This window comes from Jaculus jaculus, chromosome 19, assembly GCF_020740685.1.
Source record: "Jaculus jaculus isolate mJacJac1 chromosome 19, mJacJac1.mat.Y.cur, whole genome shotgun sequence".
Lineage (NCBI taxonomy): Eukaryota > Metazoa > Chordata > Mammalia > Rodentia > Dipodidae > Jaculus > Jaculus jaculus.
In genome coordinates, this window is record NC_059120.1 from 35,847,867 (window position 1) to 35,919,632 (window position 71,766).

The 71,766-nt window shown below is 45.9% G+C and overlaps 1 protein-coding gene across 1 annotated transcript; it reads right to left on the reverse strand.

The window, feature by feature from the left end:
* Positions 1–14,043: 14,043 nt before the first annotated feature.
* Positions 14,044–42,742, reverse strand: Atp1a1 (ATPase Na+/K+ transporting subunit alpha 1). Its single transcript, XM_045137921.1, has 23 exons — positions 42,614–42,742; positions 32,428–32,538; positions 31,526–31,585; positions 29,282–29,485; positions 28,676–28,789; positions 28,253–28,387; positions 28,018–28,135; positions 27,135–27,403; positions 26,419–26,617; positions 26,028–26,137; positions 24,156–24,290; positions 23,492–23,684; positions 21,851–22,026; positions 20,455–20,591; positions 19,453–19,603; positions 18,827–18,995; positions 18,541–18,695; positions 17,857–17,980; positions 16,629–16,774; positions 16,390–16,520; positions 16,047–16,148; positions 14,628–14,719; positions 14,044–14,389 (listed from the first exon to the last, which is right to left on the reverse strand). The coding sequence occupies exons 1-23, from the start codon at positions 42,623–42,625 to the stop codon at positions 14,361–14,363; spliced, it is 3,072 nt and encodes a 1,023-aa protein (XP_044993856.1). The 5' UTR covers positions 42,626–42,742; the 3' UTR covers positions 14,044–14,360.
* Between the last annotated feature and the right edge of the window lie 29,024 nt (positions 42,743–71,766).

Sequence of the window (71,766 nt, forward strand, 5' to 3'; positions counted from 1 at the left end):
TCACAGGCCTTTCACCTCCCTTGTCTTAAGGAATGCACTCTTTCTTCCTTAAAGTCACTGTCCTGTGCTTTTTTTCTCCCCCCCCCCCCCCGACTCCAGACGTTGTACTTTTACAAAGTGAAATATTGTAGCAGAAATGAGGTTTCAAGTCAGGGATGTGTCCGCGTGTGTGTGTGTGTGTGCATGTGTGTGTCTATGTGGGTGAAAGCCAGTCTTGCAGCACCAGGTAAACACGTAAAGCCGTCCATCTGTGTTGGGAATTGAGGGCACTATATGCGTGCATTTCTAGGTCTTCCGAGAAGTTACATAACTGCCCCCAAACTGGGGGCAGGAGCAGGGCCAGCCATGAGGAGACGTTTCCAATGAGGAATGCTGAGGAGGGACTGACCTTGAGGGGACCTAGCTTGCCAGGCCATGGAATGTTCCAAGCCTTGGGGCTTAAACAAAAACAGTATTCAGAGAGTGAGTGCTCTGTTGAGAACAAGCTCTATCTGTCTCCTTGCTTTGTCTTGGGGGCTTATCAAGGTGAGCCCTTGCCCTGTGAAGCACTGGATATTGAATTTAGAGCTGGGCATGGTTGCCAGAGCAGAGCCCAGTAATCCTTCCAGCCATCTCTAATTAGCAGGCTTCAGGGCCCACAATGTCCCCGGCCAGGCAAAGGTGAGATAAGAGAGAAGTCTGCTCCCAGAATAGGACTGCAGAAAGGGATCCTGGGAGGCGAGTTGTCGGAGGGCACACAGCCAGTGCACCAAAGCTTATCAAGGGCTCACTCTGTGCTCACCCTTGTGGGAGGAGGTATCTGATTGGCCCAGACCCACTGAAGGCTTCTGCAGTGTTCTTGCCTAGAAAGCCCAACCCTGTTACACTTTCTCACTCTCTTACTTCACTAAAACCCCAATGGCAGAGATCTGAGATGCAAAGTTTTGTTTTACTGTGAGTCATGAACTATTAATATCTGTGTAATTAATTTAGTGGGTCATACCAAGCATAAAAAAAGTGAATTGGGTGTATAAGTGGGTGCATTCAACATGATAAAGGTAAGCATAGTTATGTGAATGTTGGATTGTGACATAAAAAGTAATTCCCTTTTTTTTTTCTTTTATGGTACTGGGAATTAAACTCAGGGCTTCACACCTACCACTAAACTACTTTCCTAGCCCAAGAGGTAATTTTCACTGTGAGCAAAATATTTGAAAATCTTTTGCTTAGAGATTGTATTTATCTCTATTCTCCTCACTATAAATATCAGAAAGCCTGGTTTATTCTAGTTTAGACAATAAGGCCATTTTTTTATCTCACTTAAAAGGAAATCAGGGGCTAGACCTTTGGGACATGATGCAACCATGCCACCAAGAATGCCAAGCCTTTGGGTAGGCTTTATCCTCAGTAAAAGGACTGCAGAAGCTCCTTGTCATGTCCTGACAGCACCCGGGGGGTGAGGGGAGGATGCAAATGAATGATGATGCCAGGGCCTCTCACTGCTGCAGCTGAACTCCAGACATATGCACCGCTTTGTGCAACTGGCTTTATGTGGGTATTGGGGAATTGAACCTTGGCCAGCTAACTTGGCAAGCAAATACTCTTTAACACTGAGTCTTCTCCCCAGTTGCAGACTGGATTCCCCCATTTTTTGTCTCTAAAGAGTGAGGAAATCTTCCCTGGAAGTCCTCTGGCTAGATTTTCTCTGTCAGAGGAGAGATGGCACCACTCAATTAACTTCCCCCTCACTGGCAGGGGTATATTGGTCTATTAGTTCTATGAGTAGTGTTACTGGGCAGATAATTCCCCTGGAATTGGATATTCCTGCTCAAAAGGGTTCTATACATGGGCCAAGAGACAAAATGGCTGGAACTGTTTGCAATGTCTAATCTAACCAATCTCTAGAATATGCAAAGATTTCCTACAAATAGGAAAAAAGACAGCTATTCTAATAACAAAATGGGTAAAAAACATATGAACTGTCTAAAGTGTAACATGTGACAAAATATTAAAAATTGTTGTTCACCAAGGAAATTTGTACTTCAAGGAGACTTTACAGTTATGAGACCAATAGCAACTGTGACACAGCTGGATGTTTTCCATGGTTGAAGGATGTGGGGACACAGGAAGTCTTGTATTCTGCTAGTGGCATGTGGGCGATACAGTCTTTCATAGGGGAAGGAAGTCAGGTCAAGGTCAGATTATAATGCATGTACCCTGGGACCCACTGAAAGCTCAGAGAAGTATATGATGTCATAGAACTTTCACTCTTGGTCCAGCGTGGTTGCCTACCACCTAGGTGTCCATTACTTTGACAAAGAATGGGTGAAGTATAGTGAGTGCATTCAATTGGGCACTTGTGGTAGATGCACACAGTAATGTGCTATGTCAAGCCACTGGAAGCAGTGGATTAGGAATATCCATAGTAATGTGGATGAATCTTAAGAACTGGTTTATAAAAATATTTTATTTATTTATTTATTGGAGAGAGAAAGGCAGACAGAGAATGGGTGCGCATGGCCTCCAGCCACTGCAAACAAACTCCAGAAACATGCACCACTTTGTGCATCTGGGTTATGTGGGTCCTGAGGAGTCGAACCTAGGTCCTCAGGCTTCACAGGCAAGCGCCCTAACCATGAAGCCATTTCTCTGCTCCCCCTTTTTTAAAACTCTATTTAGCTCTTTTTTTTTTTTTTTGTCTCTCTCTCTGTGTTGCACACATGCCAAGGTACATGTGTGGAGGTCAGAGGATAATTTCCAGGTGTTGGCTCTCTTTCCACCTTGTTCATGACAGGGTGTCATGTTGTTGACCACTGGGAAGACCAGACTAGGTGACTGAGCTCCAGGATGCTCTGGACTCTGCATTCCTGATACTGTAGGCATACACTGACATACAACTTTACACAGGTGCTTTAGGTCCAAACTCTGGTTGACAGACTTGTGGAGCAAATGTTTTCAACCACTGAACCATCTCCCCAGCCCCAAGAACAAAGTTCTTTAAGAAAGAAAGGATTAGGGGAAGTGTCTGGTTGGAGGTTACGGGGTTGAAAGTTACGAGATTTTTGAGGTCTTTTTTTTTTTAATTTTTTTTTGTTCATTTTTATTTATTTTATTTGAGAGTGACAGAGAGAGAGAGAGAGAGGCAGATAGAGAGAGAGAGAGAGAGAGAATGGGCGCGCCAGGGCTTCCAGCCACTGCAAATGAACTCCAGATGCATGTGCCCCCTTGTGCATCTGGCTAATGTGGGTCCTGGGGAATCGAGCCTCGAACCGGGGTCCTCAGGCTTCACAGGCAAGCGCTTAACCACTTAGCCATCTCTCCAGCCCTGAGGTCATTTTTTGTTGGCGAAGCATACTAAAGTGTTTATGGGTGAGATGATATGACGTCAAAGAAGGAAGTGGGCTGGAAAGGTGAGAATAGAGGAAACTAAACTGTCAACACATTGGCAATCATCCAGCATAGATGGCAGCCACATGCACTCTTGTTATCTGTTATCTGTGCTTGTATGTTCCTTTGAAATCTTTCATAATAAAAGTTTAAAAGCACACAGAAATGTAGAGTGGTATTCATGCAAGAATACATTGTAATTAAAAGGTTAACATTAAGCAGTTACCTGTCAGGACTGGGAGTGTGGCACAGAGGTAGAGTGTGTGAGGGCCTGCATGATGCCTAACCATGCCCCTACAGGTGGCTTATGAGGCAAAAGAAAGGAATGGGAGCTGTTTCTTTCTTTTCTTTTTCCCAAGGTAGGGTCTTGCTCTAGCTCAGGCTGACTTGGAATTCACTATGTAGTCTCAGGGTGGCCTTGAACTCATAGAACTCACCTCCTACCTCTGCCCCTGAGTGCTGGGATTAAAGGCATACACCCCACGCCCAACTAGAATGGGAGTTGTGCATGGTGGGAAAAAAAGGGGTGAGAACATGGGCCAGGTAAGATAAAAGGGGTGATAAGTGTTGCAGGCTGCCAGGAGGCTCAGCACAGCCCTCACCCTGTTTTCTCAGGAAGCTCCTTCATATCACCAGGGCTTGCTTTGGCTCCTCCCATGGAAACAACTTGTTTCTGTTTAAACACTTACCACATGTAATCTTGTGCCCTGATCATGGCAATGTCTTTCTACCACACTGAGTAGCAGAGACTAGACTTGTGCATTGTGTTTTTCTCAACACTGTGTCTCCAGGTTGGGGTTCACTGCCCATCACATGGTACATTCTATAATCTCTGGTTAGCAAAAGCAATACTTGGAGTATTATTTTATTCTCACAACACTCTAAAGTATTCATTTGATCAACCAGAGGGGCCAAGTAATTAAAGTCCCACTGCTAAATCACAACAGAGTTGAGAGCCAGTCAATCCAAATGGCATTCAAATCAGTATTCTTAGTCATTTCACCAATGTGTGCTAAGGAGGGATGGACATCAGGTGTTGAGGAGAGATAGAGGTCACGGGTGTTGAGGAAGGATGGAGGTTGGGAGTGTTGAGAATGGATGGAGGTCACGGGTGTTAAGGAAGGATGGAGGTCTGGTATGGTTGGGGGGATGAAGCTTAGGGGTTTTGAGGAAGGATAGAGGTCAGGAGTGTTGAGGCAGGATGGAGGTCGGGGTGTTGAGGAAGGATGGAGGTCAGGGGTGTTGAGGGGGGATGGAGGTCAGGTGTGGTTAGGGGGATGGAGGTCGGGGTGTTGAGGAAGGATGGAGGTCAGGGGTGTTGAGAGGGGAAGGGGGTCAGAGGTGTTGAGGGGGGATGGAGGTCAGGTGTGGTTAGGGGGATGGAGGTCGGGGTGCTGAGGAGGGATGGAGGTCAGGGGTGTTGAGGAAGTTGAGGTCAGGAGTGTTGAGGGGGGATGGAGGTTGGGTGGTGAGGAGGTTGGATTTCAGGGGTTTTGAGGGGGGAAGGATGTCTGGTGTGGTTAGGGAGGATGGAGGTCAGGGGTGTTGAGGAAGGATGGAGGTCACGGGTGTTGAGGAGGGATGGAGTTCTGGTGTGGTTAGGAGAGATGGAAGTCTGGTATGGTTAGGGGGGATGCTACCCTATGTGAGTCACTCTAAATACGAGCTGAATGTGGTGATGCAGGTACAGGCTCTGGGACCGTGTGGTGAGCGGGAATAAAGTAATTAGAGACATCAGGAACACAGGAAGAGATAAGAAATAACAGATGCTGCTCTAGGTGGTGAGTGTGAAGTAAGTGAACCTCTTCTGTACACCTCCATGGGACTGCAGTGCCTGGGCCCAGTGCTCCTGCATGAAGGTATGTTCTTAGTCTTTGGTTTGGTTTGTTATTTTTTGTTTGCTGTTGTTTTTCGTGTTTTGAGGAAGGGCCTTCTGTAGCTCAGGGTGGCCTCAAATTTGAAATATAGCTGCACTCTTGATTCTCTTGACTTTATGTCCTATGTGCCAGGATTAGAGTCATGCACTACCATTCCCAGTGTTTTGCTTTTTGTTTTTTATAAGGTAGGGTCTCAGTCTAGCCCAGGCTGACCTGGAACTCATGGTAGTCCTCCTATCTTTCTCTTCAGAACTGGGATCAAAGACATGTCCCATCATGCCTAACCCATTCCCAGTTTTTAAAAAATATTTTATTTATTTACCTATGAGATAAAAGGCAGGTAGAGAAAACAAATGGGTGTGCCAGGGCCACTATCCACTGCAAATGAACTCCAGATGCATGTGGCACCTTGTGTGTCTGGATTATGAGGATACTGGGGAATTGAACCTGGGTCCCTAGGGTTCACAGGCAAGCACCTTAACCACTAAGCTATCTCTCCAGGTCTCATCCTTAGTTTTTTAAAATTATTCTTTTTAAAAAAAAATTATTTATTTATTTATTTATTTATTTGAGAGCGACAGACACAGAGAGAAAGACAGATAGAGGGGGAGAGAGAGAATGGGCGCGCCAGGGCTTCCAGCCTCTGCAAACGAACTCTAGACATGTGCGCCCCCTTGTGCATCTGGCTAACGTGGGACCTGGGGAACCGAGCCTCGAACCAGGGTCCTTAGGCTTCACAGGCAAGCGCTTAACCGCTAAGCCATCTCTCCAGCCCTTTAAAATTATTCTTAATCACTGATTCTCAACTAAGTGAATTTGCCCTCCTCTCAATTACACATTTGGTAATGTTTGGAGACAACTTTGGATTGTCACCACATGGAGAAGGCTTGTATGCTGATCAATGTTATCAACTTGATTGGATTATGAGGTTCATAAGACATTAGGGAAGCCCACCTTTGGGGGTATCTTTTAGGGAGAGGATTAAGGTGGGAAGCTGCTCTGAATGTAGGCAGTACCATTGTATATACTGGGGGCCCAGACGGAATGACCAGGAAAGAGGGACAGAGCCCCCATAGCACTGGGCTACTTGATAGGCGAATTGAACAGCTTTGTTCCACCACACGCTTCTGCCATGATTCATGGCCACACTGTAGGCCCAGAAATGGGACCAACTCACTGTGGACTGAAACCTCGGAAACCCTCCTCTTCCTGTTAAGTGTTTTTTCTCTGGTATTTATCATAGCCACAAGAAGCTAAGACAGGTGGCTAATGCTATCTAACAGGTAGAGACGAGAGATGCTGGAAAACACAGAAAAATGCATAATAGGAGAGCTCACACAAAGCATTCTTCACCTAAAATGTTAGCCAGGCCAAGGCTGAAGGATCTAGCCCTAAGCCACTGTTTCCTAGAGTACCCCCCTCTCAGCCCCACAGGCTCTGATTCGCAGGACTTGGCACATCTAGGAGGTTGTGGGAAAATGCCTACGCACTGGCTGGGCCTGGGAAATATCATGTAATGGCATTTCCTTGGCTGGTTTGTTATACTCTAGAGCCATCACACCATACTGCCTTTTTACTTTTTGATGCTTGGTCACAGTATATGCTGGTTAATGTTTAATAGCCACTCTCTGGGAAAACCACTGTTGTTTTTTTTTTTTTTTTTTTTTTGGCCTGGTTTGTAGTGTTTGACAATTTTCATGGTGTAACTACTCCAACCTTGGCTAATTCTGTTACCTAGGTGAAGTATGCTGGTTTGTAAAATTCCAAAAGCTGAAACAAATACAAATATTGACACAAGTCAGCTCCTGCACACCACTTAGCCTCCGCCTTCCCTTCCACATGCTCCTGTAGCTCCTGCGCACTACTTAGCCTCCGCCTTCCCTTCCACATGCTCCTGTAGCTCCTGCGCACCACTTAGCCTCCGCCTTCCCTTCCACATGCTCCTGTAGCTCCTGCGCACCACTTAGCCTCCGCCTTCCCTTCCACATGCTCCTGTCAGCTCTTGTGCACCATTTAGCCTCTGCCTTCTTTCCACATGCTCCCTTTAGCCTTAAAAATGCTTTATCTACTGTGTCAAGAGTGGAACACAATCAAAATTGACTGTTTATCTGGACAGTAGTCAACATGAATATTCCTACTATTGTGACTCTCCTACGTGGCCTCCTCAGAGCAGCAGCTCAGACCCAGGTTCCTGCTGTTTTCCTGCTGTTTTGAGCCTTACCTTCCTCCAGGGCATGATTCTTGGGCTTCACTGAACTTCAACATCATTCCATTGCTGAAAATATAACTCTCCAGAGCCGCCCCTCACCCTCCATTCCTTACCTCCTTCATTCTTTTTTATCTTCCTTTCTGAAAAAGGAACTCTGTATATACCTCAGGCTGAGTGTAGAACTTGCTATGAAACCTCCTTCTTCAGCCTCTAGAGTATTAGGATTATAGTTTCTGTACCCCTGTGACTGACTGGGATTATGCATTTCTATCAAGTTTGCAAGTGTCGCTGATATTGCAAGACTTGTGAAATTTTGAGAATCATTCCCTGAGGTGATGATTCTTCACCCTGGCTTCACACTGGATGGAGTCATCTGGGAGTTTTTTGTTTTGTTTTGTTTTGTTTTGTTTTGTTTTGTTTTGTTTTGGGGTAGCGTCTCACTCTAGCCCTGGCTGACCTGGAATTCACTATGGAGTCTCAGGGTGGCCTTGAACTCACGGCAGTCCTCTACCTCTGCTCCCAAGTGCTGGGATTAAAGGTGTGCACCACCATGCCTGGCTAGTCTGGGAGTTTTAATAGGGTCTGATGCCTAGACTCCAATTTGAGAATCCCTGATAAAAACTTCACTCTTTCTTTCACCATCCAGTGGAAAGTTGGACCATGAGGGCTCTGTCTTCATAAGTGCATTAATAATATGGTGGATTTCTGGGGAAGCAGTAGAAACTTCCAGAGGTGGGGCCTATTTGAAGGAATAGGGCACTAAGAAGCTGCTCCTTGCCTTGGGCCACTTCCTTGGCTATTCTCTGTTTCCTTTGTTCTACCGCATGCTCCCCACCATTGGTTTATTCACTCTGGCCTTAGACCCACAGCAGTGGAGTCAACTGCCTGAGAATGGAAACCTCTGGAACTGTGAGCCAAAAGAAATCTTTCCTCTTTTAAGTTGCATATGTCAGGTATTCTGTCATATCAATGTGAAAAAATGAATCCCAACATATAGGAAGAGAGTAACTTTTGTGTAAGGGCCTATATGATGGGCATGGGAGTGATGCATATATCAGGCCATCTCAGTGTCTAGAATAGGCATATGTCTGAGCTTTTACAAGGTTGAGAAATGTGATCCAGATGGATGCTAAAAGTAATGGGATGTGGATTGTTTACTGAACAACCAGTGAGTTGCTGTTTTGTTTGTTTATTATCTAGTCATTCATCTGGGAGGGGAAAGCGTGAGCTAGAGTTAGAACATGAGCACACTCAGTCCTACTGCTGCAAAATGAACTTGACACATGCACCACTGTGTGCGTGATTTTCTGTGAGCACTTGGGAATTGAACACAAGCCAGTTGACTTTTATTTTTTATGAGAGAGAGAGAGAGAGAGAGAGACAGAGAAGCAAGAATTGGCATGCCAGGGCCTCCAGCCACTGCAATCAAACTCCACAAGCATGTGCCATCTTGTGTGCATGTGCGACCTTGCACGTGCATCACCTTGTGTGTCTGGCTTATGTGGGAACTGGAGAGTCAAACATGGATCCTTAGGCTTTGCAGGTAAGTGCCTTAACTACTAAGCCATCTCTCCAGTTCCCAGTCAGCTTTTTATTTATTTATTTATTTATTTGAGAGCAACAGACAGAGAGAAAAAGAGGCAGATAGATAGAGAATGGACATGCCAGGGCCTGTAGCCACTGCAAAGGAACTCCAGACGCATGTGCCCCTTGTGCATCTGGCTAACGTGGGTCTTGGGGAATCGAGTCTCGAACCAGCGTCCTTAGGCTTGACAGGCAAGTGCTTAACTGCCAGGCCATCTCTCCAGCCCCCCCAGTCAACTTTTTAAGCAATGCTTTTAACCCCTGAGCCATCTCTCAGCCCCCAACCTTCTTTTGATATTACTGGGGACTGAACCTAGGGCCTCAGAAGTATTATTCTGGAATAAGCATATCTAGGTAGATACATTAGTATGTGGGAAACTTCAGTTTTAGAGTGAGAATATTATTGTCAAATTACTAATGGCACTATGGAAAGACCAGGCTTATACATCAGTGCTCAAACACTTTCTCAACCACTCTACAAATTACTAAACTCTCTGGATCTCAAGTTATCCTCTCTATGGAGACCAACTTCATAGGATTCAGTGAGATAACTACAAAGTGCCAAAGAGTGCTGTTGCCAGTAGAGCTTGTTCAGATAATGTTGGTTCCTCCCCTATTGTCACCAGTGATGTAGGACCTGAACCGGTGACCTACAGGATGTAAATGCATGTGTGGTGAAAGACATGGCTTTAGACATTTTCTCTATTTTGGTGGGGAGATGATCTTACTATAGTGAGGAGAGAGTACCTTTCCAGGGTGACGGTTACCCTACTGAAGGGGGAGAGTACCTTTCCAAGGTGACAGTTGCCCTACTGAAGGGGGAATATACCTTTCTAGGGTGATAGCTACCCCACTGAAAGGGGAGAGTACCTTTCCAGGGAGATAGTTACCCTGCCAAAGGAGGAGAGTACCTCTCCAGGGTGATATACATTCATACTCTTATGTCTGTCACTTTAGGAAAAACTTTAAACTTGCAGCCAATTTTAAATGGAGCAACTGTTCATACCACTAAAGGATTCTTCATATCACTGGACAGCCTTCTTACACAGTTCTGCCTTCCTGTATACAAATTAACCTTAGTCAGAGCACAAACATGACAAGGGAGAGAGAAGGGGAGAGGGAAAAGGGACCTCTGCTTTTTATAGGCCAGTCTGGGAAGGAAAGTGTTAAACCAAAACCCTCCCAGCCCCCTCTCCAAAAGAAAAAAAAAAATCTTGGGCTGCAGTTTGTAGGAGGCTGAGAACCTGCCTCTGCCACCAGAAGTCCTGGCCAGAGAAGCCAATTGCCCCTGAGCCCTGATGGAACAGGCAGGCTGAGCTGCCTGGGATTAAGCAGCCTGCCTTCTTGCTCTGGGTTACACAAGTTGCAGCCTGATCACCGAGCAGCTCCTGGGGGAAAATTCATTTGAGTAACTGTTCAACATCGTGTGCTTAATTTCCAAGAAACTTTCCATGATCTTAAGTTTTAACACCAACTCTAACCTTCCTGCTCTCTGTTTTTCACAAACCCTGCCCTTCTCTGCACCTTTCCTCCAGCCCGGGCTCTCTGTGGCACAGCAACACCTCTCTTAGCAGGACGATATGCCAGGCACAACACACCAGGATCCCAGACACCAAGCTCACTGGGTTCGAGGTGGGCCTTCCCACCTCTGCCACTTAGTAGCTGTATGAACCTTAGGGAGGTGGCTTCACTTCTCTGAGTCCTGTGCATTGTTCAGAATTCTGCCTAGCCAAGGTAATTGCTATACCTAAGTGTGGAGTTCCATTACATCAGTATGCCAAACTGTGCCCTCTGGGTTTGTATTTAGGGATGAGTCTTTTACCTAACTTATGTGAGACTGGACACTTGCCAAGTCCCTTTTGAATTACTCCTTAATTTTCACAATAGCTTCATGGGGAAGGTATGGGTGGTTGTCCTCACTATAGGGAGAAAGACAGGTTTGAGGAGCCAGTGACTTGCCCGGTGGAAAGCTAAGAAGCCAGCTTCCCTGTCCAGAGATGCCTCTCCCTCCAGGTGCCTAGGGGGAGGGGAGGGGCGAGCCAGAAACCTAGCACTTATCACTCAAAACCCGAGTGTGCAGGCAGAGGGGGCGGGGCAGCAGCCTGAGCCCAACAGGAAGCTCTGTCCCAGTGGCTGTTGCAACATGTGAACTTGGGTTTGCACTTCAGGGTAACATTCTGCGTGGCATGGGGCAAGTGTGGTATCAGCCTTTCTCCCCCAGCTCTGCAGTCCCTTCAGAACTCATGGTGCTGCCGACAGGGCCCTTTAGGTCTTTGGAGCCACAGTGCTGTGTGTGACATCTTCTTTGATGGACTGAGCTGAGCCCTAGGGACAAAGCAGGAGGCAGGTTCCCTAACCTCACAGGCTGGCTGGTAAAGTATGGGTTGGTGACTATTAGAACTACAGTTAGAAGTGGGTATTGGCACCAGTCCACTATCTCATGTGCCTTTCTTATATGATTACAAGAGGTCCAAGACAGCAGTGCCCTGGACAAGTCCAGGGGCCAGGGTCGCCCTTGGTGTCTCTGCATTGCATTGTTTTTACCTGTTAACTTTGCTTGCATGGTCCTCCTCTGTAACATCCAGGCCCAATTCCGTCTCAAACTCTGGGTTCAGACTTTACTCTTGAGAGAAAAGTAGAGCCTCTAACTCAGGTCAGGGCACAGTTGGATAGTGTCAGCTTGTTCCTTTGAGAAAGACTGAGAGTGAGTGTCCAGTACTGAAATTATGGATGGCTGAATCTGCACTAGCTACCCCCCTGCTCATGAAAAAAAAAAAAGTAAAACAAACAAAAAACCCCCAAACCAAAAAAACAGCTCTTGAAATTTACTAATGAGGCTTCATTCACTCAACAAATGGCCTTTCTTGCATCTGGGCTATTAGGAAAAAAGCCCGTGTCCTCAGCCATCCTGCTAGAATTACTCACTGAAGGGTCATAGCCAGGGCGGTCTCTGTAGCTTGGGCACACCATTACAGCTTACACTCATTCTTTGGCACTGTCTCAAAACAGGTTTGGGATTTGGGGTGCTCAGGTGTGCTGTGTTCTTCCAGAACACACACAGAAATGTCCAGGATGCAGCTGGATTTATGGTTCTGGGGCTTAGGAGAGGTCCAGACAATGGTGGACATCATCTCTGAGGAATAAGGAGCAGGTGGACAGAAGGGCACGAAGCCCTTCCTGAGGAAACTGAGTGGGTGGAGAGGCGGTGATGGGGCCCAAGAAGTCATTTCCGGAGAGGCCTGTCGGATGGTATAGGTGCTGCGGGGGAATGAACAAGTGCCCATGGCTGTCGTCCGTCTTGGAGACCTCAACTAGAAAATTTCTGTGAACAGGCAGGTGCTAAGGGGAGATGGAGAAAGCAGATGTCCAACTGGGAGGTGGGCAAGTGGACAGAAGTGGACACTTCCCAGGAGTTTGTTGTGTGTCCATGAATGAGAGTTGGGTGGTGGTGGAGGATGTAGCAAGTAGATGGCTTCCATTTAAATGTGGTCAACAGCCATGGAGGACATTTAGAAAGGTGGCTAGGACAGGCACAAATGCACACGCATAGGGGCGTTGTCACTGAGGTTGTCCTCAGGTTCCCGTGCTCTGGAGTGATTCTAGTGACCAGATATGACTGACTTGAGTTTGAGCTTTAGGTCACAGAGCTTTCCTCCTTCATGTAGAAAGCTTGGGATGCTCCAGCCACTAATAGGCTTGATTCTGGCATCAGCTTTCCCTGTACAGCAGATGATTCTAGATCAAATATTTGGCTACATTTTTATTCAACAACCAGTGATCATCAAATAGATAAGAGCAGAAAAGTCCTGTGGGGAGAGGGGGTGGAAACTCAGAAGCCTGTCCCTCTCTCTAGGGTATTTCTCATACCAGGCTGCTTTGAACAGCAGAGGCCCCATGGCCGCTCTCTGCGTCCTTCAGGGTGATTCAAATCCTCATGTGTTCATTTTTATTTGAGAGTGTGAGACAGAGAGACAGAGAAAGAGAATGGGTAAGACAGGGCCTACAGATGCATACGCCTCCTTGTACATCTGGCTAACATGGGTCCTGGAGAACTGAGCCTCGAACCAGGGTCCTTAGGCTTCACAGGCAAGCGCTTAACTGCCAAGCCATCTCTCCAGCCCCACACCTGTAACCTTTATCACCATAATGATGGTTAACTCTCCAGAGGTGCAGGAAGACAGACATATGGGTCACTGGGACAAGTGTGGATCAGAAGAGGGTACCCCTCCCTTTTCAGGTCCTGTAGTTTTGTCAATAGCAAAGAGCACTAGAGTGCCCCCCCCCCCCCCGCAACTTCAGAGTGGCATGTAAGCGTGAGGAATGAATTAAGCTTCTCAGAAAAAACAATTATTCAGCAGTCACCGTTTGGGGCCAGAGGTAAGCACTACCATTTGCTTGAGGGTGACAGCTGCAATGATGGCCAGAAGGGCAGGCAGTTATAGCTCTGCTTCAGATGGAAGGGCCTCTGAAGGCAGCAAGCCCTTTTCTCAAGATCTCCTGGCACAGCATCACCTCCTGAAGCGGTGCTGGGGGTTCAGGAAGGAGTTCTACAGAGGCAAGTACTTAACCGCACAAGCCAGGCAGGCTTGCACATGGGCTCCTGCTCCTAGACCAGCCCATCTGAGGAATGTGAGGCTGTGTTGAAATATGGTGGGCAGGCAGGAAGACCCGAGGGACTGTTTGTGCACCGGCCCTGGCTAATCCAGGTCTGGAAATCCCTCAGGTGAGTTTCCCCACCAAGCCGAGAGCAGGCAGAGCACAGCACAGGCCCCGAGGCGGGCTCCTGTACGGAGAGCAGACCAATTTCCTCTTGGCTCCCTGGTTCTCAAACAGGAACCTGAGTCCTTCACCTTGGGAGCTTATTAAGTGCGCTGTTGGCAGATCCGGAGGGATGGAGCTGGCCTTCCTAACAAGCCCCAGGGGATGCTGCTGAGCTGCTGGCCTGGGAACCCAGGACTCATCACGTACAGCCACTGTACCCAAGAAGTGACAAGGACACAGACCAAGTCCATTATAATAGCCATCTTTATTGTAAAAATCCAGATATAAAATGTATTCTTTCAGTCCTTCCAGGTTTTCCTTTTTTACAAAAACAAAAAGGCACATAGAAACCTTCCCCACTGTCGTTTCGCTCCCACAGACGGTGTTTCCAGGCAGCCCTCCCCCCGCCCCCCATTACAGCTACATGCTCATTCCAGGACAGCTGGCTCCCACATGCTTCGGTGCTTTCCTACCAGGGTGGAGTTCTGAGCTCCAAGACTGAAGTACACAGGGGTGGGGAGGGTGCAGTGTGGCATGGTGCTCCACGGCATGCGGGACAGGGACTAGTAGTAGGTTTCTTTCTCCACCCAGCCTGTGTGTGGCAGAGAGAAAAATGACAAGGTGAGACCTCCTCACGTGCTGGCTCCAGGGTCCAGGGTGAAAACCAGGAGTGCAGCGCTACAACCCAAGCCTAGTAAGAAGCCTCAGGTGTACTCAGCTGAATTCCACGTGCGGAGGGCTGAGGGAGCCCAGACCCATCAGGGAAAACCTAACAAAAGCCAGAGAACCCCTATCCCACCCTCCACCAAAAGTTAAAATGCAATGTTTACCGCCTGGGCGTCGCCTAATGATGAGTTTCCGGACTTCATCATACACGAAGATGAGGAGGGAGTAGGGGAAGGCACAAAACCACCAGGTGGGCCTGCAAACAGAAACAGTGTCGACTGAGACACCCAAACACAACTCCAAAGCAAGCACGTGTTCATCGCTGCAGTGACGACACAGCTGACAACTACTGAGTCAGTTAAAAATGCCTCCGAGACAGGCAGACTGTTGCCTTGAGCTCAAGAAAACAGCCTGCACTTTACAAAGAAAGCCTGCTGGCCCTCAGCTGGGCCTTCCTAAGAATCAGTTTAGAGTGACAGTGCCAGAGCAATGGACCATTTCCTTGCTTCTCTTCCTCAAGTGCTTAAAGAACTTTGGGGTGAGTGCCTTGGCATCTCTAGACAAAGACCTGGTGGTGTGAGCCAAGCCAGTCCATTCATCCCTAAATGTGCTCTCTGGCAATGGAACTTGGGACAACCAGCTGTGTTGTGAGTCTCTGCCCTAAGAAGAAATGAAATAGGGCTCTAACAGATGACAAAGGCTTATGGAGCTTCCCCAGCAGGGAGACAAGCTCCAGTGTCCTCCTGCAGGCTATTCTTACTACCAGCTTCTGGGTAAACACACAGCCCTCCTCCTCTTCCTATGCCATCCCCACAGCAGTGAAGTGGTGACCTCATCTGAGCCAGCCACCAGAGGACCTGAGCCACTTTCCAAATTAGGTAAAACCTGTCAGGGTAAGATATCTGGGTTCAAGAGCATGACAATAAAAGCCAGATGCCTTCTCAAAGAAACCTGTGTCACGTGGGCCTTGCTTCTACAGCTTAGCATGTCTAATCAAGCCATGTGTTCAGCCTCAGCCAGTCAGTTTCCAGACCCCAGCACACGGACTCAAAGGTCTGCAAGAGCTGCCAGAGTTTATGCTGAATCCTGTGTGTGTGAAAACTCAAGTTTATCAGAAACAAAATGGTCCACTGTGCTAAGGCTGGTCTGGTTCTGGCCAAAGGCTTAGTGATCCTTCCTCTGCTTGGCTTTACCCGAACTGACTATGACTGTGAAGAAAAAGGGGCCCTAGATCTCCTCCTGCAGCTGCCTGCAGAGCCCAGACATGGAGGAGGAACCTTAACTAGGGTAAGTAAATCAGGATTTGGGCCTAGGTACCTAAAAACCAGAACAGGTCTAGGTGGCCTCTAAGGACAGCTGGACCGTGTTGAGGACCTGAGGGCTTAACAGTTTGCTGTTGAGCAACTGCAAAGAACCAGAGCCTGTGTGCCTCACCTTGGGTCACACCCCAGGCACAGGTTAAGAGTCACACACATTTGGATCTGCTCGTTTGATTTTCTGGCAAGTCTGGTTTCCCTACCTTCCAATCCATAGGAATTTGTATACACACCAATTAAGAGCCACAAGCCACGCCCACAACTTACTTGAGAGGATACATCCTAAGGGCAACACCCATACCAGGGCAGTAGGACAGGAAAGCAGCAAGTGCCGTCTCTTCAAAGAGGCCAAATATTAAGATCTTGTTCCTAAAATTCAAAAGACAGAAGCTTAAAAGATGCAAGCACAGACTTGTCTTCTAATCACCAATGCCTTGAAGTGTTCACAGTAACTAGGCTCTCAGTCAAGTGGGAGAAATAGAAAATTTGATTTTGCTCACTAAATTTGCTCCAAAGACTAGAGATTTTAAAAACTTGGCCAAGGGTGTCAGATGCCGGACTTCTCATGAAGGTTTAAACATCACCATATCTTATGTGTCCCAGTGCTTACTTCATCCCCTGCTGGAAGACAGAATTCCTCCGGGTCTTACAGATGACCAAGTCGGCCCACTGCACCACCACAATACTGACGAAGAAGGCTGTGTGGCAGGTGAACTCCACGATCTTCCTCTGCTCATAGGTCTGAAAGGCAGAGCAGTGCATAGGCCACGGATGCTCATGAGCAAGGCCACGGCCACACAGCCAGCAGCACCTGAGCATCAGGTCTTCAGGGTTTGATGATTTACTCACCCACTGTTGCCCATAGCTGTCTTCCACGTCATTGATCCAGCGGTCTTCCCAGTCCACACGGATGCCCAGCAGGTGAAGGGGGAGGAAGCCATTCTCGGCCAGAATCACAAAGTAGGTGAAGAAGCCCCCCAGGGCCTGGATCATCCCTGAGAAGTTGGAGAAACTACTTCAACGCTACAACCCCACACAAGGCCAGCGCACACCTCTGCCTGCCCTCGTGATGGCTTGTCTGTGCCCCTGGCTGATGAAGGCAGGAAGAGAAGCCCATCACTCACTTCTGAGCTGAGACAGACCAAGCACCCAGGAAGCACTGAACTACAAGTCCTCTCTCCTTTTCGGATCTTCTCATAGTTAGCAGGAGAGAGAGGCCTTGCTTACAACACCCACTTCTCTCACTTGTTCATCTGCCTCTATCAGGATACAGGCTTGTCTACCCCACTTTAAATAAAAAGTTTTCAAAAATTTGCAGAGATAGTAGCTGAAAAAAGTGTGATTTCTACCTCTCCAAATTTTCACACGTCGTCATTTTATAGGTTACAGTGGCATTTTAAGACCCAATCCTTTTCTCCTGTTACAGGGCACCCTGCCTGGTCGTCTTGAAACTAGGTCTTCTGGAGGAGGCCAGGGGCCACCAGCCAGCTGCATTGTTGCCAGCAGCTGCCTGGGGAATGCCGTCATGTCCATAAGGCACTAATCTGTGCTACTACACTCGTGTGCACAGACCTAACGGTTCCAGATGGAGTTGTCACGTGGCGTCAACATGTTCCCTTAAGGGAGACAAGGCAGAGCACCTGCTGGCCAAAGCTGAACTCATGGGTCTCTTCAGTGCCTAACGTCCCCAACCTGAGCAACACTGAAGTGTGTTCCGGCTCACCCACGGGGAAGGAAAGCTCACGAACACACAGAGCTCCTATGCACCATGCCTGGCGGTCCGTGGGGATCCACAGGGAGGTCACGTTCAGCGTGCTGGTAAAACTTTTGTTTCCATTAGAAAGTCACCAGGCAGGCATAAAACAACTTTTCCCATGGAAGAGAATTTAAAATGCTAGAATGCTCCTCCACAGCCCTTTTTTGTTGTACTAGGGACTGAACTTAGTGCTTTACTCCTATTAAGCCAACCCTGTTCTGTGGCCCATCCTGGATTGAAGTCTTAGAACTAAGTCTGAGGCCGACATGTCACTGCAGACCCTTCCCAGAAGGCAGCTCCGCATGTGGGGACGTGGCTCACCAATCTGCCCATAGGCCATGCTGATTAGCCGCTCATTCACCAGCTTGTCAGTTTTGGGGTTTCTGGGCTGTCTCTTCATGATATCACTCTCGGCTTGCTCATAGGCCAGTGAGATGGCAGGAACCTGGGGGAGGTGACAGGGGCCTTAGCGTTATTAAAAACACAGAAGAAGGGCTGGAGAGATGGCTTAGCAGTTAAGCGCTTGCCTGTGAAGCCTAAGTACCCCAGTTCGTGGCTCAATTCCCCAGGACCCACGTTAGCCAGATGCAGAAGGGGGCGCATGCATCTGGAGTTTGTTTGCAGTTGCTGGAAGCCCTGGCACGCCCATTCTTTCTCTCTCTCTGTCACTCTCAAATAAATAAAAATGAACAAAAAAATTTTTTAAAAAAGAAGATGGATTTGTTACTAAAGTCTTGTCTCCCTTAATTTTTTTAAACGTGTAAAACAATATCTTTTTAAAGGATAAATATACAAAAAGGAAGATTCCGATCTGATATGCTCACGAGGAGGAGTGACCTGAAGACTGCTAACAGAGTCTTTGAAGCTGAGGCTGGAGCGCAATGGTGATTATTCTGAGGATTTCTGATCACACACCAGTCTCACAGATCCTGAGACTAAGAAGTACTAAGCCAGTGTATGTGGACAGGTCACCACTACTTGATGTGAGTCCAAGTATTTACTTACCATGTCCGTGCCCAAGTCAATGCAGAGGATGGTGACAGTACCCAGCGGTAGTGGAATGTTGGCAATAATAAATATCAGGAAGGGGGTGATTTCTGGAATGTTACTGGTTAGGGTATAAGCAATGGATTTCTTCAAGTTATCAAAGATCAATCGTCCTGGAAAAGAAGATGTTTTTACTGTAAAGCTTAAAGAGACAGGCAGGCTAGAAAATGAACATGCCAAACACAGAAAACCAGCGCAGTGCAGTGTCAGGAGGAACTCGGGTGAACATTCAAAGTGCTCTCACCTTCCTCTACTCCAGTCACAATTGAAGCAAAATTGTCATCCAGAAGAATCATGTCAGCAGCTTGCTTAGACACATCTGAGCCAGCAATCCCCATAGCAACCCCAATGTCTGCTTTCTTTAAAGCTGGAGAGTCATTGACACCATCACCAGTGACAGCCACAATAGCACCCTACCCAGAAACAGAAAGAAGATAAGGTTAATAAAGCCCGTTTCATGTGAAATGGCATTAATGGAGATGTGTGGCTCCAGGCAGCACATCATGCTCTCTTCTCACCGTCTCAACTCACGACTCACATAGACTCCCACCCACGTGACAGAAGGAAGCTCCTACAAGAAACATCTTCCATATAACCAAGGCTACTAGAAGGAATGTCCTTGGCAAGTGGCATTCTGGGAAATTCCAGTTCTATGCGAACAGCGCTAGTCTTTTCAAGTAGGGAGCGTCTCCTGGCCATCCTTACCTCCCCTGTAGATATCACATTCTGGGCCAGTGTCACATGCTCCTATTGCTACTGAATGGCCAAGTCAAGCTCCTGTGCCTGGAGCTTCCCACCACTTGGACACAGGGAGCCTGCTCCCACACCGGAACCAGGCTGCCAACGTGCCTGGCCCTGTGGCTCACTGACCTGCCTCTGGCAGCCCTCCACGATGATAAGCTTCTGCTGAGGGGAAGTCCTGGCAAACACAATCTCCGTGTGGTACCGCAAAATGTCATCCAGCTCCTCGGAGGTCATGTCCTTCAGGTCACTACCGTGAACAACACAGGCCTTGGCATCTCTAGAATTAGGGCCAAGAAAGTAACAGAGGTTACCAATCCTGCACCATCGTGACACCTGCCCATCACTTCATACACAGAACCAAGAACGAAGCGACTTCTCCATCATCTTGCAAGAGCTACTCTCTGTTCAATACTTTATAAGTCACAGAACACTTGCAAACAGACTATCTCATTCACGCTCGTAGCCACCTTCAGGAGCCTTGCCTATCTCCTTCTTTTCCCCCGCTTGACCAGGTAGACTGAGATAATGGGACCAAGTTTTAAAAACTGGCAGAGTAGCTAGCTGGGTGTGGTGGCACATGCCTTTAATTCCAGCACTCGGGAGGCAGAGGTAGGAGGACTGCTGTGAGTTCAAGGCCACCCTGAGGCTACATAGTGAATTCCAGGTCAGCCTGAGCTACAGCGAGATCCTACCTCAAAAAACCAAAGGCCCAACTCTTTCCTAGATCCAAAACAGACTGAGAAGGCCTTCCACACCAACAACATATAACTCCTTTGTTTCTATTATCTATTGTACTTAATGTCACTTTAATGCTTTTGATCAGAACTATCTAAGCAATCATTCCTTCCTCACCGTAGTGTGGGTCTGGACATGTTAACTGACTAGACACCAAAGTTCTGAGGTTAACAGCCTTCAATCAGAAGCAGGACTTTTCCGTTCTGAAGGATGGAAGCTGCACCCCCACTTTCCCGTCCTGGCAACAAGCCCTTCCAAGGGCAAGTGCAAGGCGCTGACATGGCAGCTCTCTCTCTCTCTACCCTTGCCAGGACAAGGCTGCTTTCCCGTGGCGCGGTGCATTTCCCACTCACAGAAAGCCAAGCAACAATGACTTGAGCTTCCCTGACTTACCTGGGATTCACCTGGTTCACTGGGATGTTGAGGCGAGCAGCAATGTCTTCTACAGTCTCATTGCCCTCTGAGATGATGCCTACACCTTTGGCAATGGCTTTGGCTGTGATGGGATGGTCTCCTGTCACCATGATGACCTGTAACATGAAAGTGTTACTGAAGTTGCCAAGATAATTGCTTTGAAAAATAAGTAGGCAAAAAAGTATTAAAGATACTTCAGCTTATAGTTCCAAGAGACAGAATACAAATATAAAGCTAGTAAGCATCCACTTGCCAAAAACAGTGTTACAGAAAGAAAGACCTCAGGATCAAGATGTTCTCTTGCGCATGATTATACTACACTGCATACATATATCTTTCATAGATGCACTAATCACCTCAAGTTGAATATAACTAGCAAAAATATAAAAACTTGATGCTTCTGGAACTGTTGACTGCCACGTATTGCTGGTCAGCCTCTCTCAGTAGCCCCGATTTGAGGAGAGCAGTAGGCAACAAAAATCCAAAATCATTGCTAGTTTTAATACTCAGAAATACATATTTTAAAACAAAAAGTACTGGGAGAGCAATTTCTACCAAACGTTTCAAGGCAGTACTACATATCAGAATTTGAAAGGGGGGAGGGGCTGGAGAGATGGCTCAGTGGTTAAGGCATTTGCCTGCAAAGACCCAGGTTTGACTGCCCAGTACCCACATAAAGCCAGATGCATAAAGTGGCTCATGCATCTGGAGTTTGTTTGCAGTGGCTAGAGGCCCTGGTACGCCCATTCCCTCTCTCTCTGTGTTTGCAAAGTAAATAAAAATATTTAAAAAAACAGGATGATAAGGAAGGAAGAACCCAGCAACAGGCTACTATCGGGATCTGAACATTCAGCTCGAGTGCACCAGTCACTGAACAGTTACGAAAACAGGAGAGATGCCATGCACTGCACTTGCATGTTTATTTATTCATTTTGTTCTTGTTCATTTTATTTATTTATTTCAGAGTGACAGACACAGGCAGAAAGAGGCAGAGAGAGAATGGGCACACCAAGGCTTCGACCCACTGCAAACGAACTCCAGATGCGTAAGCCCCCTTGTGCATCTGGCTAACGTGGGTCCTGGGGAATTGAGCCTCGAACCAGGGTTTTTAGGCTTCATAGGCAAGCACTTAACCACTATGCCATCTCTCCAGCCCTTGTTTATTTTTGAAGCAGGGTCTCACGTTAGCCCTGGCTGACCTGTACCTCACTCTGTAGCCCAGGTTACACCATGCCCAGTTCATTCCCAAGTTTAACATATGCATCTTTTACACTTTTTGCTTCATTGGCATTTCTTTTATTTAAAAGCAGGAATTTCCCCTTAATCTCCCATTGTCCTTTACAACACCCAAGCCAAGGAGGCACGTGGACAGTACCTTAATTCCAGCGCTTCGACATTTGCCCACAGCATCAGGGACAGCAGCCCGTGGAGGGTCAATCATGGAGATGAGCCCCACAAAGCAGAGGTTATCCACAGGGAAATTCACTTCATCAGTGTCAAACTGAAAGCCCTCAGGAAACTGTTCATCTGGCAGAAGAAGGTGGCAGAAACCTGCAAGGAGCACAGGAAGCCCATCAAGCTCTCCCGGGAAGGACACCGGAGCCTGTTGTCCATCACAAGGACATGATGACCTTCTGCCCATGCCTGGTGGGAGGACTCCAGAATTTTTTTTTTTTTTTTTTTTGTTAACATCTGGGAACAACAGAGCCATGGAAAGGGAAATGAAGAACAGAACCCATTAACAGGCATTACACCAAGGAATAGCAATGGTCAATGTGCTGAAAACTGATCAGTCTGTAACTTTAATACCAACACATCAGGTTGTTGTTCACAGATGGTGAGCTATTTAGGTTTAGCAAACTATGCAAAATAATCACCTGACTCACTAACCTCTCTGGAAAAGCTGGGGCTATGTCTCTGTCCACTTGTTCAAATGTGACTGAGCACCAAGGTGGGCATTCGTATTATCTGCCTACTTTGAGGATGAGTGCAGACCAGATGTTCTACCAAAGGGTTTATCATCTACTATTATCATTACAAGATTCAAGATATTCAATGCTTTGTGAGGGTTACAGTGTCTATAGAGTGGGAGATGAGATGCTGTATGGACTCAAGACAGAGATGCTCCCTCAGCTGGGCAGGTGAGACAGATACTACCTGCAGGTCAGAGGCTGGAGTTATCTTAAGATAAGCAGAAGGGGCGAATCAAATGATGGATTTGCATCTGTCAGTCCACAAAATACCATAAATGCCATTCACTGAAATATGTTAGACAGTGGGTAAATTGAACTAGCCTCAGTGGCTGTCAGGTTATTAGACAGAAGCATCCTAGCTTCTGGTTTGCTGCCAGTTTAATATGAACTGAGTGGTAAGGCCTCATGGACAAGTCAAGTACAGTAAGAATTCATTAGTTTTAATTAAGCATAGGTAAAATAATAAAGCTCCTCTTTAAAAAAAAAATTATTTATTTATTTATTTGAGAACGACAGACACAGAGAGAAAGACAGATGGAGGGAGAGAGAGAGAATGGGCGCGCCAGGGCTTTCAGCCTCTGCAAACGAACTCCAGACGCGTGCGCCCCCTTGTGCACCTGGCTAACGTGGGACCTGGGGAACCGAGCCTCGAACCAGGGTCCTTAGGCTTCACAGGCAAGCGCTTAACCGCTAAGCCATCTCTACAGCCCATAAAGCTCCTTTTTGCTCTCTCTCTCTCTGTTTTGAAAAAAAACAGAAATGACCAGCATGTGGCCACAGTTCTAAGTCCAGTTCAGAAGTTTTGAAAAAAAACAGAACTGACCATCATGTGGCCACAGTTCTAAGTCCAGTTCAGAAGTATATCAGTAAGACTGTTTCCCAGAGCCCAATATTCCAATCATTTTCTAGCACTGTTTTAAACAACAGGAAGGAAATAAGCAGATAGCCCTGCAAAGCGCTACAGGAGGAACCCGGAAGCTAAGGTCACCATAATTGACTGTAGCTGTCTATGGCAGAGCAGTGCCCAGCTGCTGGCAGCATACCTAGCACACGCTCGCCGAGGCCTCCGAGCTCCAGGTAGGCATTCTGAAAGGCGTCTTTCAGCTCGTCATCCAGGGGCTGCTCCTTGCCATGGAGGAGTATAGAGCTGCAACGGTCTAGAATCCTTTCTGGAGCGCCCTTCATCACCAGCAGGTGTCGAGACTCATTTGTATTCAGGTTCTTGTGAATGGACAGCTGTGAACAGCATTCACATGGAAACGTTGGTTGGCCTCATGTACAAGTTCCTAACATTTGTAATAAAATAAGAGCTTGCCTTTCTGAACCCTGAAGTATCTCACAGCTGGTGGTATACACTGAATGCTACAGAAGAAAAAATAGGCACTAGACTGTATTCATAAGTTTGCCTGTAAGCACTCAGTCTTATGTACACGTGTTCACATGGAAAACCCTCCTGAAGAGAGCAGTGGAGCCAAGGGGTTGGTACACACTTGTGTACATGCACCCTTCCTTCTCCCCCCAACCCCAAACTGTGTATGCAAAAGGTCCCGACAACATCCTGGGACAAGTTCCTGTTTATCTTACTGACATTTAAATAAATGGACACTTTCTGTATGTAGTTTAAAGTTAAACCTTATAAAACCAAGTGGAGAGAATTTATTCTAGCTCATCTTCTTCAGTGCTCCTACCCACTGCAGGATGTCCCACCTGGTACTTGTTGGTGGAGTTGAAGGGAATCTCCACAATCTTGGTATATCTCTCCCTCATCTCCTTCACAGATCCACAGCAGACCTCGATACACTTCAAGAGTGCAGACTCAGAGGCATCTCCTGCAACTGCCCTCTGGGGACAGAGACACCATTTATTAAAGACCTGAAAAGGCCTTCACACAGGCACTATTGAGAAACAGGAAAAATAACTCTGGGTATACTCCAATCTTATCAATGGTGGGAGGCCACAGGCAACGAGAGGCTCATTATTGGGAGTGACGGGCCCAGACTACTGCTATTCACAGTGCCTTAGACTCAACTCCAGCTCCCTTCCTTTCCCAACTCAGCTTCTGGTGAAAGGGTTCCTAAAGTGCCACTTATCCTACATATTCCCTCCCAACCTGGTTCTACCTTCCCCTGCCCACTGAGAAGTCTCAAAGTCAATAAATACTATTCCCAACTGAACATTCTGGTTATGAATCTCAAAGACGAAACAAGAATGTAAATATTTTTAGTGCTCATTCAGTGCTGTAGAATTTAAAAAGTGGTTTAGGTTTCAGAACGAGGCACAAGCTATGTTAAGTAAAGGACTCTATGTTCTAAGCATAATTTAACTGTGCAAAATTACCTGTGCTTGAAGTGTATGTGCTGAGTGAAAGCTGTTCTCAGCTGGCAGCATTATAGTCAGCCAGCTATTCAGCTATTGTTTCCATCAGGAAATATGTATGCATGCTTTATGTGATACACGTACTTAGGATGACACACATATGTTGTGACTATCTAAAGACATTTCCAGTTGTAAATAACTTTCATACAGGTACACATTTTATAACTTTGCACCCAGATGGGCAGCAGTCCTGTATAAGAAGGTGGCTGTTTGGTAGGAATCACCTTTAAGAGAAACCAACTAGTATCTTGGTGTGGGGAAGGGGTGGAGTCACGCTACTGACACGTTCAACTCCCTGAATACTTTGAATCCATCACTTGCTAATCCTTTCTGAGTTTTTCAGTCAGGAAAGACTTGAGGCTTGTGGTTCCCAAGACTTGAAATCTAGAAAATTTCCACTTTGAGGTATGGCACAACATGAAGTAGTTTTACCCCCAAGAGCAACAACATCACCAGCACCAACCAAGTGCCAAGTGAGCTGTCTTCAAACACACAAGCCCATGTTCACAACAGAGGCCGTGCCATCTAAGTCATACTGGCTCTGTCTAGAGAGCTACCGTGGCAGCCAGTGCCACAGGACACTCGGGGCCTGGCGGAGCTCTTCGTCCACCACGGGTCCTCAAACTCACATCCTGGGAATGCACGGTCACTTGAGCAGAACAGCTAAATCCCAGCATGTCAAACCGCACAAGTGCTCCTTGGGCTGAGATTACGTGCCTTGATCTTATTTTTACATCATTAGTAAACAAGCTAAGAACAAATGATAAGATAAATAGCTATGCTATTTTAAGAACATAAATGGCTTAAGGGATTTACTGAAATCTAGTGTGTCCTAATATGTGAATATAATTAGTCACGAAAGCAGCCCTCACTGTCCACTTAGTGTGAACAGGAATAAGTTTCTCACCGGACAAGAAAAACTGTCTTTCCCCTTTCCTCCATCCCATGAATCTCATTTTAACATTATCTTCCTTTTTTAACAAACCAATACAGACTATGGACAGCAAAAGTATTTCAGAGCTATTAGGGAACATGATGAGCACTACAGGGTCAAGCGTCACACCACCAGCCAGCATTCTGCAAAGAAATTATCATTCACTCCAGAGACAGGCAAGGTGCTATTTAAATGAAATGACAGTTCTTGTGTAGTGAAACCCCTTCCCCGCAAAGCGTCCTTACAGCCACCACACTCCTGGGGCATACCTTTAAAATAGGTAGGTTTTCCTGGTTAGCCTGAAACACGGCCCTGTTACAAAGACCTGCAATTCTGGACAGAGCGAGCCAAGTGGCTGAAGTCTTGTCAAAGGAGACACCTGACAGAGGCAAGAAAACATGACAAGAAACTGACTAAGTTTAAATGCTTTGTCATATGCTTGGTTCTCCTACTGAGTATGCCCTATAGAAAGAAATCTTAGCTTCTGAAGTAATAAAACAGTAGGTTTCAGTCATTTTTTAGTCACATAAGCAGGGCAAACTATTTTTCCTACTGACACACAGAAGGAAAAGTATCTACCCAACGATAAGCATGAGCTTCGTGACAACAGCGCCAGCGATGGGAGCAGGTGCTACAGCCTGAGGCAGGCCCTACCCTTACCGCTCTGGTTCTCTGTCGTATCAGCTTCGTGGATTTGATTATCAAACCACATGTGGGCCACTGTCATCCGGTTCTGAGTTAGAGTTCCAGTTTTATCTGAGCAGATGGTAGATGTGGACCCCAAGGTCTCCACAGCTTCTAAGTTCTTCACCAGGCAGTTCTTCCTTGCCATGCGCTTGGCAGTAAGTGTTAGGCAGACCTACAAAGATGGTGGGCACAATGTGACTTCACTGAACTAGGTTGGAATTCTATAAACAACTGCTCCATCCCCACATGAAAGAAATCTGGCTAAAGTTAAGATTTCTCCGAAATTTCCCAAAGTTATAATGTTAACATATGTGGGTTCCCCACCCACTACAAGCAATATATATAGTAATGGCTAGAATTTATCAATTTTTATTTCCTAGACTACTCATCTCAGTTCCCCACCACTGACCCCTATGTTTTTGGTTTTGGGTCCTTCATGTGGATCATGTGATCATTTTTTTTTTTTTTTCCCAAGCATGTTTTAGAGTTTCTGAGTAAGAAAATAGAAGCTGAGCTTTTCTTATCATCAGGGCTTACCATGTGATGTGGTACTGAAGGAAATCTGTACAAGCCTAAGTGAAGCAGTAAGATATAAGCCAGAAGTTCTTTAGAAGAAGCCAGTGATGAGTCTTACATCCATGCACACTGATCTAAGTGATGGTGACCACTGCCATCCCCAAGTCTCTTACCGTGACAGTGGCCAGTAAACCTTCTGGCACGTTGGCGACAATGATGCCGATAAGGAAGATGACAGCTTCCAGCCAGGTATACTCAAGGATCAGTGAAAGAATGAAGAAAGAAACACCCAAAAACACAGCTACACCTGTGATGAGCTGGATAAAATGTTCAATTTCTGCAGCAATGGGTGTCTGGCCTCCCTCAAGCCCGGACGCGAGTGTGGCAATTCTTCCCATCACAGTGCGATCCCCAGTGTACACAACAATGCCTCGTGCAGTGCCTTGAGAAAGGGGAGAGGAGATTGTACCCAGTGGTATCACATCTACACAATGAGCAGTTAAAGCTTGAGTTCAAAATGGGACAAAACAATGCTGGGCATGGTGGCGCACACCTTTAATCACAGCACTCGGGAGGCAGAGGTAGGAGGATCACCATGAGCTTGAGGCCACCCTGGGCCAGAGTTTAAGACCCTACCTCAAAAACCAAGGGAAAAAAAACAAAACAAAAAAAAAAAACAAAAAAAAAAACACCAAGGGCAAAACACACACATTTAAAATTCCAGTCCTTTATAAAGGAGTAGCTCTTTCGTCAAACTTGCTATTTGTTTTAAAGAATAAAGACTTTGGTGCAGGGATTCTATTTACGAATGACAGCAGCTCCCATGCATCCACACTGGCTTGGTACTGGGAACACAAGAATGGAGTGGGTAGAGGCAAGAGGAAATACAGCCACAGGGCTTCCCTGCCAACAGGTGTACCATCTCTGCTTCATATTGACAGAAGTTGTGGGAAATGGAGCCAAAAAAGTGAGAAAACCTGTGGCTATGGTCCCACACCCACATCCCAGCTAATGCCCGTCATAAATACATCCTTCAAGTGCCTTCAAGTGGTTTACCTTCAACACAGTTGGTTGAAAAAAAGGCAATGTTCCTCGTCTCCAGGGGGTTCTCATTTGTGAAATCTGGAGACCTTGTTTGGGGTTCCGACTCACCAGTGAGCGAGGAGTTATCCACCTGTATGTGGGGAAAACAAGACAGATTCCATGACTACCCCAGCCTCATTATGGGGCACGGTGCTCCCCATTTCACCCTGTCCTCCCGCAGAGCTGGCTGGTCTGATGGAAAGCCCACCTTGCAGCCATTCGCAGATATAATTCTCAGGTCGGCAGGGATTCGGTCTCCTCCTTTCACCTCTACTAGATCCCCAACCACGACTTCTTCTGCATTTATGCTCATTTTCTCCCCATTTCGAATCACAAGGGCTTGCTTTATAAAGGAGAGAGTTGACACTGTTACAAGGGTAATGTTCAGAACGAGACAACCAAGTTATCAATGCTTTTATTCCTAGTCACCTGACTACAAGACACAGATTTTATTATTCATCTTTTGACTGACTTTCACAACAGCTTGCCCAGCCATGACCTATTCTTCTTGGACTGTGCTATTTGTTTAGACGGTATCACTTAGTACTTGGAAAATGTTAACTTCACATTAACGTTATATTTTAGGGGCTGGCTGTCAATCACCAGAAGTAGAAGGATAAAGCAACGGTACCTGAGGGACCATGTTTTTGAAGGATTCCATGATCTTTGAACTTTTAGCTTCTTGATAGTAGGAGAAGCAGCCAGTTATTATGACGACAGCTGACAGCACCACGCCGAGGTACAGCTGGAAGGGAACACACACGTTAGGCTCGTGCTCGTACAAGAGCAGGAGGAACACTCAGGCACTTCTGACTGAATTAAAAAACAACAACAAAAGTCTATTTAGTGAAGAGATCCTGGCTTCACAGAGTCTTCCTCTTCTAGAGTCTGTATGCAGGAGGGTCAGAAATAGAGTCAGTTACAGACCCACGTCACAACCCTGGGGATGTCTTTGGAAATATTCTAGATGAATCTGTCTCCTGCTCTGTTGCACCATGCATAGGTAGCAGCCAGACCTGGGCCAGGATCACAGAAGAGCTGCTAGTGCACAGTAGCCACCAGTGTGCAGTGGGGGACATCTGTAGCACCCAGATTTGGGGTGTAGGGGTAAATGTGAGGAGAAGACTGTGCTCAGTGTCCCCCAGTGCTCAAATCACCAAACAACTAGGCAACTGAGACTCAGTGGGAGGCAGGACAGAGAGGCTCATGCCTGTGAACTCACACTTGCACAACTCACATTATCATTCTGAGGTTCCTCTTCTGTGGCCGCCTGGATGCCATAGGCCAAGAAACAAAGAATGGCCCCAATCCACAGTAACATGGAGAACCCCCCAAACAGCTGCCGACAAAATTTGACCCACTCAGGAGTGGTAGGGGGAGGCGTGAGGGCGTTGGGGCCGTCCCGGGCCAGGATCTCAGCTGCCCGAGCAGTGGTTAAGCCCTGAGGAGAGGAGAGCGGGAGTCAGACACCACCAGGCTTTCTTTCCGCGACAGGAAGCGGCACTGAGGGATTTAGGAATGGAACACCACCTAAGCTGCAAAGCCAGGAGGATGATTTCCCACAGGGTGCAAACAGCCTACATTTCTCGAGGACACAGTAACACTCCAAGACCCCAATTAAAACTCTCTTTAAAATGATATGTGGGCAAATTTGAATCCAGCTGGGCATTTTTTAAAGATGTGAATCAAGGGACTCATGCCAAATTACATTTTCGCCAAATTAATTGATTAATCTTGCATATTTTGAGCTTTTAGTTTTCTGTGTATTAATTTTGTTAGGGAAGGGAAAACCCCTACAAACAAGAAAGGAGGAAAAGTTTTCTGCAGGAATCCGAGCTTTCCCTGGGTTAAGAGCCATGTTTTCAATACAGAGCTCTATTCTCGGGGTGGCAGCGGCAACACGGAGCTGGCAGGGAAGGGCTCAGAGGCAGGCCTATTTCAGCGGACCGCCAGGAGACCTGTCTGCTTCACAGTGCTCACTGGCAAGGGCTGCCACACAGAAACCCTGCCTGTCCTGACGGGCCTTCGCGGAGACTACTCGTGGACACATGACTCCATGTTAACGGGAATGATTACTTTTGGGTCAGCAGAACACTACCTACAAAAAGAGACACATTTTTACCTAAAGTGTCTGTCCACATGTATTTTGTGCTCATGTCTTTAACATTGGAGTTAACTATGGAATGTGGGCAAAGCAACAAGAAGAAAAACAAGGAATGACTGAGAACCCTCCTCTGCCTCAAGTCTCTGCTGGATTATCCTTTGACAAGCTGATAAAACATGGATCTGATGCTTGAGCCCCATATATAAGCCAGACACTGGATTTGGGCCTTTCATTAACCTGCTTAACTTTAGGATAGTCGTTTGTAAGCTATTATCTCCATTTTTCAAATAAGGGAATAGACTCACAGCATGAGAGTTAGTGGACTTAGGTCTCAGACAGCCCATATAAAGACTCTAATATGAACGGGACAGAATGACTGCAGGGCTGACATGGCTTGGCCCCCAGTGAGCAGCAGAGCCAGGCCTTTCTGTGAGGCCAGAGGGAGATGTTCTGGGGACCCTGAGTGCTCTACTGAAGAAGTACACCCAGAATTGGGATGGTGATGGTCCACAAACAGCAAAAACCAGCTTACCTCAGACTACTGTTCAGAGTCTTGGTAGAAACTTTAGCATCCAAATCCTTATTTAAGTAACAAGGATGCAGAATGAACAGACAGACAGAATGACAGACAGACAGACAGACAGACACACCCCATATAGTTTGTTTTCAAGGCAGAGTCTCACTCTGGCCCAGGCTGACTTCGCCCTCCCTGTGCAGTCCCAGGCTGGCTTCAAAGTCATAGCAATCTTCCTACCTCTGACTCCCAAGTGCTGGAATTAAAGGCGTGAACCAACACCCCCAGGAGAGAGACAGAGAATGAGAATGAATGATAATGGGTGCATCAGGGCCTCTAGCCCTTGAAAATGAACTCCAGACATGTACCACTTTGTGCATCTGGCTTAACATGGGTACTGGGATATCGAACTTCGGTCGTCAGCCTTTGTAGGCAAATGCCTTAGCTGCTGAGCCACCTCTCCAACCTTGGGAATGTATTTTTCATTGAAAGGTTTCTTTGAATTTTGTACGACATTACGTGAACTGTTAAAGGTTCAACAATGTGACTGTAACACAGCTCCACGCATGCAGAACGAAGGAAAGCCGTGTGATCAGGTGTGGGGCTGAGCCCGGGCGGGAGGCAGCTGGGAGCCTGGTGCTTCCACTCACTGGTTCTCACCACTGCGGAGCGAGGAAATGCCCGTCTGCTCACGGAGCCTCAGGGAAAGCGAAACAGCTCAGTGCACATCACAGGAGCAGATGCTCAGATGACAGCTGTCACTATACTACTCCTAGGGTCCCCAAGGTCATACTTGTGAGAGGGAATGAGATGGAGCAGGGAAACACAGCATTTTGCACAAATAGTTTCAAATGAGAACATACTCGGCTCAAGTCTGTTCCGTATTTGCGGTGAAGTTCATCAAGGCTAAGTTTATGGTCATCCTGAAGGGAAAAAAGAAAAAAGAATTAGAGCAATGTAGCATAAAACTGATTTTAAAAAAGGCCTTATTTCTCATTCCTATTAAGATCAATTTTTAAAATATATTTATTTATTTATTTGCAAGCACAGAGAGATAGAAGAGAGACAGACAATGGGTATGCCAGAGCCTTTAGACATTGCAAATGAACTCCAGATGCATATGCTACTTTGTGCATCTAGTTTTATGTGGGTCCTGGGGAATCAAACCCAGGCAGCCAGGCTTTGCAGGCAAGTGCCTTAACTGCTGAGCCATCTCTCCAGCTCAAGCTCAATGTTTTTGTTTTTTTTTAATTTACTTATTTGTGTGTGTGGAGGAGGGTCACATGTCACACATGTGTCACTCTGCTTTGCATGTGTTTTTACATGGTGCTGGGGAATCAAACCCAGGCTGACACGCTTTGCAGACAAGTGCTTTTAACCACTGAACCATTTCCATTTAGTAATTCCCAGTACTGCCCATTGGTTAAGCAGCCCATCAACAGCTGGCTCTCACCAGAGCTTCATTAGACCTGGCTAATGTTGGGTGACAGGGAACCACTATCACCAAAGGAACGTAGCAGCTTGTGGAGATCGGGAAGACCTTGTCTGCCCAGGTAGGCTTCAGATAGGGTAAGTGTGGAAACCTCCTTAGAACTAATTTTCAGCACCAACTCTACAAGTGGGTAATGACTACACAATGTTATGATCACTTTTAAAGGAAACTCTCTGGTGGATGGGCAGAGTGCAAGAGCATACACTCAAAGATGTAACATGCAATTAAACTTTAGGAAAAATTACAAAGAGCAACTTTCTTCCCAACACTTACCATAGAAACTTCCTTCTTGAGCTCATCCATATCCCTTTCTTTCTTAGCCTTTTTGCCCTTTTTGTTGCCATGCTCGGAAACAGCTGCAGGCTCATATTTGTCACGCCCGACCTATGGAACAGAAGGGGAGACTGTGAGCTCTGCACTCTGTGAGGTCCTACTGCATGCCACGTAAGCAAAGGACCAACTACTAATGTTGCCACCATCACTCAAGACAACCATCTCCACCCAAGGGCAGGAAGCAATGGGAATGTTATGACAGGCCTTGAATGGCCTTGCCAAGGCAAACTCTATCTGGAGCAAATGAGAACTGTGATGCCAAATTCCCTGTTCTGCGGCCTCCCCCCTCACCGACCACCTTTTTACATAAAAGCCTAGAGTTCAGTCTAGTCCCTAGGAGTTTACATGCTGAATTGACAGGCCTGAGTTCAAGGTTCTGGGCTCCACAGCACTGAGCTGAGGGAGTATCTTGGGGAAGTCACTAACTCAAATATCAATCTCGTCTTCTATCACATGGTGATGTCAACCTCATTTATTGTTGTTTGAGGATTAAAGGGCATATCTAAATGTTAATCACTTTTGAATTGCTATTAACTTCTTCCCATTGCAGACATTATATATTACTTAAACACCCTGAGTGTTCACATAGACACATCACTTCATCTTTCCAGACTAAAAAAAGTAGTTAGCTTAAAAGTTCCCCAAATTCTTTAAATGAGACAAAAAAAAAAAAAAAAAGTTCCCACCCCATTGTGCAGCCTGAAAATAAATCTCCAAGCTGAACGTCACTGGAAATGTTTTGACATCAGCAGGATGTGGGAAAGCATGTGCATTATCACAGCATAATTCACAGGACCCACCCACGCCTCCTGAAAATTGGAACAATTTTTAGAGAAAATGTTGATTCCATAGTTTAAATTTAGATTGGTCTACTCCCCCACTCTGTTTAAAGTGCCTGAGCTTAACTACATGAACCTGAACTTGATATTCTGTAATCAGTACACAGAGCAGAAGAGGTCCCTCACCCCAGGCCTTCCCCATGTGGCTCCTCCAAGTACAGCTCAGGGACAAGTAGGTTTTAGCAGTTTTCTCAAAATGGATGGTAAACGGTGCTATTATTCTCAGTCCATGGTTCTTCCTTGCTCTTTCCTAACTGCTACTCAAGCAACCCTTGTGAACTAGGGTGGCTGCATTATAATTTTATTGTGCCAAAACAAAAATAAAATTGTAATATATCTGTGATTTAGTCACAATAGAGTTGAAAGTAAAATACGATATTTACTTAAATTTGGAAGGTTCCAAGGAGAAAGCCTGCTCCAAATTAGTGGGTGCTGGAGACATGGATATCAGTTAAACTGCTCAAACTCCTGTGTTGTCGGCAGTGTGACTCCACGAATGACTTCTTCCTAGAGAGCATGATCCTTAAGGGCTCATCGCATCTGCTCAGAAGAGAGCAGGTCTAAAGATAGTTGGCGTTCTTGACGCTCGCTCTCCACAATTCTAAGTGCCTGTTTGAGTATGGCTCTGGCGCCAGAGTCAAAGTGGGGGAAAAAAAAATCAGGAATGAAAGGAAAGGACAGGGATTCTTGCACATAGGTAACTGGAAAGCACAATACTTACACTATCTTCCAGGCACTGACCAAGAGATCATTAAGACTTATGTGACAAGTTTGTAGACTTTCAAAATACAGCTTACAGGGCTGGAGGGATGGCTTAGCAGGTAAGGTGCTTGACTGCAAAACTAAAGGATCCAGGTTCAATTCTCCAGGTCCCACAAAAAGCCAGACACACAGGGTGGCACATGTGTCTAGAGTTTGTTTGCAGCATCTAAGGGCTCTAGTGCACCCATTCTATCTGCCTCTTTCTCTCTCAAATAAATAAAAATATTTTTTAAAAAATGCAGCATGCAGGCCAGGCATGGTGGCACACACCTTTGATCCCCACACTTGCGAGGCAGAGGTAGGAGGACTGCTGTAAGTTCAAGGCCACCCTGAGACTACATAGTGAATTCCAGGTCAGCCTGGACTACAGCAAGACTCTACAAAAAAATAAATAAATAAAATGGGGGGGTCTGATGAAACAGCTTCGTAGTTAAGGTGTTTGTCTGTGAAGCCTAAGGACCCACATAAGCCAGATGCACGAGGGGGCGCAAGTGTCTGGAGTTCATTTGCAGTGGCTAGAGGTCCTGGTGTGCCCATTCTTTCTCTCAAATAAATAAATATTTTTTAAGAAAACAATATATAGATCATACATACTGGCTCACTAATTTTTAAGCAAATTGAGTATCATTGAAATATACTTAAACCGGGTGTGGTGGCACATGCCTTTAATCCCAGCACTCGGGAGGCAGAGGTAGGAGGATTGCTGTGAGTTCAAGGCCACCCTGAGACGACATACTGAATTCCAGGTCAGCCTGAGCTAGAGCAAGACCCTACCTCGTAAAACAAAAAAAGAAAGATATATTTAAATGAGAACTGGAGTTACACTCTTGGGTGCTATGATTATTCTCAGACTTCTAATATTTTCCACTCCAAAAAAAGGAAGAGAAAAATGTTAATGCAACCATGCCTTGGACACAATCCAAAGTGTTATCCTTTATAAAATGTCTTGCTTGCAGCTAGCTTCACAGTTATCAATGGTAAGGTTAGTTAGGAATCTAGATATCTTATGAACATTCCCGTTTATTCATAAATTTATGAATATATTATGCCATAGGCATAATTTTAAATAGAATCATTTGTCAGGGACATGAAAGTATTAACATGTAAAATTGCTTTTTCTTCAAAATTATTTTTTTTAACTAGACAATGTCTATAAGAAATAGGCAACTTACATGATTCAGTTATTCCCTATAAGTAAAATAGCAATTTTTCATCTTTTTTTGAGGTAGGGTCTCAGTATAGCCCAGGCTGACCTGGACTTCACTATGTAGTCCCCAGCTGGCCTCGAACTCACACCGACCCTCCTACCTCAGTCTCCCAAGTGTTGGATTAAAGGCAGGTGCCACCATGCCTTTATATTACTATAACATAGTAATTTAATGAATATTAATTACTGTAATTTCAAAGCAGAAAAAAGTATATAGGTGGGTGGGAGTGAGACAGAGAATATAGTTAAAATCAAATTACAGCATTGTCTTTATTTCTTTTAAAAGCACTTGGGAAAAAAGATCATGCCAAGGGGAACGATGATAGGGTATTTTCTCAATGGGCTTCGACGTCCTGCCCACTTGTCTGGGCACTGGGCACGCAGCTCCCACTTCCTCAGCTGGAAACTCAGGTAGCTCCCCCAGCCCTATTCCCATGGCGAGCCCCTCAGCATCTCTGAGGAAAGAGGTGGGAGGTGGGAGTGCTCAACAGGCTACAGCAGCCTCAAAGGGGGGGGGGAGGGGGAGGGGGGAGGGAGACTCACAAAGTAAGCTGGGTTATGGGTTCTTTTTCTTTCCATTCTAATTTAAGAACTCGGAAGTTACAGCAGCAGGGCTTGCTCAACAGGACACAACTTAAGGCTGTGCCATCACTTCTCCCAGTGGTGACTCCATGGCCTCAGAAACTAACTCCGTCAGGACTCCACTATTTTTTCTGGGCAGAGAGGGCAAGAGAATTCTGGACAGGAGGAACCAACGTTCAGTCTGTAGCAAGGTTTCCTGATCCTCACAATGAGTGAATGAGAACTCCCCAGGACCTGGGAGAGCAGAATAGACTCTTTACTCTTCTTCAGTAATTAATCACTACCAGGGAAGGGCAGAGGACAGATGACAGCTGCAGAAATTTACCCAAAATAAGGGGTGTGTGCGCACATGCACACACATAGAGAGGACAGAGATTTAAGTAAGAAGCTTCCATCCCAGAAGAATGGACTTGAGATCTGCATAAGCTGCAGCCGTCATGAGCACCGCCCAGCATCCCTCATGGCACTCCGACAGGCCCCGCGGCAGGCAGGCCTCAACTGTGTGTCTTGGAACGGATGTTCTCACCGCCAGCACACGTCCTATGACCAGTAGAGAACGGGAATCCCCCCCCACCACCCCGTCTCTGAAATTCCTGTAGGAAATGCCTAAAGGGTACTTGGAAGCCTGAGATGCCCACGCCCCTTCACAGGTCTGCTAACTCCAGTCATTGTTCAGCGCAGCCACTACATGACCTACAACAGTCAGCAGTGTTTTCTTGCTCGTTGTCATTATTAACCTACAAGGAACATTCCAAAGGATGGTTGGTCAGATCTCAAAACACCTGTAGCAAAGCAAAAGCCTGCACTGGTTCCAAAATCTAAAACCAAACCTTTATTATTTTTAAATATATTCAATTTTTTATTTAAATTTGTTTGCAAGCAGAGATAAAGAGAACACAGAAAGAGAGAGAGAGAGAAAATGGGTACACCAAGGCCTCTAGCCAGTGTGAATAAACTCCAGATACATGTGTCACTAAGCATCTGGCTTTATGCAGGTACTGGGGAATCAAACCTGGGTCCTTTGGATTTGCAGGCAAGTATCTTAACAACTGAGCCATCTCTCCAGCTTATAAAATTAAGCTTTTGATTCACCAGAGAGGACAGCAATATGGCAAGGTAACTAACTGCACCAAATGTGGCCCAATATGCAACTGGAAAAAGGGTGGCGGAAGTGGCACCTCCAAAGTCAATCTTGGCCAGAACTCCAGCAACAGACTCATCAGAGGCCCTGCCTAACCTTGGGCTAAGGTTAACATAAAAAGCCACACACCCCCTTCCCCCCACCCCCACACAATTCTCCTGGGTGACCATCAAAGAGCACACTTAGTGTGTATGTAAAGGTTCCTGACAAACTGCTTTATGAACTTATTATGACAATCTGAGTCTAACATTACTGCCATTCCTTACTTCCTATGAAACAGTCCAACCTTTAAAGACATCATAAGGAAAATATCAGTCAATACAGAAATGATCTGGCCTTAATGCATTTCCAATTGCTCCTAAAACTAAGTGGTTTAGTTTGGGCAGAAGTTTTCTGAAGTATATACCCAGACCTAGGCTGGGGGCGGCAGGGACAGGGTAAAATGCCGTCACGGTGCTATGGCCGCTCAGCCTGTGGCGACAGTTCTCTAAGAGGAGCAACATTTCTCCAAGGAGGAGGTAGCTGAGCCCCACCCCATCCCCACTCATGCCTTGGCAATTCCTTCTCCCACTCCCCAAGACATGCATGCTGGGGACTGTACTCCAGCAAGGATAGAGGAAGGCCCCTCTGCACCCTCAGTGCAGTTTATGCACGTGGGCCTGCAGGGACAAAGGGAAAAGGCACAGCTCTAGCTGCTGGGTACCCTCACTGTTCCTCCACTGTAAGCACCCATGGAAATCCTTAGCATGCCTGCCAGTCCACATCTCCTGCAATGAATACATCCATGACCATTTGAAAATTAAAAAGTATAAACTGTGGAAAGCAAAGAATCAATGTGCTTTTGGTTTTTTGCCCCTTAAAAGTGTACTCTTGTTTTCCCACTTATTAAGAACAAATGAGAATAGCCCCTCCCTGTCAGATATTTTTCCCCATGGGACACTTTACCTACGTTAACTACCTAGAAGAGTTCAAACGCTCTGCTCACTCCTTAATGCCCTCCACTTGCTGTTCCTCTGCCCGTCACCTGACCCCCCCAGCCGCCATGCACCTCTAGTCACTGGTTTTGAGAGAATAGGTTAGTAACTGGCACAAGCACTCCAATAGCTCCTCAATGGGTTACCTGAAGCCTAGGCTAAGAAGCGAACCCACTATGGGCCAGAGTAAGTAATGGAGCTACCCAAGGTCTGAAGAGACACCACAGCAGCTGAGAGGGTAAAATAAACATGGTACCTTGGAAGCATGACATCAAGATACAAGAAAAACATAGCAGCTAAGCCCCCCCTCCAAAGTGCCCCAGGGCCCTGAATAACATCAGGATAACAGACTGGAAAGATAAACACCAAGGCCTGGGATCACAAAACCTTACACTGATTACCAAGCCCTCAAACAATAAAGGTCCCAAGATAAAGTCCAAGCCACCAACAATCAACTTTCCAGATCACCCATAGAGAACATGGGATTGCAGTTACTAAACAGGGTTTGAATCAAACCAGATAAGAGACAATGCCCAGCTAGATTTCATTGTAAAGTCACAAAGAACTGGGGAATGAGGTCTATTGGATAAAAATCCCTTGGCTTAGGACCCAAATGAAACCAAATCAGAGAGAAAGTAGAGGGTGGAGGACAGCCTTTTTCTCACTGACAGAACCTGTTATCCCAAATATCAAATAGAGAAGGTCTGTGGATTCCTGACAGATTTCAGCACAAGTAATAGTGAGTCATAAGCAAGGAACAGTCTCTCTGACTCTAGCCAAAGAATACACTTCCTTTCATACTCCCAATTCATAGCAATGTGCGAAAGTTCAGACCTGACTCGGTTACATATCCCTTTCCAAAAATATATAAATGAAGGAGTGTTTTCAAAAGGAGTTAGCTTTGAAAGGTCCCCTAACTTCACATTATCACTCTCTGGACACATTCACAGAACCGCTTAGAGCTGGACAGGCCTGGCAGGGCCAAGGAAACAGTATGCACAGTGTTCTGCTATCCAAACCCAGCCACTCTGATTGCCGTGAGCCCATCTGATCTGACAGTTGTTTCTTCTTCTGGCCTGCTGGCTGGCTGGGGCCATGGGCAGCTGGGAGGTGGCACAGCCAGGGTTCAGGCTACGAAAAGCTGACTGCACTTTATAAGACTTGAAAGTACAATTGGCCATGGGGAAAGTCCATTGGTTGAAAGTGCAAGTAGATGGAACCTTATGAGCTATTAGACTTGCTTGCTGGGTAGAAACAAGTCTTCTGTAGTATCAACAGACACTTTATCCTGGCCTTTCTTTGAGGAGCAGTTAATTGTATTTCCTATTTATTATTTCCCATCTTTAATACGTTCTCTAGCTTTGAGACGCTGAGGACTAACTGATGAAGAGCAGACTTGCTCACAGTTGCAATTACCTCACAAGCTCCAGCAGCAATACCCACTGCACACACCAGCACGGCACGGGCTCTGTAAGCAGCACAAGATTCCAGGAGGCCCAGAGGCAGACCAGAAACGCGCTTCGGGGCTTTCTGCCTACTTTTCTATGCATAGTCCTTCAATGCTATTTACTCAATACTATCTTTCTCTCATTCTTAAATTTAGCTATTCTTCACAGAACAGTCTAAGGTAAAGTTCACTTCTTTGTGCACTTGCTAAAACAAACCTCAGGCAACAGTTTTGAGGGTACTGGGCAGAACAGGATGACTGCCAAGTATATACTGCTTTAACTGAACCCACTTCTTATTCTTTTTTAAAAAATATTTTATTTACTAACTAGAGAGAGAGGGAGAAAGAGAGAATGGATGCTCCTGGGCCTCCAGCTGCCACGAATGAAGTCCAGATGAACGCACCACTTTCTGCATCTGGCTTACGTAGATCCTGAGTACTGCTAAGCCATCTCTCCAGCCCCCACCCCCCCTTTTTATTCTTAATGTGATTTTAAGCTTTAGCCCTCATCTGGATCACACCTTACTGGGTTTTCTAATGTGTAGTGTGTGGTTGTTTTCCATCTCCTCAGGTTAATGGTACAGCCTTCCCTTTCCTACTCTCTCTCCCACCCAAAGGTGAGTCACCATAGTGTTACAAACTTACCAACAGAACATTACAAATTAACAAACTGCAAGTTACCAAAAGAGGATACATCCTGACCAGGGAGTACAGAAAGAACCCCAGGCAGAGGGAAGCGATACAGTGACACCCTGGTGACTGACAGTCAAGCGGAGGCAGCCTCGCTCCCCTGCCCAAGCCCAGCAGCGCTGCCTCGGTCTAAGTGCTCTCCTTGCTCTGGCTAGGCTGGGCAGCCTTCCACAGGGAGGACTCTGCCTTGTAGGGTTTTGAGTCTAAAGTTCTAGCTTTACAGCAGCCGAAGGATACTTAGTCACACTTTCAAGTTGAACTCCAAAAGGGCAGCTGATAATGTTACCATACAAGCAGGATTTCTGCTGACACGTGTACCCCTTGTGCAACCTTCACCTGAACCCTTTCCCTACCCCTCTTTAAATCACTACTCATAGGCTGTCATTTATTTTCTAGGTAACTAAGTTAATCTTCAAACCAAACCCACAACTGCTGTGAAAAGGTTAGGGAGACCCTGCCTTCCCAAGTTTCTTATAAACTTTAGAAAGCCAAGTTTCTGCCATTTCCAAACAATCATGGTGTATGTGTACCTCTGGTGAACTAAACGGTTGACGGTGGTAGGCCCTGTTGAGGAATCACACAAAGTCACTAGCAAAAATGCCCAATAAAAAAAGGGGAGGGGGGAGTCCTATTTTATCCACGAATGATTCAGCAAGAGCTGTTCTTTCACTTTCTTAACAAATACTTGGGAACTAGACTTTTAAACATATGTAGAATCACCTGAAATCATCACTAAAATCTAAACCCTAAATAGCACTGAAAAAAAGGGGAGAAGAAATTAACAATGACCTTACAAATTAGCTGCCGGCAGGCTTCCAGGCTAACCAATTACCAGGAGGACTTTAGTCACCACTCCACCCACATTTTAATACCCATGTGGAAAAATCCCAACATTTTAGTATGAAATATTCTTCTGAACATTCTGACTATCACAAGTCACTGGGAAAGACACACACGCATGCACCCTACCATTCAATTTGTCGGAATGCTCTACACACTAAATACAACCAGAAAAGCATACCACCTGTGTGGACCATGACCTTGGTGTCCTAGTCACTGGTCACTTGGTTAGGCTCCATTAAACACCTGGGTTGAACCTCCACTAACTACCCAGGTGGGCTATTACTGTAAGGCACCTTGATAAAGACATAAAGCAGCTACCCGGGCTGGCTTACTAATGGCGTCTCACAAAGACCATGTCATGTGAAGGATAACTTTGGAGTTCTGCACACAAGGCAATGTTTATTAAGAAGTAAATCTATGCTTAGGTCTGACAGGCTGCGACAGGTTGTTTGGTGCCCATTCTGTCACTAGCCAACCCTTTGACCTTGAACAAGTTACTTCATCTTCCTAGGCCTTGCTCGGTCTCTACGGTCCCTAAAATCACTCATGTCTCCATTTGGAAGAGATTTTTTTTTTTTTGAAGGAAGAAGAGATAAAATTATAAGCTTTAAGGAATGGCTCAGAGTACGCATATCGGGAGGGTACAGGCACATGCCACCAACCTAGTTTCTATGGTGGGGGGCAGAGGCTCGGGCTCAGCGTTTTGCTCTGACGCAGGCCAAATTTTAAGCTTTCAGGAGATGTACTGTGGGCACTCCCACTGTCCCTGTTCTCCCAAGCCTCGCGCTTACCCCTTCAGTATCCATTTAGTCTCCAAAGAATGCACGCCTCCCCCAGCCCCCCGTCAGTCCACACCCAGGTGTCTTGGGACCTGCTAAGCGTCTCCGGAAGTGTCGGCCTGCAAAACAGGCCCCGGAGCCAAGCAAGTGCACCGTCACACCTGTATCCTCATGACCTGTAGTTTTCTACCCCAGCACTTAGGATGATTTGGGGTAAATTTTTCTTGGCTAAACTTGGGCTTCTTTTGGGTCAAGAACTCAATTCTCTGAGGCGAATAAATAGGCAATGCAGGTTTCAGGTCACATAAACGTGAGGACTCTGTGTGATCACGCTCGGTGCCAATCACCCTCCGGGCCCCTCACTCCCTCCGGGGAACCCTGTTGGTTGTGAGTCGGCAAGGCCGTCTACGGCCACGGTCTCCAGTCCTTTGTCGCGTTTATTGTAGCCAGGGGCCCTGGGGAAAACCCGCACATCCGCGCAGCGCCGTCGGGACCACGACTGCAGCTGCCGGGGGTGCATCCTGCGGCGGACCCGCGCCCCTTACAGCTCCTGCACCGTACCTTAGGGCCATCTTAGGGCGGCCGGGGCACACCCTTTCTGGCACCGGCTCCGCGGCCCGGAGAAGCCAGTTTTTTTCCTCTGGGGGGGGTGGGGCGGCGGGCGGGCGCCCGGCGCGGCGGGGCCCCAGCGCCTCCCGGAGCCGCGGCCCCGACCCCGCCCGCCCGCGCGCCGCAGCCCGGAGGAGCCGGCGGGCGAGCCCCGCGGGAGGAGGAAGGAAGCGCGGCCGCGAGGCGAGGCGGGCCCTCGCGCCCCGCCGGTGCAGCCCGGAGCCCGCCCGCCGTCCGCGGCCCCGACACTCACCCCCTTCCCCATGGCGGCGGCGCTCGCTGGCCCGCGCCGGGTCCCGCGGCCGGAGGACGGAGAGAGCGCGAAGAGCGCGCACGGAGAGCGGCTCCCGGCCCGGGGCGCGGGGAGGCGGGAAGCCGGGCTGCCGGGGGCGGGAGGAAGGAAGACGGAGGGGGGAAGGCACGGAGGGCGGCCGGCGGCTCGGGCCGGGGTCGGTGCCGCCGCGGTGCTGCCACGTGTCCGCCGCCTCCCGCCGCTGCTCGCGCCCAGACCAGCCGCAGCTCGGCCCGCGCCGCCTCCTCACGGCCTGAAATATGCAACCTGCCGGCTCCGCCCACGCCGCATACGTCACCGTTACCGGAGCAACCCGACACCGGCCGCCGCTGGCCCCGCCCGCCCGCCCGCCCTGCGGGTCCCCGGGCCGCCGCCGAGGACAGCCCACCGCCCGCGGCGCCCGGCGAGCGTCCCCGCCCCGCGTGACCGGCGTGCCCACGGGGCGGGGAGGGCGGCGCGGGCTCCGACCTGCTGCGCGGAGGGAAGCCGCGTTCCGAACGGGATCTCTTTGGAACGTCCCGGGTCTCCCGTGGCCGTGGGGACGCGGCAGTGACTGCGCCCGGCGCGCGCCCGAGGACCTCCGCCTCTGCGGACTCCGGGCTCCACCTGCAGGTCCCTCCACCGGCGCCCGATGCCCGTCGCCGGCGTCCCTCGGTCTGAGGTCCTCCGAAACCCCCCCCCCCCCCGCCACGACGCAGGAGTCAGACGTCTGAGCTGGCTTCGGGGGAGAGGGGTTCCCAAGCGTTCTCCCACCTCCCTTGCCTCAAGACCCCGAAATGGCCACTAATGAATCCCTTCTCAACACCGCGTGAATGAAACCCGATTGTCAAAAGAAAAGCTAGAAAATGAGACCTGCCTATTTGAAAGATTACCATTTAGGGGAGGAGGGCATATCTTTAGAAGTTGGTAACTGGAGGGGGGGGGGATGCCTGACTCGTCTGCTTCCCCTCCTACCAACTCAGGGGGGCTTTGGATGCTCCGAGGAGGGGCCAGGTTCTCTCTGACCCCTTCCCACCCTTGCTGGTTAGCTCTGCACAGTTTATCTCCTGTAGCTTCTGCTTCTTAGTAGAGCCTGATGTTTAACATAAACACACACACACACACACAAAGTAGTATTAACAGTGGCGGGAACTCAAGTACGCTGCGAGAACACAGAACTCCTAAGAGAAGTCGCTCTGTATCCCTGGGAATTCCTACGAGAAATAAGGAAAATACTCGTCAAGTTATCCATTTTAAATATCAATTCAGTGTAGGCTATGAAACTTGAAAAAAGAGGGGGAGATGAAGGAGGGCGAAAAATAATCTAGCAACTACGTTATCAGTTATGCACTAAGAACCATTCCCATCACCTCCTAGAAGCAACTACTGCTAACAGGAGAATGCATGGTCCCCAGTGACCCACCCCATCTCCTTCAGTGAGCTACAGACTTGATGTCAGTCCAAGCGTTTGATGGCAGAAAAACTAAACAGAATTCCAACCATGATTGCTGGGGGAAAGCCCACAAAGCCCAGGACAGAAGCCTCAACATTGTTGATTCAAAAGGCCACAGAGGGTTAGCTAGGCTGTACAAAAGCTGATTCCCATGCCTGACCCCCATTACTGCTATTGTGCAGGAGGCCCTCACTTGCTAAAGATTTCTTAGCTTGTTTAGGATTAATTGCCCCTGGGGCCCTGGTCCAAAGGAGAAACACGCTGCTGCAGCAACAACACAATGTAGAAAGCATGAGTCTGTACCAGGGAGCTTTCGCGTGCCAGCTGACCTTACTCTGCCTCCATGGGTATCTTCCACTCTTTCAACAGGAGAACCCTCATAGGTCAACGCCTTTCTCCTTTCTCTAGAGCTGTTTATTTAGCAGCTGTAGGTCACTGATGGTTTTTAGTCCCCTGTGCCTCAGGTCAGCTCCAAATTCCTACCTGCATTCAAGAGTGGAGAAAAAACAAGTGTTTGACTACACGCAGGAGTTTTACATGTACAAGGCCTTTTTATTTTCATAACGCTGCAAGGCAAAGAGGGTGGGAAACGAAAGGCCCAAGGATGCTTCCATGGGGTCACTCAGCTACTAACTGAGGGAACCTGACCTCAAAATATGGGAACTATCCTCCTGCTTCCAGAGTTTGGTTTAGGAGCATGGGACTGACTTCCACAACAGAGTAATGGCACAAATATGTAGCGCTGGACATGTGGACTGAACTGTGATCTGCTAAACTAATCTCAGTTGTCAACGGGATTGGATCTAGACTCACTCAGACAACAAATCTCTGAGTGTGTCTGTGAAGGAGTTTCAAATTAGGTTAATTCAGGGCTGTCCCATCCACTGTAAGTGACCAGCGCCTTCCCTCTGCTTGCTATTGCGTGCGCTGCGCCCAGCTGCCTCAGTTCCTACTGCTATGCCTGCCCAGCCATGGAGCTGTTTCCTAGAGCTGGAAGCCAAAGCAGCCTTTCTCCCTTAACTTCTTGTCAACCGTGAGAAAAGTCAAGAAGATAGGAACCAAGTAAAAGACAAGGCTCGGCCAAGACAAGTGCAGAAGTCTCTGAAATATAGGTGACCAAAGGGAGAAAAGGTCTTTTTCTACTCTTAGGAGAGGCTTCTGAATGAAATGGTAGCGATCAAAGATCAAACACACTCCTCACTTTAGGATCAGAAACTGACGCTGTAGGAGTAGGGAACAATGGTCATTGCAATCACAGTGGCAGGGCCTTCAGTCCAATGCAGGGGACAAGTGTGGATGCGAAGAGAGCCAGCAATGTTATGCTCCACCTCTGTCACCGTCACCTCTGCTCTTTTAAAGCTTCAAACTTGGGATATGATTAAACTGATGGGCCTAGAGATTCTGCATCTGCAGAGCCCCAAGCTGTCAGGTGAGGACAGCTCAAGCAGGATCTGGTCACAGCTAAGGAGGGCTGACCCAGTAGCTGTGAACAGAGTCAGCAGATGTATGAAAACATGATGCAAGTTAGGATTTTGAGCCAAAAATGTTAGCACTTAGAGTAAGTACATGCTGAATTGAATAAACACACCATTGCAATTAAGGATTTTAGAATGTAAGTTGGAGCCCACAGCAAATTAACATTTTCTATGGGAAGCAAGTATCTGGGACATCAATGACATCTTCCTTGCTTCGCTTGCCCAAGAGTCAGTGTGAAAATGACCCGTTGACTGATCAAGCTCCTTTATGCTTTAACTCCTTCCCAGGCTGCCTCAGAAAGCCCCTCTGTTGTCTGTAAGCAACTCTTTGCGTCACCCTCAAAGTTCTTCTGAGCCATTTCTGCCCTTGCTTGGGAAGTTCCATTTCCTTTCTCCTGTTATACATCAGATAGATTACATCTGATTGAAAAGCACGGTTCCAGGCACATTGACCATTCCAACTGGGAGAAAAAGAATTTTGACTCTTGTAATTTTTCCTTCCCACCCCATTTTCTATGCCTCTCTCAATTCAGTTGGAAAGCTATTTAGTATTTTCAATGTGTTTTTTTCCTATTAATGGCTATAGAAGACTTCATGTTTTGTCTTTGGAAAATTGAAAGATGCAACACTTACTTGGTGACTGTCAGAAGTTGATACCAACTACAGTTGGTATAGCAGAGATAAGCCCTAAGTCTTTTACTCAACATCCACATCGTACAACAATCACTTTAATAATTGGTTCTTATTAAGGGCAATGTTTAAAAATAAAACAGTAGAGGGCTAGGGAGATGGCTCAGTGGATAAAGTAGTCACGGCTCAAGTTTGAGTACCTAAGTTCTATCTCTAGACTCCACAGAAAAACCTGGAAGATGGGCTGGAGAGATGACTCAGAGGTTAAAATGCTTCCAGCTTGGGTTCAATTCCCTAATCCCCATGAAAAGCCAGATGCACAAGGTGGTGCATGTGTCTAGAGTTCATTTACCCTGTTGCCCTGTTGCATCCCTACTTTCTCTCTCTTGTCTTACAAATAAAAAGTAATAATGAGGGGGGAAAAAAATAGCTGGAAGCTGTAGTGGGCTTCTGCACTGATGCTGAGGAGGAGATAGGAGGTACAGACAGAACTTCCCAGAAAAGCTAATGGCAAATACAGCAAAGAGTAGCAGAGTGCTTCCAGAGAGCGAAACCCTGCCTCAAAAGAGACAAAAAGGTGAAGCCTGACCAAAAGTTGTCCTTTGACCTGCACATGCATGCTGTGACACCATGTGCCCTTCCTCCCACACCAACATGTGCACACACAAAAAAAATGAATAAAAATAAAATAGTCTAAGAGATCCTTCAGGTGTTTCATTTGTGTTTCCCTTGGCTCCTGAAATTAAGAATCAGGATCTAACTTCTCCCAGGACTGTCCCCTCCCTCAGTACTTCTACTCTGCTCATCCCAACTCAGAACACTAAGCATTTAAAAACATTTGAATACTGACATTTAAAAACAAAGATCAAATGGCAACAAAGAAGGGATCTTGAATGTAAACTATTTTGCTCCCAGAGTTCCATCTTCATCCATCAAGAGATGCAACTCCAGGCAGGCTTTCCCAAGCATGCACAAGTCCTAAGCTGAGAAGAGGCAGCAGGAGACACCTGTCACCCAACTCTGCCTCCCCTCAGGGAGGCACTAAGGAAATAGCGCCATCCTTGGGATGGATGGATTTGATATTCTTGGCTTGAAAACCTTCCACAGAAAAACAGTGGAGAGTGTCTGTGGAGGCTGGTCCTACCGAGGACAACGCTCTTCTGTAGGTGCCAGGGCGCCAGAGCTGGGCATCAGAGAACATGCAGATACTCTTTTCTGTCAAGAGCTGCCTTAAGAGGAGAGCACACAGAGCCATCAAAAAGTGGTTTGGTTCATTTATAAGTCTGGAAGATTTTGCAACAGCCATAGAAGTAACTGAAAAGTAGGTCAGATACAAAAATAGTAACCAGCCTAGCACAGTGTTTGATGTTGGTGTAAAAAGATTAAACGTGCCCTTACACTCAACGAGCTCACCATTTGTCATGAAAGAAAGACACGCACTCAGATGCTCCAACAGTGAGAGATGCTGGGCCAGGGCAGGGCTCACAAAGGCAAGAAGAAGGCAGTGCTTGGCTCTGCCTGCAGACTTGAGCAGTACTGTGAGAAACGACAGCAGCTCACTAAGTGGACAGCATGTTTAGAAGTGTCAGGGGGATCCAACTCCAACACAACACATGGGCAGAATCTTCAGGACATAAAGACTTGGAAGACTGACTAGCCATTCAAAAGGGCAGGAATCTGGGGCTGCGGGGGCAGGGTGGAGAAAAAAGTAGGAAATAGCGGGTGGAGATGGCAGAGCACAGAGTGTGGAGGGCTTGGACACCATAGAAGGCCTTGAACTTCATCCTGTAGAGCATGGGGAAATGGGGTGAGGCCTTAAGAAGTTGTGTGGAGTTGTCATGTTTGTCTGTTGAAAGATTTTTTTCTGGCAGAACAGAATTTGGGACAGGTCTCCACAACCAGCCCATTAATCAAAGTTCCTCTAGTGAGTCACATTATTGAGTTCAGAATCCCACAACATCTGCTCCAGAAAGTATACTTGTGATAACATACTTACATTATTTTCATCTTTTTTATTTTGTGATATATATAGCATCTCTTAATTCCCATCATCATCTTCATTTATCCATGATTTCCCCCTAAACAGAACCTTTCAAATAGTTGGATATGGGGGAAAGCTGGAAGTTTGAATACTTTTAACTATCAATTAGCATACAAACTCCTAACTCTGAAATACAGCTCAACTTTATGGGCTGGCTCTCGCTTTTTATCTGGCTTCCTGGTATTTATTTGTTCACTGAATAAAACTCCCAAATAGACCAAGGACTTTTTTTCCCCTTTTTTTGGCATTATCAGAGACCAGGACTTAATGCAATTCCACTGACTAAAGAAAACTTAAGCCACCTGGCAACCAATATTACAATAAAGACTGGATTTATAAAGGATAGAGAAAGGGGGAAGAGGCCAAATTAATGAATAATTTAGCTTCCATTGTCCAAATAGCTCAAGTTAAAGATATCCCTTGTGCCAAAAAATCTTAGCAGTTTTCTATTTAGACAAGTCTCTGCCAATTGTACATTTGATCCCTGATTGCTGATAGGGGTAATGTAGTGGTGATGTGATGATGGTGACAGTAATGAAGGTGGCAGTGAGGACCCTAAATAATAATAGGGGTGATGGATATGATGGTGATGGATGATGATACTAGTGGTGGAGATGATGATGGTGATGGTGGAGATGATGGTAGTCATGGAGATGATGATAGTGGTGGGAATGGTAGTGGTGGTGGAGATGATGATAATGGTATAGATGATGGTGGTTGTGGAGATGATGGTAGTGGTAGAGATGAGGGTTGTTGCAGTCCAGCTCGCATTGCTGGTAGAAATCACCCAACCAAGAGCAGCTTCTGGGAAAAAGAGATTTATTTTGGCTTACAGGCTCGAGGGGAAGCTCCACGATGGCAGGGGAAAACGATGGCATGAGCAGAGGGTGGACATCACCCCCTGGCCAACGTAAGGTGGAACACAGCAACAGGAGGGTGTGCCAAACACTGGCATGGGGAAACTGGCTGTAAAGCCCATAAGCCCGCCCCCAACAATACACTCCCTCCAGGAGGCATTAATTCCCAAATATTCATCATCTGGGAACCTAGCATTCAGAACACCTAAGTTTATGGGGGACACCTGAATCAAACCACCACATTCCATCCCTGACCCCCATAAACTGATATCCATACATGATGTAAAATACAATGCATTCAGTCTGACTTTAAAAGTCCCCATAGTTTTTATCAATTCCAATGATGTTCATACATCCCCATAGTCCAAGATCTTTTAACTGAGCCATAATACCAAAAAACAACCTCAAAAAACCCATAATGGCACAGAATAAATATTCACACTGCAAAAGATGGCATTGGGCATAGCAAAGAAACATTCAACCAATACAAGATTTAAAACAACCAGGGCAAATATCAAACTCTGTAGCTTCAAGTCAAGCAACTCTAGCCAGTGACAAATCTTCAAGTCTGATAATTCTAATCAGCAACAAGTCTCTGGCATTCCAATTCCGCCCCTCCAGCTAGGCTACTCACAGTCCGGGAAAACTTCATCGGGGCCGGCAGCTCCTCGACAGCCATCTCGTGGTCCCGGCATCTCCACTGGGTCTCCACTGCAATCCACGGTTTATCCTCATGGCCCCATGGGGTCTCTATGCAGGCAACCAGCAAACCTGCTTCACACTGCCCATGGCCATTTCCAAAACACAAGACCATGTTGCAAACTCAATGACCCTCTTTCCAACATTTCTTATACTCCATGGGTGCCAATTTGTTAATCCAGGAGGGAATAAAGCAGACTTTGAAGAACAGGGCACTCCTTGAGCACTCAGGCTCCTTCAAAAGAGTTGACATTCTTTCTGTTGCCCCAGCACAGATCAGCTTGCCCAGTCTCATAGGTTGTAATCTTTCAGTTGCAGCTGAACAGGCAACAGTTCACCCAAAGATTTTTCTTTCTGTGCCATATCCCTCTGCCCACACCAGTTCATTTCTATGCTAAGCAACCCTGCACAACTTCTCAGGACATGGGCACATCTTCTGGTTGCTCCCATTGTGGGGGCAAAGATGAGTTTACATGGCAAATCCACTCCAGCATTCCAAATTCTCTGAGCTTTTTAATCCCTTCATCGACATTAAGCCAAGGGATATCAGGCAGCTCAAGCTCATTCACAGTAGGCCATCTTTGGAGCCATACTTCAGTCAACCAATCAAATAAACTCTTGGCACCCCTTCCAACTGCACGAGCTGCATTGTTAAATCTAAAATCTCTGCTCAATGGGCCCATTTCAGTAAATTCAGCTTGATCTAATCTTATGTTCCTTCCTCCATCATTCCATACCCTTAAAATCCATTCCCACACAAATTCCCATGCTTCTGCCTGTACAAGTTAGAAAACTCCTGAAGTTCTTTAGGAGTGTACCTCACCTCCTCCTGTGTCACACTTTCTATCTCACCTTTAGGAGCCTGCCTAGCCTTTCGTCTGGTTATAGGCCTAGAGGCAAAGATGGGTGGGAATACAGAGTGGGTAGTAGAAGAAGGCAGTTACAAATATCAGCTAAGGCCACGTGATCAGTTACAGAAACGAGGACTGTGATTGCAATGTTTCTGTCCTGCCTTGATAACAGAGTGTTTGTATCTACACCAATATTAAGATTGTATCATTAGTTAAACTGTTGAATTTATATTAGACCCATTGTATTAGAGACTAAGCTTGTGTTGGGGGGAAGATTTTGCAGTTCCAGTTGTACGTGGGATAGTTATGCGATGTTAGGCGGAATTATGAGCTTGTTACTGTTTTCATTTGGAAATTAAGTATGATGTAAGGAGACATGATTTGATGCCAAGTTGACAAGGGGTGGACTTGTGATAGTTAAGGTGTTGTCAACTTGATCTGTTTAGTAATCCACAGACTGCTTCTAGGAAGGATCAACTAAAGGAGGAGGTCTTTCTCCCAGGGTGAGCCCTTCCCCCAGAGTGGGCGGCCCCGCTCAGAGAGGGACTTGATATAAGGAAGCTCTGGGTAGAAGAGTTTCCTTTTCCTTCCTTCCTTCCACTTGGCTGCCGGAGCTGCTCCCTACCTTCTAGCGTGGATTGAAGACCAGTACGGACTAAAGACCAACATCAACTGAAGACCCACATGGATCGAAACCCAGCGGTTCTTCAGGAAGCCTCCAGGCTTTCCGGCACCATCTGCAGTGCCGGGTCGGGACTGCTGAGGCATCTGGCCACGTGGACTGAGCAGCTACCAGGTTCGGTGATTCTCAGGCCTGCAACTGCTATTGGACTACTGTAAGCTAATCCAATAAATTCCCTTTATAAAATAATTCATTCTAGTAATTCTGTTCCACTAGAGAACCCTGACTAATATAAGGGTGGTGGTGAAAATGATGGTAGTGTTAGAAATGATGGTGGCTGTGGAGATAATGATAATGGTAGAAATGATGGTGGTGGAGGAGATGATGATAGTGGTAGAGATAATGGTGGTTGTGGAGATGATGATGGTGGTGGAGATGATGGTAGTGGTAGAGATGATGGTTGTGGTAGAGATGATGGAGATGATGGTGGTTGTGGAGATGATGATAGCAGTGGAGATGATGGTGGTGTCGGAGGTGATGGTAGTGGTAGAGATGAGGGTGGTGGTGAAAATGATGGTAGTGTTAGAAATGATGGTGGTTGTGGAGATAATGATAATTGTAGAAATGATGGTGGTGGAGGAGATGATGATAGTGGTAGAGATAATGGTGGTTGTGGAGATGATGATGGTGGTGGAGATGATGGTGGTGGTGGAGATGATGGTGGTGGTGGTGGAGATGGTGGTGGTAGAGATGGTGGTGGTGGTGGAGATGGTGGTGGTGGTGGAGATGGTGGTGGCGGTGGAGATGGTGGTGGTGGAGATGATGGTGGTGGTGGAGATGATGGTGGTGGTGGAGATGATGGTGGTGGTGGAGATGGTGGTGGTGGAGATGGTGGTGGTGGTGGAGATGGTGGTGGTGGAGATGGTGGTGGTGGTGGAGATGGTGGTGGGGGAGATGATGGGGTGGTGGAGATGATGGTGGTGGTGGAGATGGTGGTGGTGGTGGAGATGGTGGTGGTGGTGGAGATGGTGGTGGTGGTGGAGATGATGGTAGTGGTACAGAGATGGTGGTGATGCTGGCAGTGGCAGTAGTAAAGATGATAGACTGTTGATTAAATAACAGCATCCCAACCATGTATCTTCTTCAAACAATAGCATTTTCGTTACCCACATGATGGTCTTACCATATGAATTATGGTTTATTAATTATATTAAGACACTGTGCTACTATAAGGATTCACTAACATGGTATACACAAAGCGATAGAACATTCTGCCATTAGTCACTATTCCAAAAGTGTGAGGAATATCTTGATTCCAAATTCTTATGAAGCTGGGAGATGCCAGGGCCCAGCCACCCACAAGCACTCATCTAGAAGAGGAGAGAGGGTCAGCCAAGTCCTCTCTGCTGGCATGCCTCGTCCCTTAGCCATCTCTGCTCCAACAAAGTCCTGTTCACTGAAACACAGTCAGCTGGGGTCACTGAGTCAGAGGTCAGAGGTCACTTGTCTGAACACTAATCTGAACTGGTATGGTTATTTCCACCTCCCCACCCCCTTGAGAACGAGAGAGATAGCCCACTGAAACCCCAGAGGTGCAGTCCAGGCAAGAGATGGTCACCTCGAGAGCATGAAGCTTGAATCTCCAGCGTCCACAGTGCAGGGGTTAGTCCTGAACAAACTCCTCAGGAAAAAGAAAGCATTGCCTCCAGAGGCGATCTAAAACCTTTTCTCATTTTTCCTTTTTACTTAAAAAAACAGATACCATCTGCTAATGCAATCACTAATTAGTGAGGGAGAGTTATCCTAGCTTCCTAAGAACAGACCCAAGAGCAGGGTGAGTTAGGGCCCACGGTTTTTGTTCCAGGAATAAGCAGCCGCACTGTGCCAGGCAGGCATCGCGCTCAGGGCTGCAGCTGCCGGGACATGCTTTCATGACTCTAATCTCATAAACCAGAAGTGCTCAAACTCAATGTATTTTCTTCCCCCTCTCATTTTTCATAATGGAAAAAAAAGCACTGTTCGGGTTTTGAATTAAGAAGCAGTTGCCATGTGGATAATTGAGTTCTGCTTGAAGCAGGCCACCTGGTTCATATCAGCAGCTCTTGGCAGGTAGGGAAGTGTCAGCTAAGGTCCCACATTGACTTCTAAATACAGCCTCGCATTCCATGAGCACTGCAGAGAAACCTTAATTTCTGAGTAGTGAAAGCTGCCTTGTATCAGGTTACCTCAACATATGGGAGGTTTCTCAGGCTGCAGACATTGAGAATTAGAGCAGGAATGGTTGCCCTGTCTAGTCCTACTCACACACTGCTTTTATAAAACAAAAACTGAAAAGCTAGCTCCCTTTGGCCTCATGTTTGGACATCCTTATCAAAGAAACATATGCGACTTCAGTCATCTTGCTCTCCTAGTAGATCCAGGAGACTCAGGAGGGGTGCGCAGCCTGGGAGGAATTTCCACAGAACCAGCCACTCCTGTTCCCCAAGGGAGGCATGCTCCTGCAGCATGTGTGGGGGGCTGCAGTCCTGACTGCTCGCCTTAGACCCTCACGCATTGAAAAATAAAATAAAAAAACTGGAGTCAAAGCTTTGTGTGGAAGCTGGAACCGAGAGTATCTTGTGTTTACATAGGCAGATAGAGCTGATGTCAAGAAGGATTGGCTAGGACAAAATAAAGTGAGAAACAGAGCTACCCTGTGTTTGGGTGTTCTTGAGCAAGTCCTTGAGCAAGACACATCTGAAATGTCCACAGCAGAACTGAGTGCAAACAGGAGGCTTGCACAGGCGACACTTACTTCCTGAGTTGGAAAGGGAGCTTTGCACTGGGTCTTGCAAAGGACACTGAGAATCCCATGCAAGGAATAACTTGGCTGCCCCCTGGCATAGGATGGGTGCAAATGTTTCCTCCACGCTTCCAGAACTGCTGCTTATCGTCAGAGCAAGGACCTCAGCCCTGTTCCTTCCCATCCTACCAGGATGCATTGTTAGCTTCAGAGCAACTAGAAATCAGTTCTGAGAACAGAAACATTTTGCTTCTGAACAAAAGAAAAAAAATCATTACCTAAAGCATGTAATTTAAGGAACCACTTCCTTTAAAATAGAATTTTCCATGATGCCCTGGGTACTCATATAAGTCCATCATAAAAGTTTCTTTAAAAAACATTTATTTAAGAGAGAGAGAAAGAAAAAGAGAGAGGGAGGATGGGTGTGCCAGTGGCTTCAGCCACTGTAAACAAACTCCAGATGCATGCACCACCTTGTGCATATGACTTTATGTGGGTACTAGGGAATTGAACCTGGGTCCTTTGGGTTGCCAAAAAGTGTCTTACCTTCTAAACAATCCATACAGCACCAACAAATTAGCTTCTGTGGTTTATTTTATTCATTTATTTATTTGAGAGAAAGAGAGAGCGCACGTGAGAGAGACAAAGAGATGCAGATAGAGAGAATGGAGCCGGGCGTGGTGGTACACACTTTTAATCCCAGCATTCGGGAGGCTAAGGTAGGAGGATCGCTGTGAGTTTGAGGCTACCCTGAGACTACATGGTGAATTCCTGGTCAGCCTGAGCTAGAATGAAACCCTACCTTGAGAGAGAGAGAGGGAGAGGGAGAGGGAGAGGGAGAGGGAGAGGGAGAGGGAGAGGGAGAGGGAGAGGGAGAGGGAGAGGGAGAGGGAGAGGGAGAGAGGGAGAGAGGGAGAGAGGGAGAGGGAGAGAGAGAGAGAGAGAGAGAGAGAGAGAGAGAGAGAGAGAGAGAGAATAGGAACACCAAGGCCTCCAGCCACTGAAAATGAACTCCAGATGTATGTGCCACCTTGTGCTGGCTTATGTGGGTCCTGGGGAATCAAGCCTTGAACCAGGGTCCTTAGGCTTCACAGGCAAGCACTTAATTACTAAGCCATCTCTCCAGCTTTCTTAAATCTCTTTTAAGAGAGCTGTATCTAAGGTATCTTACTTGGGAGAGGGAGGTAGAAGGATTATAAGTTCAAAGCCAGGCTGGGCTACACAGAGACCCTTAAACCAAACTAAGCAGTCAAGAAAGGGCCAGGGCAATGCTCAGCTGGATAAAGCACCTGTTGTGCAAGGATAGTGATCAGAGTTTGGAGCTCCAGAACTCGGGCAAAGCCAGGTGTGGCTGCACAGAGCGTTATCTCAGCACTCCTGCAGAAAGGTGGGACACACACAGGACAATCCTCAGTAGCGAGCAGGCCAGCGAGCCAGGTTTGCGCTGCCAAGAACAAGAGCCCCTGCCCCAGCGAGGGAGGAAGGAGAGCATTGTCCTCTGGCCCCTCCCGCTGCAGCATGTGTGCCCACACTCACACACAGGAACACAATTTTTTTCAAGTTAAGAAAGAGAAAGGTGTACCTGTGCACACATTTACCTACTAGTGTTTTTTTAACTTTGGACCATTCAAAAAACATTTTTCTTTTTCAACATGATGTTAAGATAAAATTAAATTACAAGACAACGTACAGAGCTCTTGGACTCTGCATCATCTTTCCTGGGCAGACTTTTCTCTCCCAGGACAGACCCGCATTACAGCTGCAGGGAGGCACCCCACGCTGTTGGGGGCCATTACTCACCTCTACTCCCAGCTCCCACAAGAGGGACCAACAGAATTCATTCTGAGGGAGACTGCAAGGCAGCGGCTGGGGCGGGGGCTGCAGTGGAGCTGGGCGAAGTGTGGTACATACAGGAGGTCCACAGACAGGAGCGAGAGGCAGGTAAAGGGCCTCCCATGGTCAGTACCACCTCCCAGTAGGCTCACATCTGTTCCAGAAGCTTCATGATCCTATGAAGTACTTACTTAAATGTGAAAAGATGCTTTAATATTAGTTTATCCACACTACCCTGTCCTCAAGCATTTAAGTTCAATGTGTGTCCTCAGAGCTAATTTCTGTCCAGTAGTGCTCATTCAGGGTCGATCTAGACTCGCTCACACTTTAAGCCTCTTCTTCCTGCCAAATGGACAGTATCAACTCCCCTTGTTCTTCAGCCACTCTTGTTTCTTGTTGCTGCGGCATCCATTCGCCTCCCTCGTCTCTCCTTTTGTGCAGTACAGCCTCTTCTCTGGGCTTGGATGAGCTTGGAGGACTCACCCCATCTTCCCACGGAGAGTTGTACATAGTGTGCAGGACATCAGGTCCTTGTGCTTTGGCATGTGGGGGCGCAGGGGGAACTGATTCTACTTCTAGTTGCTACACAGTGATACAGGGAAGCTAGAGGGACCTGAAAGTCCTAGAACCCCAGGGACAAAGGCTGCTGTCTTAGCCATGAAATTCCCTTTCTTCAACACAAGTATTAATTTTGGTAACCTTGTTTGTTTTTTTTTAAGATTTTTATTTATTTATTTGATTATTTGAGAGTGACAGAGAGAGAAAGAGGCAGATAGAGAGTGAGAGAGAGAATGGGTGCGCCAGGGCTACCAGCCACTGCAAACGAACTCCAGACGCGAGCGCCCCCTTGTGCATCTGGCTAACGTGGGACCTGGGGAACCGAGCCTCAAACCAGGGTCCATAGGCTTCACAGGTAAGCGCTTAACCACTATGCCATCTCTCCAGCCCACCTTGTTTGTTTTTTAAAGGATGCTTTTTTTTTCTTATCATATCACACTAATCATGAAAGTTTTTTTTTTTTTTTTTTTTTGTAGGTGACTTATACTGTATTATGATTTTCCAAGGGTGCTGCCTACCTATAGCCTCTATGTACATCAAGAAAACAGGTTTCTCCCAGGTATGTCTTTTGGGGTCATTGGAACATTGGGAAAATGTAAAATACCTAACAAGACTTGATTCTCACTGCAGTATTTCTGGAAACCATGTCAAAAATTCTAAAACTGATCTTACCTATGGGATCTGTGTTATAATTGAATGTTGCATTATATTTTAATTAAAAAATTTTATTGAGGTAGGGTCTCAGTCTCACTCTAGCCCAGACTGACCTAGAATTGACTATGTATTCTCAGGGTGGTCTCAGACTCATGTTAATCCTCCTACCTCTTGCCTCCCGAGTGCTGGGATTAAAGACATGCACCACAACACCCGACTGGATGTTGCATTCTTGACCAAAGACTTGGTATCATATAAATCACAGGTACTAAGTATGTCATAGAAGCAGAGGTACACAGCTTAAATCTTCAGTGATTAAACCTAGCGGCATCAAAATTGCCAAAGAAGATTATTAAAAATGCTGATGACTAGGTTGCACCTGGGACCATTTAAAGCCACATTTCTGTTTGAGTCCAGCTGATCTTTTTCTTTTTTTGGTGAGATGGTTTTGCTTATCAAGAGCCAGGACCAAATAAAGGAAATAGTTATCATTTGTCACTTAAGAATTTAAGAGGTCTGGAAAGGTGGCTCAGCCATTAAGAGCCCTTCCTGCGCAAGCCCATCCTGAGGAGGTAAAAGGGCTTCACCGGGTCTGAGGCTGCCGAGTTTGACTCCCAGAGCCCACAGAAATAGCTGGTGCAGCCATGCACATCTATCTGTAACCCAGTCAGGCGGGGAACCAGGACCGGAGAATCCCCGGGGCTTACAAAACCACCAAGGCTCCAGAACCAGTGAAGAGACGCCCGTGTTAAGGAAACAAGTGCGTGGTTAATGGAAGAGGACACCGAAGGTTCTTCTCTGGCCCCCACATGCACACAGGGGGGCTGCTTCTGCACACACATGTGCATGCATCCCACACCACACCTACTACATGCACCTCACAAACATGCCTGAGAAATTAAAAGAGCTATTTGCAAGTAAATTATAAGCGTTTTGATTCTCCAAGTGGACACGAGAATTCTCCCATTCAATGAGCATGTCATTTCACCTGGGAATAAGAAAAGAAGTTACCTTCTGTGCACAGTGTCCCCCAAGTCTGGATTTAAATTAATGCCACTAGGTCCCACAGCTGGTGACTGGTGACTAGTGCGTGAATGTGTGTTTATGAGGGGTCCACAACAAATATGTCTTTGTCAAAGAGTCGTTGGTAGAGTAGGCACAGTTGTGTTCTCAGAAGTCTAAGGAGAGCAGAGCACTTTGAATCTGCAGCTAGGCTTCCAGCTATCGAGTCTTGTCCTCAGAAGTGTTTAAGGAAGAAGAGCGCTGGAATCTGGAGTTGGGCTTCTAGGAATGTGGGGGTGCTACCTTCCGTGGCAGCAGCATTCGAATCTGAAACCATCTCAGCCAGATTAATCCAGTTATTTGAAAGCTGATTATCATTTCAGAGTTCTTCCCTTCACTTGCTGGAGAGCTGACAGTAGTTGCCTGGAGGTTTGATCCACCTGGACAGGCAGCCACCCAGAGGCCACCTCAGCCTGGACGCCTCTCCACAAACGTGCAGAGCAGGCTGGGGAATCTGTACTGGCGGTGCAGAGCCATTTCTCTTCCAGAGAAGAGAACTACAGTTCTTTGCTGCAATTAATTATGTGATTATAGTCAGGCATCTTATGATATCTCAGTTATTCCATTTTATTTATTTTACTTTTATTTTTTGGTTTTTGAGGTAGGGTCTCACTCTAGCACAGGCTGACCTAGAATTCACTATGTAATCTCAAGGTGGCCTTGAACTCATGGTGATCCTCCTACCTCTGCCTCTGGAGTGCTAGGATTAAAGGTGTGTGCCACCATGCCTGGCTGGTATTTCCATTTTAAAATAGAAGAACACAGTTAATTCCCTACTTACCTCAAAAGGGACTTTAAAGACACATTGCATTCTATTGCAAAGATATCTGAGTCTTGGGCTGGAGAGTTGGCTTAGCGGTTAAGCGCTTGCCTGTGAAGCCTAAGGACCCTGGTTCGAGGCTTGGTTCCCCAGGTCCCACGTTAGCCAGATGCACAAGGGGGCGCATGCGTCTGGAGTTCGTTTGCAGAGGCTGGAAGCCCTGGCGCGCCCATTCTCTCTCTCTCCCTCTATCTGTCTTTCTCTCTGTTTCTGTCGCTCTCAAATAAATAAATTTAAAAAAAACCCAAAATATTAAAAAAAAAAAAAGATATCTGAGTCTTTCTTGTTAATTTTGGTGGACTTTAAGGGTGAAGAAAAGTTACTGAAGAGATTTCAGAAATGAGAGAACTGTTACAAAACTTAAGAAATGAGAGTTAACCATAATTATACCCAGGATTCCATAATCCTTTTAAGTGTAATGAAACGTAACTGAATAGCACTTTCTATATAGAGGTAAGACCTTACTCAAAACTCTATCTATCTATCTATCTATCTATCTATCTATCTATCTATCTATCTATCTATCTATGTATATCCTGAATATCTTAAAATATCCTTTAAATATGCTGTTTCATGACCCTTGAATATTCCATTTTTGACAATATCATGCTTATTTATTTCAAAGGATATAATACAAATATTCAAATATGTGGGGGTGTTAAGAATATAAGCATTTTGCTTACTGTTCTTTACAACAGTGAATTTGGAATTTTTATTTTTTTGTGTTTTTAAGACAAAAATCTTTCTTGTAGCCCAGGGTAGCCTCAAGCTTGTGGTAACCTTACTGCCTCAGCCTCTTCTGGGGCTGTCATTATAGGCATGAGCCTCCATAACCTGCTTGGAGTTTTAAAATTGTGGACAGCACTTGGAAACAATCTCTGAAGCATAGAAACTTAAAAAAATGGTCAGCATCAATTTTATTTTTAAAAGGTCAATTTGCTTAGAATGGAAAGAGAGAACATGCAGTAATTGCCTATAACTACATTTCCATTGATTTTTTTTTTTGAGTGGTAATTTTATCTTTAACACCCCCTGCTGGTTTCCCTTATGCTTTTAGTGTTATCGTTTTCTTAATTTAAAAAAATTTTCATTAGTTGTCTGCTACCTTTCCAGTCCAATTTTCTTTATTCTTTCTCCCAAAAAATAAAACGAGAACCTGATATTGGTTGCTGGAGGCAGAATTACGGCCAGCCTGAGCAACTTAGAGAGAGACTTTGCCCAGTAATAAATAATAATAGAAGGAAAGGAATAGAAAAATAAAAAAATAAATAAAAACATCCAGGGCTGAAGAGATGGCTTAGCGGTTAAGGCATTTGCCTGCAAAGCCAAAGGACCTTGGTTCTACTCCCCAGGACCCACGTAAGCCAGATGCACAGGGGGGCACATGTGTCTGGGGTTCATTTGCAGTGACTAGAAGTCCTGATGTGCCCATTCTCTCTCTCTCTCTCTCTCTCTCTCTCTCTCTCTCTCTTTCTTTCTGTCTCTCTCTGCCTCGTTCTCTCTGACTCTCTCAAATAAATAAATTTTTTAAAAGTTTACTTCAAAAAAAAAATCAAAATGTTTGATTATTACTTTATATAATCTTTTCCTCACCTTGCTCACCATGTACTACTAACAGAGGCTAGAGAATCACAAGAACTTTGTAACTTGTGCAATACTCATTCATTCAAGGCCATTGCCAAGGGCTCTATATCTCACAGTACTCCATTATAATCTAAAAATAAACCAGGAATGTGTGTGTTCCTGGGACGAAGGGGTTAAATCAGAACAGGGGCAATGGGTGGTCATCCTTCTTACAGCTTAAGTTCCAGGCACAGGGACTGAGATGGCCCTTCACCTAGAGATTGCTGGTCCCACCAGGACATTTTACAGCAGACCCTGTCCTTTAACGTCACCTCTACCACAAAGGTTCCTAGCACCAACAAGTGATGTAAGGAAACAAGAAACAGCCACATGATGGCTAATCTTTCCTGTCAGTTTGAAGGGATTCAGAAAAGCCTAGACGACAACCTCTGGGTATGTTTGTGAGGGGATTTCAGAGAAGTTTAGCTGAGGTGGGAAAACCCACCCTGAGTATGGTTGACACCATTCTTTGGGCTGAGGTCCCAGGCAGAATTAAGAAGAGACAGTGAACTGAGCACCAGCGTTCATCTCTCTCTGCTTCTGACCTTGACACTATGCAGAAGGCTGCCTCACACTCCTGCTGCCATGCCTTTCCTGCCACGATGGACTGCGAGCCAGAATTAACCTTCCTTCTCTAACTTGCTTTCATCAGGCATTTATCACAGTAATGAGAAAAGTAACTAATACAAGCTGTAACCCTATTTCTGCTAGATCTGGGCTCCCTTCATTCTCCAAATGACACTTACTGAATGTCTGCTCTGTCTGTCTGCTGCTGATGTACGTACAAGACTGATGTATGTACAAGACAGATCAGGTCTCTGCTCCTGTAGAGTTTCCAGCCCAGGAGAGGAGATGAGAACTTTAAGGCAAACAAATCAATAAACAAGATGAGGTAAGACAGTGCTCAGCCCAAAGACACAGTGGCACGCTGGCGCACCTCAGGTTCAAGGCAGGCATATCTGCTAGCTGCTGAGGGAGGGGTGCCTTGGAGGAAGTCAAGTTACTGACCTCCAGTCTTTCGAAGGTGTTGATGCCCATGTGAAAGTCTTCTTGGCCTCTTTCTTTCTGCTATGGCTCTTGGGGCTTCATCTCGGGGCCTTCCCTCCGTCCTTCAGCTGTAAGACACTCAGAAGGCTTTGCAGAGACTCCCACAGCATGCGTTATGGTTTGCGATCACTTAAATCCATACTCACTCTATAACCATCCTGCAGTCAGCACCTCTATTACAGAAAGTAAAATAAAAATGGCAATAAGGGACTCATATTTGTTTCAACCACTGTTATCTCCCTTCACCTGAGGCTTCATATTCCAAGATTTCTGTTTTCTGTGGCCGATTGGAAAATATCATATGGAAATTTCCAGAACTAAACAATTCGTAAATTTAAATAACTTTTATTATGGTAGATTAATTTAATATTCTATTTTATTATTAGTTGCTGTTAATCTCTTATTATGTCTAATTTATGAATTGTATTTTAACATGAGTATGTATCTATAGGACAAAGCAGTGTATGTATTTAGTGCTGTCTGGCTTCCCGCATCAACTGAGGGTCTTGGACCTTGGATAGGAGGACTACTGTATATTTATTTTTAATATGCACAGAATTTTCATTTCAGTACATCTAACTTTATTGTACTATTTGAGATTCTGCTGAAATTATCTCTTTGCAGAGGAAGAGTATCTCACCACCCACAGTGCTTCCTCCTGCACCCAGAACAGATTCTCAGAAAAAATGTTCCTTGGATTGCTATAAGAAGTCCAGGGCCAGCAATGGGAGCCTCATTTTTCAGCCATGGCTGATGAATGAATGTGTTATCTGGACACACTGTTGTCAATTGTCTTTGATGACTTTGGCTGGAGAAACTTGGTAATAATTTTCAATCATTGGAAACAGTCTGGGGAGTTCATAATGCTATCATTGCTCTTCTCTTTATTGTCTTTAGATTCAAATAGCCAGTCTTAGTCTCACATGCTAAATCCTGTGCAAGATGTATGGACTTTTTAGAACTTTTGTGATAGTCTCATTAGTCCACGTTAGGAGCGGGAAGGTGAGACTCAGAGGGACTCAGTCTTCGGATTCTAGTGCAGGGCCCTCAGGATGCAGCCCTCTCCCGGTCAGTGTGCATTGCAGGTAGGTGAGGTAGCCATTTAGTGAAGAGTCCAACCCCACTGGGCCACTGGTCACAAATGAAACCTACAGCTGAGGACATTGAGAGTGAACATGATGTAGGAAATATGGTTAACAGACAACAAGGGGAACCCCTCAGTGTTGCCTGCCTCTTCTCAAATGCAACTCTGAGGAGGCCTCCAGAGTTCAAACATAACATGTGATATTAATTTATAAAATTATATGTGCATGACTATGCATGATATATATCATACATACATATAAAGACATTGTCATATTTATAATCACAACCAACGTGTCTGGCATTGTAGTAATAAAGAATGTACAGGACTGTTACTGAAAAAAAAAATAAGCTGCACCAATTGATTAAAGGAAAAAGATCTAAATAAACAACTGAGGAAACTTAATGTTGCTCTGATGGCATTTGTCCCTAGATTTTATATATCTTATAACAATTCTAATCAAAATCACAGTAGAAATTTCTATGATTATGATAAACTGATTAGCTTAAGTAGCTAAGTAATTTTGAAAAAGAAGAGCAAAAGAAAAGGAGCATTCTACCAGAAAATGAGACTTCTGAGATGCCACAGTAAGAAAAGCTGCAAAGTTTACATGAAGAAAAAACAACGGACCAATGGAAAGTTCCCACATCAAACCCCACATCTATGGAAAGCAAGTGTATAATAAGAACGACTTAGCAAGTATGTGGCAAATGGGAGGCTATTTAGAAAATGCTTTGGAGGAAAGTCTTATATGGAGAAAAATACAGTTTAAGTCTTATCTTGACCTATTTAGCCAAACAACCTCAATATGGATTAATGTCAAAATTTGAAAGGAAAATTATGAAGCAAATAGGAGAGAAAGAGGTCTGGGCATGGTGGCACATGCCTTTAATCCTAGCAGAAGTAGGAGGATCACCATGAGTTCAAGGCCACCCTGAGACTACATAGTGAATTCCAGGTCAGGTCAGCCTGAGCTAGAGTGAGACCCTACTTCAAGAAACAAACAAACAAAAAAAAAAAAAAAAGAAAAAGAAGTAGGGAATATCTTCCTGCCCTTCAGCAGTGAAGAAATTCTTAAATAAAGCCCTAGGCTTGCACTGTCAAGAAACAGATTGATGAATTTAACCATGAACAAAAGTGAAAGGCATGGGTTCAATAGAGGACATCACAGACAACATTAACTGTGACAAATTATGGAGACTCTGTAGAAGATATTTGCAATGTGTAAACCTTGAAGGCATTAGCATTCAGAATGCACAAAGCTACCAGTAATGAAAAGACAGAAACAAGTAATTAAATAAAGAACAATAAACCTGCACTGACAATTTACCTAATCCTACAAAAGACAATGATGTTCAGCCTCACCAGCATCCACTCAGGAGCCCCACTGAGCCCATGGAGATGCTGCGCCCATCGCCCCATCTGCGGGGCAGACCGCGGGGAAGCCGGACCGCAGCAGTAGAAGACAGCGCAGCCTCTGTGGAGGGAGGGTCAGCCACTACGGCTCTTCCTCGGAGCAGCCCAGAGGTCTTGTTAGAAATTACCTGTGTATGAGCCTGTAGCCTGCTCATCTCCTTCTTGGGCACATACTTCAGAGAAACTGTCCACAAGTAGAAACAGTACATCTTCCCCTGTGGGCATTTTCTCTGATAGATCAGTTTAAACATAGCAAACTTAAGAAGATGTTCAGGAAAGTGATTGTCAGGGCAAGCATGCATCCTGCAGTATATAAATGAATGCTTGGTGTCTGCATTTGCTAGAAGAGTCTTTAGTTGGCAAAAATATTAAATTAGGGCTGGAGAGATGGCTTAGCAGTTAAGACACTTGCCTGTGAAGCCTAAGGACCAAGTTTGATTCCCCAGTACCCCAGTAAGCCAGATGCACAAGGTGGTGCACGGGCCTGGAGTTCATTTGCAGTGGCAGGAGGCCCTAGTGCACCCCTAGTCTCTCTCTCTCTATCTGCCCCCTCTCTCAAACAAATAAATAAAATATTTTTAAAATATGAAATTTGATTTACATGCAACATATGAATATCTATCAAAAATAATGTTGGATAATTAAAATCAGAACAAATAAGACATATAGCACCATATTATTTATATATTTTAAAACATAGACATATAGATGTTCTCTTATGGAGGCTTTTGTGGGTCCTGGGGAATTGAACTGAGGTCCTTTGGCTTTGCAGGCAAACACCTTAACTGCTAAGCCATCTCTCCAGCCCCCACTATCATACTCTTCAAGGCTCAGGGACCACTGTGGGAGAGGTGGCAGTAAGGATGTAAAGGTCAAAGGATGGGGGGGGGGTGCTTTGGAATGCCGTCTTCCAGACACAAAGTAGTGGTGGCATTGGTGACCTCACAGCATATGTCATTATTTGCACAAGGACCTGCAGAATATTGGCCCCATCAACATGTTGTCGCGGATGGTGATGGAGGAAAAATTGACATCAAAATAGAAGAGAGGGGGCTGGAGAGATTGCTTAGTGGTTAAAGAGCTTGCCTGCAAAGCTAAAGGATCCCGGTTTGATTCTCCCGGGCCCATGTAAGCCAGATGCACAAGGGGGCGCATGAGTCTGGAGTTTTTTTGCAGTGGCTAGAGGCCCTGGCGCGCCTATGTGCTCTCTCTCTCTCTCTGCCTCTTTCTCTACCTTAAATAAATAAATAAATATATTTTAAAAAATGTAAGAAGGGGGCTGGAGAGATGGCTTAGCGGTTAAGCGCTTGCCTGTGAAGCCTAAGGACCCCGGTTCGAGGCTCGGTTCCCCAGGTCCCACGTTAGCCGGATGCACAAGGGGGCGCACGCGTCTGGAGTTCGTTTGCAGAGGCTGGAAGCCCTGGAGCGCCCATTCTCTCTCTCTCTCCCTCTATCTGTCTTTCTCTCTGTGTCTGTCGCTCTCAAATAAATAAATAAATAAAATTAAAAAATAAATAAATTAAAAATGTAAGAAGGACTAGTTGGAAGGAAGAAGGCGTTCAGAGGAGAGCAGCTGCAGTAGGGGAGACTAAAGAAGGAAGTGGGAGGGGATTACGATGAAGGCCCATTGTGAATATGTATAAAAACTTCTATGAAAGGGTTTGTTTTTTAAAAGAAAAGACAGAGGGCTGGAGAGATGGCTTAGCGGTTAAGCACTTGCCTGTGAAGCCTAAGGACCCCATTTCGAGGCTTGATTCCCCAGGACCCACGTTAGCCAGATGCACAAGGGGGCGCACGCATCTGGAGTTCGTTTGCAGTGGCTGGAGGCCCTGGCATGCCCATTCTTTCTCTGTTTCTCTGCCTCTTTCTCTGTCTGTCACTCTCAAATAAATAAAAATAAATAAATAAATCAAAATAAAATATTAAAAAAGTAAAGAAAAGACAGAAAATATAATGGTTAAAAATATACCTTTTGGATATTTTTGAAATGCAAAATTGGATTTCCAGGTAGGTGAGGTGAGATGACAGAATTGAGATGAATATTTTTTCAGGTGGTAATATTGCATCCAAGCTGAGAAGAGAAATGCAGCAGAGATAAATATGCCTCCAGCATGTACATTCAATGACTCAGCTGCCCAGTAGAGAAGAATGTGAGAGTCCGGCGCCATGCTAATCAGGGAGGAGAGGGTCTCAGAGTATTTAGCTGGGCACAGCTTAATTTGAGCAGTGGTTTAATTTAATGTGTCTGCTGAAGGTAGCCCAAGGCTTCGGCTGCCTTCACAGCAATGCAAAGTGCAGCCTTGCTCAGTGTGCTCTGCTGGTCAAAGGTCACCTGGGTGACGAGGCCCAATGACAGATACCAAAATCTTTTTAAAGATTGGTACTTTAAAGCTGGGTGTGGTAGCTCATGTACATAATCCCTGTATATGGGAGGATGAGGTAGGAGGATCACTGTGAGTTCAAGGTCAGCCTGGGCTACAAATAAGTTCTAGATCAGCCTGGTGACCTAATGAGACCCTGCCTCAAAAGAAAAATAAAAATCAATACTTTGTAAAGATTCTACAAAGCCGAATGAGTGCACTTCATGATTATGAAGAGTTAAAATGTTGCAAACCAGAACCAAATTTTCTTGGGTTATTTCTAGTCCTTTTGGAAGCTACTTATTGCCCATTCGTGTGTCTGACTGAATATCCTTGTGTTTATCAAAACCTTTAAGAAGTTTTTACTTTTTTAAGCAGAGCACTAGCTTCCTCCACTTCAAAAGCTAAGACTTTAACTGGATAGCTTCTGAAAGCTGCAAGTTTCCTCTACTTTGCTGTAACCTACATACCTGTGGTTCTCACTAAGGTATTTGATATGTGCCTTGAATTATGAATTTCCTTGTTTTGTAACTAATAGCAATTCATGTAAGTACTCAAAAATCAGATACTTTGGATTGCTGTGAGGATAATACATGTTGAGAAAGAGATGCAAAATAAGCCAACAAGCACATAAAAGGAAGTTCGTGTTACCAGTTATTGGGAACAGCAAACCTGCAGCTTTGATACCAGGAAGTATGAATCTTCCACCTTTGTTTTTGTTAAGCTTGTTTTGGCTATTCATATTCTCTTGAGATTCCATATTAACTTCAGAATGCTTTTTTTCTATTTCCAAAGGATTATTGGGATTTTGTTTTTATAATTTATTTTACAGACTGTTCATTGTTACATAGAAATGCAAATGGTTTTGTGTATTGACTTTGTATCCTATTACTTGTTGAATTAATGTATTAGTCCAAAATTTTAGTCTTTATTATTTTCTGTATATAATATTATATAATCTGTGAAAGGAGATTATTTTATTCTTCCTTCTAAATTTGGATGTCTTTCAACTTGTTTTTCAAAACTAGGTTTAAGAGAAATGGCTAAAAAAAATGTCCTTTTTTAGCTTGTTTCTGGTAGAGGAAATATATATATATATATATATAATTTATTTATTTGCAGGGAGAGACAGACATAGAGAGAGAGAGTTGGTGAGGGGGGAATATGGGCAAACCAAGGCCTACAGATACTGCAAACAAACTCCAGATGCATGTGCCACTCTGTGCATCTGGCTTACATGGATACTGCGGAGTTGAACTTGGGTAGGTAGACTTGGCAGGCAAGCACCTTAACTGCTGAGCCATCTTCTTTAAAAAAGGCTGTGTCTTGTATATAAGCTAAGTCCATTCCTGGGGCCAGAAAAAGGAGAAGAGTTGCAAGTATTTGCAGCCTTGAGGTAAAAAATGAATGTCAGGGGACAGTGTTTGTTGAACATCCCAATTTCTAACTGACTGATAAGTCAGCTTTGTGTTACTGCTATGAAACACCTGAGGCAGGTAACTTGTTTAAATCATAGGTTTATTTAACTTGCAGTTTGGGAGGTTTAAAGTCCAAGTGGTATAGTATGTGTTTGGCTAGGGCTGCCCCTTGACTGTACCAGTCTATGGGGCAGATTACAATGGCAAGAACACAAGTTGGGAATAAGCAAGTGATTGCATCTTGAGCCAGGAGGAGGAAGAAAGAGAAAGAGAGAGGGAGGGAGAGGGAGAAAGAGAGAGAGAGTATGTACCCAGTAACCTGATCATTTACCACTAGACCCGCCTCTTAAAGATACATAGCGCCTTCCAATATAGCTAACTTGGAAACAAGCATCTAACATAGGGACTCATGAGGGACATCACACCTAAACCATGGAACTGGCTATAGTTCATTTCTCCGTTCTGGGCATCAGGTCTATAGGCCAATCGTCACTAGATTTATCCAGCTATATCCGGAAGTCCACGAGGACCATTTATTACAGATGGAGTGTTGGGCTCTGGATTGGGTGACGAGTACAAATGTGGAGTAAGGACTTTGGCCCCTGCCTTTGGTCTCCAAAGGCCTCTCAAGCCTGCCATCTCAACCCTGAACTTGTCACTTCCTTCGAAACTTCTAAACTTTCTACATTACTCAACCCCCAACCCAGAAATCTGCCTTGACTTTTCTTTAACCCTCATATCTAATCCAGTACCACATGGACCAATGTCACTGCTCGCCTCTTTGGATTTTCTTCTCCCTTTAAAAAGATATTGTGTAGTTCTATGTTTAAGGCCCATTTTAGCATGTTAACTCTATCTAAGTCACTTTTGTTGATGGTCTCCTCAGTTCATACTTGAAAGTCTGTAAATCAAAAGATTTAGATGATTTTAAGAAAAGTGTAATAAAATGAAAAAATGTTTGGGAAAAATGTATTGGTTATTTATATAGTAACACAATAGGAAAAGAGTTTTGATGGCTCCCTTAGTGGCTGCCAAACTTAACTTTTTGTGGTTCCGTGATTATAGCTATCAGATTTGTCTTTCATTCCAGCGAGGCTTCTGGGCCTGTGAGTGCAGGCCCCACAGCTCACAGCTTTCCGGCCTCACGACTGCAGGCAGGGGCCAGACACCCAGGCGGCACCAGTCCTTGCTGTGTGGGGCCTGCTCTCAGCAGCGCTACTTATCCACGGCTAGCACAGGCACAGTGGATTGAGCCAACAGTATTCGTTGTAGCCTGTGAAAATATTTTATTTTATTTATTTGAGAGAGAGAGGCAGCGAGGGGGGGGGGGGAAGAAGGAAAGAAAGAGAAAATGGGTGCACCAGGGCTGTCAGCCACTGTCAATGAACTCCAGATACATATGCCACCTTGTGCATCTGGCTTATGTGGATCCTAGGGATTAGAATCTGGGTCCTTTGTGTTCACAGGCAAATCTCTTAACTGCTAAGCCATCTCTCCAGCCCTTAATTTGTTTTCAAATTAGGGGAAAATGAACATTACCCAATAAAATTAATGCTTATCTACTAAGTTCAGCCTGAACTATATTTGTTTAAGCTAGTATTTAAGATACTAGCACAGTCACAAAAATACTATTTCTAATATTTTGTCTTTGGTTTTATGATGCATAGTGCCATGCTACCGCACCCTGACTCAGTTTGGCTCTTTCTCCCATCATGAAGCCAGAAGCTTCTAGATAGACGTGTAGGGCTTCATGACTAGAGTACCTTCTCATTTCTGTCCGAAGAGCTCTGAGGACTGGGTATTCTCTGCCTTGTCTTGGTCTCTTGATTCTAGGACAAGAACAGCCCAAGGCCTTTTAGGCTGGCTGAACTGAAGACAAGTTTAGATGTAAGAGGCTCTAACTTCAAGTACGGAAGACGAGATGAGAAAAGAATCCAGACAGCCTGCTTTAATTCCATCCCAATCAAACTTTTATTTCAAAGAACTATTTAAAGGACCTGACATATGTGAGAAACAAAACTCCTTTTTTAAACCTTTAGAGATATGGCAGAGGCTGCAATGAGACCCTCCCCCCACTCCTCCAGTGCTAGCTGCTCCGAGTGCCAAGCACTGACTGTGTAGATGGGCCAGCCCTACTTTGCCTGTCCCAGGGCCATCTGTGGTACAGAATTGTGTGCTTCCTGGACTCCCTGAAAGCTGCACACGTTTGCCAAGCAAGTCAGATAAGATGAATAAATGCAGCCTTGAGCTGGGATGTCTCCAATGGGCCTTGCAGACCAAAGGCTATGGATGGGTGGTGGGTAAGGATAGATGAGAAGATTGGGGTGGTGCAAAGATGTTGCTAGGCAACCACCCCAGTGCCTTTGTAAATGTGGATATATTTTATTTGAAGCAGCAGCTGGCAGAGACCACTTCTTCAGTCTCCCTCCTCCTCCCCTTGTCCAGGACACAGGCCTGGGCTAGAGCTCAGACAAGTCCTGGGAGGATAGACTAGGGAACGTGGTTAGGGCTCCAGAAACATTATGTGCATGGAGAGGCAAATAACTTTCCAGGTCAGCATGGACTTGTGGAAACAGGGCGTCACTCCCACGAAGATCTTGGGCAAACTTTTTCCATCTCTCTGATACTTGTGTTCCCTGGTTGTAAAATTTAGGGCATATGTCTTTTTACAGATGTATTATGAAGATTAGAGAAAGTATCTGCAGGAGACCTAGTTTGGTACCTGGAACCCAGGAGGTGCTCGGCGGTGGAGGGGCAGAGCGTGGGCTCCGCTGCAGATCGCCCACGTCCTCCCGTCGCTCTGCCCTGCACTGTAGGACCACAGGCCTAGGCCTTAAACTCTCAGCGCCCTCATGGTCTTTTCATCTAGGCAGTGCGGTGTACGAACTGAAATACAATGCAGAAAGCTAGTGCCTGGCACACAGTAAGCATGCAACAGAAATTATGTGGGGCTGGTAGGGGGGGTGGCACCTTCTTGCAAAGCTTGCTGGTTCAGGCTCAAGTCCCCAGTACCCTTTTAAAGCCTGATGCACAAAGTGGCACATGTGTCTGGAATTGGTTTGCAGGGGCAAGAGGCCCTTGAGTGCCCATTCTCTCTATCATTGCAACTTAATAAAGAGATTTTAAAATTTTTTGTTTATTTTTATTTATTTATTTAAGAGCAACAGACAGAGAGAGAGAAAGGTGGAAAGAGAGAGAGAGGGAAAGTCACGCCAGGGCCTCCAGCCACTGGAAATGAACTCCAGATGCGTGTGTCCCCTTGAACATCTGGCTAACGTGGATCCTGGGGAATCGAGCCTTGAACTGGAGTCTGCAGGCTTCACAGGCAAGTGCTTCCAGCCCAATAAATAATTTTTTAAAGTAATTATAGGCTGGAGAGATTGCTCAGTGGTTAAGGTGCTTGCCTGCAAAACCTAAGGACCCAGGTTTGATTCCCTAGCACCCACGTAAAGCCAGACGCACAAGGTGACACAGGTATCTGGGATTCGTTTGCAGTGTCTAGAGGCCCTGGTGTGCTGATTCTCTCATTCTCACAAGTAGACAGACAGGCAGACAGGTAGATAAATAAAATATTTTAAAAGCAGCAGCTATATGAGCTGTGCCCTATTGTGTCTGCAGAGCAGGTCACTGTGCCACAGAAGAGCTCGCGTGAATGAACTCAATCTTTAAGGGTTTTCAGTTTTGACCAGAAAAGACAAATGAGATTTTGGTGCTATGTTGCCTGAACAAGGACATTAGTAGAATCTGGAGTCTTCAATGAACTGAACTGACTGTTTTATTAAATGCATATAATAAGGGTGACTCTTAGTATAAATGGTGTGCCTACATGCCTTGCTCAGCCTGGGGCTAC

Coding starts and splice junctions, on each gene's coding strand:
- Atp1a1 (XM_045137921.1), bottom strand. Junction 31,586..32,427: donor TCAAGAAGGAAGTTTCTATG/GTAAGTGTTGGG, acceptor TTTTCCCTTCAG/GATGACCATAAACTTAGCCT. Junction 28,790..29,281: donor AGGAACCTCAGAATGATAAT/GTGAGTTGTGCA, acceptor GTTCCCTTCCAG/CTGTACCTCGGCGTGGTGCT.